Below are 72,089 nucleotides of genomic sequence, written 5' to 3'. Positions count from 1 at the left end.
CGCGCTCAACCGCTTCGCCGCCGTCGTGCCTTCGTAATGCTCGATCGCACACACACTCTCCCTCTCTCTCTCTCACACACACACACACACACAAGGAAGTGAAGAAGAAGAAGATGGAGATGGAGCAAGAGCACTCTTCTATTGCACAAATGAGAGAATGAGTAAATTTTAGGTTTAGTTGGCTTTTATATGAGCTCACCCCATTCACACTTGGGCGCCCATGCTTAGCCAACTAATCCCTTGAATGTCCTAGTTAGAGTGCACCTCTCATCGGCGATCACCCTTACCCTGTTCCTATTGGTCCGACAAGCCCGATACCTGACTCTAAATAATACAACGTTTATAGATCATAGGGTGTCCGTGTGCCGTGAGGGTTAACATCACCCTAGCAATTCTTTCCATTTGATGTTCAAAGGCTCTCTCTACCTGCTTCACTACCTCAATGGTTTCCACCTCTTCTTTATTTTCAATTTGTAGATTCTTCAACAGCTCATTACCCATCTTGTTAGTTGATAGCTTACTCTCCTGAGCAATCACTTGTTTTTGAGTTATTGATTGTATCCCATTATCTTCTGGTTGTAACACATACTTGGTTGCTATCCTTTGCACATCAAATTCAAAGATAGTTACAACTGATGAGCTAGTTCTAAGAAATCCTTCCTCTACATCCTCTCCGATTTCTTCTGATTTATTCAGTCCTTCTGCATGCAGTGCTCTGAAACCAGGTGGTATTACCTTTTTTTGCATCCATTTGCATTCTAACTTTCTTCTTTCCTCTTTTGATCACTATGGATTCTGATCCCCATAACTGCTTTACTCTTGTTTCTCTTAACCAGGGCCTTCCCAACATCATTGGATAAGGGCAAGTAGACTCTTTGAACCTGAGAACTACAAAGTTGGCTACAAACTATAATCCCCCAACTGAGATCTACAAATACCTCAAGATTCCCAAAGGTTGAACCCATCTTTGGTCTATCATCTTCACATGAAACCATCCAAGAATACTCCTGGAACAAACACCTTTCCAATAGATACCCCCACTACTGGTACCTTGTAATCAACATCCATTGGTATGACTTCACATGCTTCCCCACAAATAATTTCTTCAGATTCTCTGCCTTTTCCCTGATTTGTTCCTTCCACTTCATTTGTCAATCTTTTCAACAATTACAATAGTTGCTATTGGAGCTAACAACAAAGCTTCATAAAATTCATCACCATTATCCTCTGATCTTTCAATATAGTCTTGCTTTTCTCAAATTCTCTTTTCCCTTGGTTAGTCAAAGATCCTGTAACAAACTCCCATTCTTCAGGTGGTATATTCCATCCTTGGGACTCTCGCACTTCCTTGAGTGCTTTTGGTCTCACTGCTTTCTGCTCCTTCCAATTTAGAGTACCCTGATCTTTTTTTTCTTGCACAATTACCTTTTCTGGCTTTGATTTTGACCTTGTTACAACCATGACTTCAGTGCATCCACTGATCTTGAGAATATCCTCAATTTGGATACATGTTGCACAGTCACATTTGTAATGCTTACCCATTCCTTGAGTAGACCGACACTCCTGTACTTTTTGATCAGGTTTAGTTCCTCCTAATGAAACTTTACCCTCTCCTGAATCCATTCTTCTTCAATTCATTCCTCCAGCGTCACTAAATTAGCATGACCTGGAGGCCTTTGTTGTTGTTGGGGTGGACGTTGTTGATTATGTTCTTGAGGCCTATTATTATTGTTGTTATTGTTATTGTTGTACCCGATGATATGGATGCCTCTATAATTTTTGTGTCTACACCATAGTTTGCAATCAGGTCCTTGTATATGTCCCACTGCTCCACAGTAACTGCATTGCAACTGTTGCATATTATTCTTACCTCTATTTTGGTATTCCTAATTATTTGGGTTCTGGCACCTTGTTTGAGGTGCAAGTCCCTGATATCTCCTATAAACACCTTGAGGAGCTACCAAATTTGTAGTTGCCTCCCTCATGTTTTGAGTAATGGGCTCAAGTCTTCTTCCCCTGAAATCTGAGTTATAATAACAATTTTCATACACATGACCAAATCTTTGACAAACTTGACAATATGGTTTTCCTGACATTCCAAACTAGCTGATGCCAATTGTCTGTAGTTTATCTTGAATAATTTTGTTGACTGCATCTGCAGTTATTACTTCCTTAAAGGTAATTTCGGTGTCCCTGTTGGTACAAACTATAACTATATTCTTGCCCTTAAGACTGCCTGATCTAGCAGTATATTAACTAGTTGTCCCAAAAGTGGGTCAGCTATGGGAGGAGTTTTTTGTTGGCCTTGTTGGTTTGCAAATTGGGTCTCCTACAGCCTGTGTTCAGGTCCTTGCAGTTTAGTCCCCGCCCCGAACAATTTCTACTACTGCAGATGACCCCCTTATAGGTTCTTCTTGGTCATTACTGTCAGACTCTTCTTTCAGCCTTCCACTTGTAGAGAATTCTCTCCTTAATCTAAACCTTGTGCCATATGAGTGTTGTGGTACATTTAACCCTTCCCCTAACTCACTCATGCATTGCTTCTTCTCTACTCTCTTATGTATTGTACCAACACTTTCCTTTCATACACGCTATAACATGAAGGAAATTTGCAGGCACCAAAAGGTAAAAATGATGTAACTACCTTGTCAAAAATTGCAAGTTTGATTTCTCCTAGCAACTTTGGGAATAACTTGTAACATTTAATGGTCTAGTAACTTGTGTGTAGCGGAAAATAGCATAGACATAGTGAGCATTTCATCAGAATAGATTCCTAATTAGCATAGCAAGAGTGCTTGGATGGAGAGAGCAACAAAAAGCATAACACCTAGTTAGATAGGCATGAACAATACTTCAAAAAGAGAGAGAAATTAAGCTATTGACAATAGTTGAGGACTGGATTTACATGGAGCCGATCCCCCTCCAAAAGGCTTTGTATTATAGGTTTCTCCCATCAAGGGAGACATTTTACAATACAATACTTTGTGTTCCTTCAATAACTTGTTGGTGCAATGAATATGGAACTTCAAGCACCAAGCTCACACTTGTAAAACACAACATCAATTCCCTCACGGCCTCAGACCCAAGACCTCACACACCTTTGAAGATGGTGAGAGCTAGCGGGATATGAGAGTAGATCAATAGGAGAAGGAGTATTCTTATGAGAAAGAAGTATGTCTCCTCACATAATCACTCATAATAGCTTAGCACAGCTTAGTACTTAGCATGGTTAGAGGATATGAGCATGCATTGGAGCTTGGCTCTAGGTTCGATTTGCATCACAAAGCCAAGAGTTGCTGGTGTAGGCCTCCCTTCTCACAAGCTTGGAGTAGATGATGAGATTTCCATTAAAGCTTGAGAAGGAGATAGCCTTCTTTACTCCACACATGAGATTGTGTGAGTGTGTGATAATGCCTTGCCAAAATCATCCCCCTCTCTCTCTTGGTCGACCCCTCTTGCTTTTTACTCATGTTGGCATTCTATTGGACCCTTCAAAGCTTAGCCAATGATAATTAAGAATCATCAGTGATAGCCTTGTGACATGTGTCACCTTTTCCCCCTTTGTGAGAGCTTTAGGTATTTAATTAATGCAATAAACTCTCATTGGACCCCTTAGTCTTCTGGCCAATAGGAATCAGGCAAGCCATTGGGCTGTTGAATTCTCATTGGACCCCTTGGGAGACTATATAATAGTCTTCTAGAGATCTTAATTTCTATTGGTTCTTTTATCAAGTGTTTTTAAATGAATTAAACTAAATGTACCCTAGCCTAATTCTCATTGGTCCACCTATATGGCCATCCAATAGGATTTGAATGCACCTTGGGGGCAATTGGCCTAGGGAGTTGACATGTGTCTTCTATTCTCTTTGTGTAAAGGGAGCTTGCTAGAGAGAGAGAGAGAGAGATAGAGAGAGAGAGAGAGAGAGAGAGAGAGAGAGAGAGAGAGAGTGTTTCTCTCTCATCCCCTACTAAAAGGGCTCACCCCCTCCAAGATAGGGATGTGGGAAGACTTTTTGAGTCTTCCCACAAGCATCCAATTTACCTAGAGTTTGACCATTGAACTAACTTTTGAATTTGGAACCTTAGCATTTTGGAAGTCTTAATGGGCTGAACCTTAGGGTCTTTGAAGCCCATTGTTGCGCATTGCTCTTTTGCAGATGGCCCCCCCTTTGGATCCCTATTGTGACTGGTCTGCCAGCCTAACCAATATTCTAGCTTTTTTTCCTCTAGTACTTCCCCATATTAAATGATCGGTTTAACATGAGAAAATCATTTAGGAGGATTAGATATTAGTTATTATGATTTGTAAGTCTTTAGTAGGCTCAAATGAAAAGCATTGTGTATGAGCCAATGACTGGGCAACTTGAGTTGATAGGCCATCTCATTGATTGGTCTAAGAATCTAGAAGTGACCATAGTGCCTTTTTGCTAACTTAGCATAGTACTTTTGGTGTCCCGTAGGATTCTTTCCAGTTGTGTGCCTTAATCGAGCCTTGGAAAATTTTAGCAAGACCCAATCATTTTCTTTAAAGGCTTGAGCTCTTATGTGCTTATCAGCAACAGCCTTTTGCCTTTGCTGTGAGATAGAGATAGCATCCTTAATCTTTTGGAAAGATTCTTGTAGGTCTTGGCTATACTCATCTGCAGCAAAGATCTTCCCATGTACCTTAAGTAGCAGGGAACTTTTGGATCTTCCCTCAATTACCTCAAAAGGTTCTTTTCTCATGGAGGTATGTACAGTATTATTGTAGGCATACTCCACTAAGGGTAAGTACTTCTCCCATTGGGACCTTTGATCTACTTCCGCTACGTAGGCTTTTTGTAGATCAAGAATTGTTAGGTTAGCTATTTCACTTTGGCCATCCGTTTGTGGGTGATAGGTCGAAGAGAAGTTTAGCCTTGTCCCTATATTCTCAACGAGACCCTTCCAAAAATTACTCGTCATTCTAGGATCTCTATCTGACACTATGGATATTGGCAAGCCATGGTACTTGAAGATTTGTGATATGAAGAGGGTTGCCATTTGATGGGCTTTGATAGTCTTTTTGACAGGTATAAAATGAGCTTGTTTGCTAAACCTGTCTACTATCGTCCATATTCCCGTATTCCCATGGATAGACTTGGGCAATCCAAAGATAAAATCCATGGATATGCTCTCCCATGGCGAATTAGGGATTGGCAAAGGTTGAAGCAATCCAAGTTGCTTCCCTCTATCAAACTTTGTCTTTTGGTATACCACACATTTAGAAACATACTCTTGTATGTTTGCTTTCATGGTAGGCCAGTAGAAATATGTTTCTATCCCTTTTAGGGTAGATTGAATCCCTCTATGCCCCGCAAAACCAGGAGCATGAGATTCATACATTACTTTCTCATGTAGTGAGTTAGTAATGCATAGTCTATTTCCATAGAGAAGATAAACATCTTGTAAAGTAAATGGTTCCTCTTTCTTCCCTAATGCAACAACTAAAATCACATCTCTAAAATCGGGATCAATAGCATACTCATCTATTATAGAAGATAGATCATTGTGAGTGGCTATGGAAACCGCATTCACTCTCGGCCGTCTTGAGAGTGCATTGGCTACTTGATTATGCTTGCCAGCAATGTGAGCAATATGAAAATGAAATTGCAAAAGGAAATTTGCCCACCTCATTTGTTTGTCAAAGAGCTTGGTCTGCATCATGAAGTACTTAAGGCTTTGGTGATCCGTCCGTAGAATGAAAGGAGTCCCCAATATATAGTGCTTCCGTGAGTCTACGTCATGTAGAACTGCAAGGAGTTCCTTTTCATATATGCCTAGAGCTTGCTCAACAGGGTCGAGCCTTTGACTTTCATAGGCTATGGCGTGCCCTTCCTAGAGCAAAACAGCTCCAAGGCAATCACCACAAGCGTGACATTGGACCTCAAATGGCTTTGAGAGATCCTGCAGTCTAAGCACAAGTTGAGAGATAAGCTTTTCTTTAAGCTTTTTGAAAGCATTGTTCTCCTTGGCGCCAGACCATGTATACCTAACATTTTTCTTTGTTAGGTCATGTAATGGTCCCATGATTTGTGATAAATTTTCTATGAAGCGTCTATAGTATGAACACATACCTATAAAGAAAGCGGTAACAATGTCTGATTGATGTACATCCCAATTAAAATGAGTTGCCAATGCACATAGAAAACGCACAGTAGTCATACGACAAGTGGGAGCAAAGGTCTCTTCATAATCTATGCCTTTTTTCTGTGCATAACCCTTTGCAACAAGTCGAGCCTTATGGCGATCGATCTCACCATCCGGCTTGCGTTTCAACTTGTAAACCCACTTTGTACCAATGGCCTTTTTGCCAAGAGGCAAATCACATAAAGTCCATGTATCATTTTCTATAAGTGCATCGTATTCTGATTGCATCGTATTCTGATTGCATGTCAGCCATCCAATTTTTTGAATTCTGTGCTTCATCAAAAGATAGAGGCTCCTCAACATCATGTAAGCTAGACACAGCCAAAGCATAACAATCTGATGCATAAGATGCATGGCGAGAGCCTGAACGAGTACGACTAGAGAAAGGTGTATCCAATTTAATGTCACGCAAAGTGTGCACCAGCCATTTTGGCATATCTCTAGCCTGCTCATTTTCAGCCCTTTCCTCATCAAGTACATCATGTACATCTGTATCAGTAATAGGCTGATCTGTAACATTTTTAGAAACCCCCATAGGCTGTACATTTGCCTCATTGGAATTTACATTCGAACTTCCACCACTAAAAAGAGGCAACAAAGTGTCATAAATGACATTTGAGCTTACATTACTGTCTCTAGTACATGACAGCAAGGGCTGAACATAATATACACTTTGTTTGCGGATGATACAACCTGTAACCTTTGCTTTCAGCACTATAACCAACAAAAATACATTTGACAGCCTTATCATCCAATGTTGTGCGCTGTGTTTCTGGCACCAAAGCATATGCCAAACAGCCAAAAACACACATGTGCTCAATAGAAGGCTTTCTATCATGCCATGCTTCATATGGAGTAATAGACTGCAAAGCTTTCGTAGGACACCTGTTTAGTACATAAGTGGCACACATGATGGACTCAAGCCAAAAAGAATGCAACAATGCTTGACTTTTGACCATACATCGTTGCATTTCCGTAAGTGACCTGTTTTTCCTCTCAGCAACACCATTTTGCTGAGGTGTATAAGGCACTGTACATTGGTGTTTTATCCCACGACTAGCCAGAAATGCATTGAATTCATGAGACATATACTCCCCCCCTCGATCAGAACGGAGGGTGCCCATAGTACATTTCGAGACATTTTCAGCCATAGCCAGAAATTGTTTGAAGCACATAAAAACTTCGGACTTTGCTTTAAGCGGAAATACCCATGCATGCCTGGAGTAATCATCAATGAAAGTCACGAAATAAAGGTAATTGCCCAAGGACGGAGTTTGCATGGGTCCACAAACATCACTATGCACAAGCTGCAACTGCATGTGGTCCGAACTGAACCATCCTTTGGAAACTTAGAACGCTGCATCTTACCCAAAATACAGCCTTCACAAACATGTTTGAAATGTGCTTCAAGAGGCGGCAAAGAAGCAACCATATCTATTTCTGCAAATGCAGCAAACTCGCAAAATTCAGATGATCAAAACCTGCATGCCAAACTTTTGCATCTGAAATAGCCCTTGAATCAACAACTACATTTGCAAAATTTTGTCCACACTTGATATACAAAGTGAGCTTATACATCCCACGGCACAAAAGCCCATATGCAACAATTTCATCACCAAAACTGAGATCATAAACTGTACATTTGTCATCCACAAATTCGACTACAAGTCCAAGTCTAGCAAGTGCGGATACAGACAAGAGATTCTTCTTGATTCCAGGTACATAAAGTGCATCAACAAGTGTGAAGGAACTGCCATTTGCAGCAATAAGCACAATCTTTCCAACTCCCTAAACCGGATAAGAGGCAATGTTGGCACAAGTGATTGAATTCCCATGAGGGACACACTCGATAGAGGTGAACAATTCACGATGTGAGGTAATGTGCGTAGTAGCACCACTGTTGAAATACCACACATGTGAATCTGCAGCAACTCATATGCATGCATCATGGACAGCATGATTGTAAGTGCACTCTGCACTAAAAGCCCATTCTACATCAACATCAGCAACACAGTCTCCTTTCACAGAAGACTCAACAATGGCTGCATTTGTAGTGGAACCAACATTTGCATTGGAACCACCCTCTTTCTTCTTAGCCTCTTTGGCCTTCAACTTAGGACCCTGCTTGATCATGTGATCATTAGCTTTATAATAATGGCAATGTATCTTCTTTTTGCCCTTATCACCAGAATTCCCATACGAATTGCTGCCAGCAGAAGCATTAGAAATATAAGTTTTGCCACTCGCAGCAGAACCATAAGAAGTGGTTGCATTGTTGTTACCAACCTTTCTTTGAGAAGCAATAAAAGCATGTTCAAGTGCACGCTGCCTAGTCCTGTTTTTTCTGGAAAGTGACTCTTGCAACAGCAATGTGCATAATGCATCAAACTTGACAACTTCAGGATTTCCTTGGGTCATCAGTCTCCAAGTACTAGCAAAAGTCTGGTATCAATCTGGTAAGGCATCGAGAAGAGTCTGCACAAGGGAACTGTCTGAAATGACTTCACCTTCAGAAATAAGATGCTCATTGATATCCTTGACACCACCAAGGAAAGTATCCATATCATCTTCCTCATGCATAATCTTCGACTCCAACTCTTTATGCAGCAAAGCAATTTTAGCCTCATTGCGACTTGCATAAAGACCAGCCAACATATCCCAAGCCTGTTTTGCAAATTTTTCTGAACGAATATGAGGAACGATGGTGCGCTTCACAGATAATGCAATCAATGCATGAGCCTGTGCATCCTTTACATCCCAACGAGATTGTTCTACCGTAGGCAAAACAACTCTAATAGCAGCAAGACTTGCAACATCCTCAACATCGCTTGCATCCTCAGAACCAAGACGTACATCAATATCCTACACAATATTCTAGACGCCCTTTGACACAAGAACGTGTTGCATCATATAAGCCCACATAGGGTAATTGTCCCCATCCAACCTGTCCTCAGCAGCAAACATCTTGAAGACGTTTGTGTTGTTGTCAGCCATGGTAAATGATGCACCTGATGTGAAAACTACCCAAAAATAGGAGAAACGGAGCGGGAACAATACGTGCTATATAGCACAAACCGTAGAAGACTGTAAGGCACCTATTATGCAAAAATTGGCACTAACAGAAATTCTACACAAAATGATGAAATTGCCTTTGCAGACCTGCCTGTAGTGGAAACAGAGGTCGAAATGAGCCCAAATCAAAAATCTGAAATGAGCCTGAATCTTAAATGAGCCCAAATCAAAAATCTGAAATGAGCCTGCGAACACTCGCCAAACCTCACTGTAATAGGAGAAAGTGAGTAGGCGTGTGCTGGAGCAGCTGACGACTAAGCCCGGGAGGACGTAACCTGCTATGATACCAATTGTTGGAATTAGGGTTGCAGAGAAACGCACACAGCTTGGAGAAGACGAAGGAAACTCAAGGCACACAATGGAGAGTGTGTTTCTTAGTGTGCAATGGAAAGATAGATAGCCCTAGAGTGATGGGCGTATATACAATGCACCAGGGAAAAAACCTCTTAAAGAGAGAAAAAATACCCCGGCGGTCCTAGTGTGTTCACACACATCACTATCACATGTATATGGTAACATTTTTTTATTGCAAGAGTACAAGTTCTTTCGTGGCTTACTTGTAAGCTAAAATTTTAATATACAAAATGTTCAATGATTTATTGAAATTCTTACTTTCTTTCAATGTGCATTAAAATGTTCTTTGTGTACACTAATGTTTTCGACGAATAATTTTTATGATGACTACATCACCAAAACTCCTTTTAGACTTGTCATTTAACCTAAGGAAAGTATTCTCGCTTAAATGTTGATCCCATGAAAAAATGGGCTACCTTCCACTTGATTCATGTATACTCAAGGACAACTATGATTTCAAGGGAAGGGCATGGCATTAGAATTTAATTTGATGTATTTAAGGCTTTATCATGGCCTTTCTCTCTCTAAAAATGTCAATACTAGCTAGAGAAAGCACAAGGAAGCATATGTCGAAGGACAATGAGGCATGCAAGGAAGTGCATTCATGGCTAAGAAAGATGAATGCCACTTTATAAGTGCATGATGAATTAATTTAAGATCTCACAAGAATTTATGAGATTCAAAACGGCAAACTATCGCTTACTGAGGGTGGGAACGGGAAGCAAAGTGGGTGGAAGAGCATGTGGATGGGCATGAGGGCCTAAAACATCCATCTACCTCTTCATTAGTCTCAAAAGAGTTTAAATTCCAATGTTCATACTCCCATACTTTGCATCTTCCACCTCCTCCTAGAAATTCAAAGTTAATCTTTTTGAAAAGGAGAGTTGGGGGGGGGGGGGGGGGGGGGGGGGGGGGGGGAGTAGTCCTCACGAAATATTGCATAACTTGTTCATGTAAGGTCAAGTTACAAAACATCTTTTGTCAAAATTCAGCTTGTTTCAAGCTCTACAACTTTGTAGAAAAAGTCAAAAGCTAATTTTGAGATTCATAGGTCATTTGAGAGGATTATCAAAGATTGTGTGAAAGTTTCAAGAGCCTCTACTAGTATTCCATATACTACTATACTATGGAGCTTCTTCTTGTCAATCTCATCACCAAAACTCTGATTTTCTCTACTATGTACTTGTATTGATTATTCATTGATGTTGTGAAGAAGAGGAGAACGACATATGATGATCAAGGAAGTCGCTAAGTTTCTTGAGTCATGGAGATCTTAGTCTCCATGGTCCTATGTATATTCTAGCTTCTCTTTATTGTAAAGAGCTCTAAAAGAATGAGTAATGAAAATCCTTCTGAAAGGAGGTCAGCTTTTGTAAATTCAACCCTTAATCTTGTGTCTTTTGATGTGAATAATCTTCTCCTTAATTTTGGCTATAAGCATGCTACTTTGAATATGTATGTGGTAGTGATGCTTGGATGTAACCTATGCTAAGGTGATTCCATGCCTAAAGCAAGCAATATCTAGTTGAAGTTTCAAGAATCACTCATACTCATGGGTGCTTAATAGGCCATAATCATAGGCCACCATAATGACTCATATACATGGGGCATCCCCTCAAATTAGTGGCATTAAACAAGATCAAGCACTCAGAGCGTATTTGTATGTGCTCTTCTACAAAATAACTAAATTGGCACCATGTGAAGCAAATTGAGTCTTTCCTTGTTCTTCAATTTCTTTCGCCTTTATAATATTTCTCGAGGATTTTTTTGCTTCATCTTATTGTTTATGGCACTGCCGCTTGAAATAGCATTTGACATGCAGTTTCCTTTTTTTCCATAATGAGTGTATTTGTCGTTTTGATACTATTCTTTGGCTTGATGTCCTGGTTTCCAAAATTGAAACATTAGGTTTTTGATGATGAAGCTCCACTTGAAAAGAATTGTTTTTCCTTTTGGAACATTCGTTCCTCATTTTGAAGTCAGCTTGCTATCCTTTGTGTCAAGCACTATGACAAGATTAGCATATTGTTTTGAAAGAGCTCTTAAGAGTATTATAGGTTTATCACCTTCAGATACTCCACAATTAATGTTTGTAAGCTATGTGACAATGCTTTTAAGCCTATTGGCAAAACTCGCAATGTCTTCTCCTTCCTCCATTATTAAATATGTACAATTGATTTTTCAATCTTTACTTTACTCTTCTTTGCTCTAGCAACAATGTTCGTTTCAAGAACTTCCCAGATGTCATAACCACTAGTGCATTAATCTATGAAGGGCACATACCTACTACCAATTGTTGTGATGAGGATGCTGAGAGAGAGAGAGAGAGAGAGAGAGAGAGAGAGAGAGAGAGGTTTTCCCTTTGTACATGGAAGTGTCTTAAAATTTTGTTTTCCTATTGGTGACGTAAATACGCTCTCCAAATTGACCACATTAAACCTTCTATGTGATTGCACCCCTTTATACATCTAGCACCGGCTCCACTTGTGGAAACGAATCCACGATGGAAACAGCTCCTTGAATTGGGCGGCACTACACCATAGGTGGGAGCAGTCTCGTGCAAAGAATTGCTTCTTCAAGTGCCTTGTGGCCTAGAGAAGAAGGCACTTAGAGCGAGCTTGGAAAGAGAGTCCTCAGCATAGAAATTATTTCCCACTGATCGGACTAGCATAATACATCTCATTCGATTTGAGAATATTATCGTGTTCCGGTATCCACCAAGAAAAAAACCCACTCATTTGCACTAGAGCTTGCAGACCTGATTCCACCCGTGAAGCCCATTGAGTAGTCTTTGGAGTCCATCCAAGTCCCCAAAAAGCTCAAGGGGCCTTGAACCCATGATCTACACACACACACACCCCAAAGATAGTATTGGGGCACTATCCAAGGGACCTCATGGCCTTGTGACCAAAAAAGGAACTTTTATGTTTGTATTAGCCACGGTCTCACCACACACCCCCTAATGTTAGCAAGCTAATTAGGAGGTTCTCATGGGATCCAAAAGCTATACTTAGGGACTCAAACAACGGGGCTATCAAATGCAAGCGAATTTGCAAGCAAAAGAAACATTCATAATGTGCTTTATTAAGGAATAGAAACTAATTGAAGGAGAGAGAGAAAAGACTCAATCAAAGATGCAATTTTTTGGATTAACTTACACCACATAATGCTACTACCCAATCAATTACACATGGTCGGGTGTGGAGAATCAAAGAATCAACCTTCCAAACTTCTAATATAGTGTATAGATTCGGGAATTCGCAAATGCTTATTGAGAATGCAAATGATGGATGAAGAAATCGAACTAGGGAGACCTAATTAGATAAAGAAAAAACACACCAATGAGTAGACTAGCTCTCTACTATTCAATGCCCAATTAGCTAAAATGCTCATACTTAGCTAATCCTCTAATGATTAGTGAGAGAATTATTGTACTAGTGCTAATTACACTTAATGGATTAGGAAATACTAATCCCAATGTGCCTCTAATACCACTTGATATATTAGGGTGGATAGAGCAAAGAGGAATTCATGATTAAGAGTGCACCATTACACATGAGAGAGATTCAAACACAAACTAGAAATCCATTATTCATTTGAGCCTACAAAGGGGCCCTCTTTATAGCCTTGAGCTAAGCATTTCAAGGCTAGTACAATATGTGAGTGCATGTGCCTCCACCAAGCTCTTCTAGGAAGAGGGGTCGACCATGAAAGAAGGGGCTGATTTGGACTCATGTCGGAAGTCATGAAACTCATCATATCATCTCATTACCAAGAGGGGCATACGCTAAAGACCATTCTCAAAAATTGTCCATTTAAGATTCACAATGCTTATGGCACTTTCTCGCCCATGCCATCTCATTACAAGAGTGTGTCGATCAAATGAAGTATGACTACAAGGTCATTTTTAAGACGTACTCTCAAAAAAATCCTCTCAAGCCACAAAAGCAAATCCTAGCACCTTGTGAATGTCTTCAGCTCATTATGCTCACCTTTCATTTTTTCATTGCCATACAAACTTTTTCATGTTCTAGCCTAGAGAGAGAATTGCTCGTCAAGCTTCAAACTTGCATTTTTAATACACAATACATATTTGGATGATCACAATAATATTCTACGGTAAGTCTAAATGATTACAATGGTGGATCCACCAGTAAGGTACTTTGCCAAACAATTGAGTTTCTAAGAGACTCGTGTGGAGTTAGTACACAATGAGAAGCTCACTCAAAGAGGGTTATTATCTATCATCTAGTCCAGCTAGTCTTTCCTTGATGATTCTGTGGCCATCATTCTTTCTCCACATTAGCCTCAGCATGGTATATTTGTCCACGATTGGTACTACCTTGCCTTACTTCATCTTTGCACTCACAAAGGTAGAGACAACAAAGGGTCATCTTGCATTCAAAAAGTTCAGAACACCTTGTTAGAACTATGCTCATTCAAGAAGGGCAAAAACAAGCACAATTGAGATATAATTACAGATACACAAGGACCAAAACATCATTCAAATAAGGAACTCAAAACCACAAAAGTCCATGGGGGTCATGATCATTAAGAGCTGCTGGTGGGCTTTTGACCTGCGAATGATGGGATTCTACTCTCTTTAGCACCATTCGTTTTCATAGATAGTACTTGACTGTGTTCCCTTGATCTCAGGTCAATGATGTTTCCTTGTTTGATCCTCATGGTAAAAATATAAGCACCTACCTGTTATTGATGCACCTTCATGAAATGTCGTTGGGAGGTACTAGCCCAACACAACTTTGCGGAAAACAGATTTTCCTACACGCATAATGCAAAAGGGCTAGTTTAATATGATGAGTTTATAATGCTGTTGTGCTCGATTTCCTTTCTTTTGTATAAAAACTGCTCCTAGTTTTTCTTCCAAATGAGTAGGTCTGTAAGGTTTTGAAGAAATAAATCTTTCAGCAAAACAGAGGCAGGTAAAGGATAAACCAAGTTGAAGACTAGAATGATGTGAACAGTGAAAAGGCTAAAAGTGATCGAAGGCCAAAACTTGGGCAACAAAAGGTTCGCTGTCCAATGGTTTTAATAAATTGAAAGTGATAGCACTTAAGATATAAAGTAGGACTGTACCACTAACACAAAAACATCTGTTTATCCATAAGATTAGGTATCCTTTGGTTATTCGACCTTTGCTTGGTAATTTCTTTCCGCCCTCAAAGAGCCGCACATACAAATCTCCTCACATAAAGCTCAAATGACGGATGGGAAGTCTGGGGCCCAGTAGCTTTCGCTTACTATGTCTGAGGAACCGCTCGGGGCTAACGAGGGGAGCTGGGTGCAAAATGCATTTCAGTTTCTTTGGTTTCCGGTATGCATGAAACCCGGAGTAGTTGGTTTGACTTGCCCTTACAATGGGACCAAAAAATAACTTCACATATCACCATGTCTGGGTCAGGAACTAGTTCCTGCTTTGTGTGTTGTAATAGCATTCTTCATTGTAAAGCCACGAAGAGCCATTAGAATTTAATCCAAATAAGTGGAACAAAGAGAGAGAGAGAGAGAGAGAGAGAGAGAGAGAGAGAGAGAGGCCATTATAACACTGCAAGGTGACAAGAACTTTCTTCATGTTTGTATTCTCACGCTCATCCATATACAAAGATCGAGCTCTACTCTCATGACTAATAACTGAGAGATCTCTACTATTTACAATTACATAGGTGCATCATTCCATTGTCTTTAAAAGCCTGAATAAGCTGGCTGCTTCTCTTATTCGTGAAAACTCGATGCAAAAGGCCTGTACTTCAATAAACAGGTCTTGAACTGCCCAGATAACAAAACTTGGTTGTTAAAAAACATGAAGCAACTCTCTGAACAAGCAAATGGGCTTAGAGCTGAACATCACCATTAATAATTTTGTTGCGGATAAGACTCTGCAAGAACACGCAAACCAAACGGACTAGCCGATTTTGCATGTACTTGTCCTGCAGATAAACAGAGTTAAGAGGTGAGACATCATGCTAATGACAGAGTGTCGAGAAAAACAACTCAATTTACTTGCATGTGATTCAACTTCTAGAACCTTAAGATGGTTTAAATTATCAGCTCCATGCATGGTACCACTTGATACTATATTCCAACCCATAGCATAATAAGTACCCATTATTGCATAAAATTTGAGGAAAAGATTAACGCAGGAAAACAGCAAGCAAATTGCCCCCGATAACATATATAGTATCGGTCAAGTCAATGGACGGGTAGCCTTCTAAGAGAATATTGTATGTTGCTGGAGGGAATGCAGAGGAAAGCTTGAAAGCTGGAGAAATGGAATAGAAAAGTTGAGGTGACATCTGCCAAAGGCCATGTCGGCCTATGAGACTAACAGTAAACAATGATGTCCATGTCCATGTAGTATCGCGCATGAACTAAATAGAGTAAACGGCAGCACTAACCAAACTAGACAATGGGCATATACAACTCTGGTATCCTCAGCTGAAACTGTGGTTCACACTTGTATACCTCTAGGCCTAATCTATTGCCAATACCTATGATTAGGCAAGAAAAACTCGCTCTTCTTCCCACCAACTGATGTTGCCGTAGCGGTAGTGTCTGAAAAACCTGAAACACATGGTGTCGATGCTCTGCCTCATTCTTGAAAAATACAATGATATCATCGAAAAAGGTGCCCACAAATGACCTATGCTCTCGAAAAATCATGTCCATTATCCTGTTGAACGTTGCAGGAGCATTTGTGAGACCAAAAGGCATCGCCAAATACTCATTCAATCCAAAGGACGTCCTGAACGCGGCCTTGTATCATCAGTCCTGGGTATTGGAAACATATTCTTGATGGTGATTTTATTGAGAGCCGTGCAGTCAATGCACATTCTCCAAGATCCATCTTTCTTTAAGACCAACACCACTGGCGAACAGTAAGGTGATGTACTGGATTAAATGAGACCCTTCTTTGAGAGTTCTTTCACTCAGTTCATGATTTCTTCCTTTTAGGCTCTTCTTACTCTGTAAGGTGGCCAGTTCGGTGACGTGCTGCCCGGACAGATTGGATTTCATTAATTTGGAAGTGGCCGAAGCCGATACAAGTGGGACGGACTCGCCCTTCAATTTCACATCAAGAACTATATCTCTACCCTTTCCATTCTTCAATGTTGTTTTTCACACCCTGTCGTCAACCACCACATTGTTCTTATGCATCCAAGGGATTCCCAAAAGGACGTCACACCCCTCCAAGGGACTTGTCATAGTCAAACTGCGGTTGCATTGTCAGGGATATCTAGGGCACGAGGACTATGGCAACATCCCGTCCTAGTGCCGCTATAACTACTTCAGCCGGTGGTCCCATTTTATTTGGCGTAATTCCGAGTCAAGCCGCCAATTCAGTCGAAATGAAGTTGGCCTTGGCTCCTCCGTCAAAGAAGATAAGGGCTTCTTGATCACGTACTTTGCCGCACGCTCTATAGAGCTCCGTACTTTCATCCATTTGTTTAGGGTCGGTCCTCTTCTACTTTAGAACTCTCTGGTTTGTCCTCTGACTGTTCTTTTGGTGCTTTGTAGGGCACCTAGCAAACACATGCTCATGTTCCCCACAACCGTAACATTTACCCTCTTTGAAGTATTCGGCGCGTTCCTCCACTAACAATCAAGGGCCTAAAGGTTTCTTTTTCTGTTGCTTTCCCGTACTTTTGTTATTGTTGATTGTATCTTCTCCAGTCCGAATTGTGACCAATCTATCTTTAGGGTACGTAAATGTCACAAACTGATTACGTGGCATGACCCTACCTAATAAAGTTGACCCAACTTATGGCCAAGGGACGAAGGGCCCAAGGGACACAAAGACCATCAAACAATGCGTAGAAGTCTGCTGACGTGGAAGCTATATTGACGCCACGATTTGCGCTGCTAACATGGCCGTACCGAATTTCAGCAATTTACGGTGCAAAAAGCACTGACACGGTTGTACGGATTTCCGCCAAAAGCGTTGGCTGCTTTTTGGGCCGTTTGCTTTTGATTTTACATGCTTTTGGGGCTCTACTTTTAGCATCCCTTGTAATGTTCATAAGTGACACAAGGGGTTCACTTCTCAGAGCATCTAGAGCCGCGAGAGTTGTACTTTGCTCACAAATTAATACAAAAGAAATACCGAAAGGGGCACCAGTCTTTGGGGCGAATCTCTCTTGACATGGAACTACGCCGGGTCGTGTCGACTCTTGAATTGTGAAGTGTTTTTGAAGTGAATTCCTTTCGTGTCGCGAAAGAATCTAGACATGGGGTGTCCAAGTTCTATTACAGAGGTATTGTCACGTGACACATCCAACCCTATGTGTCCGTGGACAAGCTACAGCATGACAAGGGTTCAGTCAGTCCAGTCAGTCTAGATTTAGAAGTGTTCTGGCACTTTTGTGAGTCTATTCGCAGACCGTGCATGCCCAGGCACTTAGTGTAGATGCATATCCTCTGGTTGCACACAGCATGATCATAAGCATTCCGAAAAGAATCCATTAGAATCCTTCAGGGGAATTTTGCAATGCATTTAGCCTATTTTACCTATTTTTGACATTTTTCACTTATTATTTTTAAGTGACTTTTGTTGGAAAGTAGGTAGGGCAAATTGAGTAAGTTTGTATATATATAGGCAAACCTAGACTAGCACTAATTGGCAGAAGAGCAGCAGGAGCACCTTGCTCAACATGCAACTTCTCAGCGACATCGACATAGAGTCAGAATTCAGCGGATAAAGATTTGCAGATTTCAGCCCTTAGCATTCTCAGATTTCAGCCCGTCTCGTCGTTGTCCTCATCGTCGTCGACATCGTCAACGAGTCCAAGCATTGTAGAGATTTGTGCAATCATGAGTAGACCGCTCTCGCCATAGAGAGTGGGGCCTTCGGAGGAGGGTTTTACAACGTCTCTGGTGTCGTATTCTCTTCTCTATCTCTCAGTCCCATGCACTTCCATTCACAGTGTCCATTCACTTTGTTTGTGTCCATTGCACTCTCTCACTAAAGGAACGGAAGGCTCTCCCTTCCGTAAGTAAAAGGAACCCTTGAGCACAGTTCAGAGCACTCATCTTGAGCAAAGTTCAACATTCATTCCGCTGCACCTTACATTGGTATCAGAGCTTTGGCAGTGTTCTGTATAACTCAAGGAAAGAACCACAAGAACCATAGAATTTTTTTTGCTTGTTGCGGTCGCACGTAACCCAAGTCCACTTGGGCGTGTCGATTCCTAATCGTGTTTTTAAAGAGTGATAGGAAACCCAAGAAAGAAGGGCTTGTCCAGCCTCCCGTTGTGCCTCTTTTCACTCATTGAGAGCGGACCGTGCACTTAGCGGCCGTCCAATCGACGTGAGGTGGGAAAAAGCAACAGCAACATTCGTGTGAGCGCAAGGCCGCCAAGGGGTGCGCCCGGGGAAAAGAGCAGAACTCGGGTGAAGAGAAGATCCTTCTGTAACACAGATTGCAAGCGAAAGAAGAAACTCAAGAACTCAAGAACCTCAAGAACCCCAAGAACCCAAGTTCCTCGTGAACTTAAGAACCCAAGACCACAAGAACCCACAAGAACCCAAGACTTCAATGGATGGTCATCACTCGAAGCGGAATGGATACTTCACTTGGAGGTGATGAGCATGAGAGAGGCGAAGAAGAATTTCCCCCACCAAGAGGTTTTTCCGACCCTCCCCCTTCCCCATCTACGTCAAGGATTGCACTAACTCCTATGGAGGCTTTTGACAAGATGGTGATGGACATGAAGTTAGAACGCGAAGAAAGACACGCAGAAAGAAAAGCAGGCAAAGAAGATCAGATTCCGACCACTTTCTAATAGTCCTCCAGAGGAGTCATCCTCTTACAGTTCGGACTCTGACGATCACATGTTTTATGCGAAGAAGAAGCACTTTTACAGAGCCAACCAGTACAATTTCCTCGAAGATAAGAGCAAGAAGACAAAGGAATTTTATTGACTCAGAAAGGAATCCCTTTCTCGTGGGAACCGACGGCAGTGACTGCCTTTCAGACACTCAAGGAAAAATTGACTACTAGACCATTATTGGCTTTGCCAGACTTGCAAAAGCCATTCGAAGTTTATTGTGATGCTTGTGGTCATAGTTTGGGAGCGGTCTTGATGCAAGAATGCCATGTGATTGCTTATGAAAGCAGAATGTTTTCAAGGCCAGAATTGGTAGCACAGATTTATGAGAGAGCTATTGGCAATGATCCATGCTCTTACTCAGTGGCAACATTATCTACTCGGAACCGATTTCACTTCCAAATTTGTACATGTCCAGGGACAAAAAAACTTAGTGGCAGATGCATTGTCTCGGAAGCCCCTCGTCTTGGCTACTTCCACGATCCATCATAGAAGCTTCGAGGATATAGTTGACCAGTACGCCACCCATATGGATTTTTCCGATGTTTTTACTCGGATACAATGGGGAGACAGTGCCAAGGTATTCCATACGGGATGGCTACTTGATGAAGAAAACAATGTTGTGTGTTTCACAGCCGTTGAGGAAAAAGATTTTGATTGAGTGCCATTGTCCACCTTTTACGGGTCACCGCGGCATTGATACCACCTTGAAAGGTGTGGAGCGTTATTTCTTTTGGCAGACGATGTGGACGATGTCACAAACTGGTGACGTGGCATGGCCCTGGACATGGGGCAGCAGAGCACACACACACACACCGATTGGCAGTCCCGAAACATCCGTGGACAGTGACATGTGGCATGCTGTACAAAACCCCCGCCAAATGCGCCGATAGGCTGGTACAGATTCCCGAAAATTGCGGCGCAAATTCCGATGACTTGCTGACGTGGCAGAGAGTACAGATTTTCGCTTTTTGTGTTGCTGCTGTATGGAAATTTGCTTTTAGCGTTGAGAGCTGAAATTGGCAGCTTTTGGAACTTGATGCTTTATTTTGAAAGAGCTTTTAAGCTTATTGCTTTTGGGGCTATGCTTTTGGGCATCCCTTGTAACCTTTAAATACGTAGGCAGGGCCCTCACAACTCAGAGCATCTAGACGCAGAATCTTGAGAGTGAGACCCCTCCCACTCTCGTACTTTGAACCAAGGTAGGATCAAAACACACGTACGGATCCGATTTGTACCGTATGGACGTATTGTATGATCCGTACGGTACGGATCGATCTGTACAAGGCACTTTTTTTATTTTAAAAATTGGAAGATAAGCGTGGCTGAGGGTTTTTGAAGCATTTTTGCTGACTTATGGGCGACCAAACCAGTTCTCTTTTGAGCTTTAATATGCCTATTCAATCATCAACGTCGTCTAAACTTTGAAGTCTCTTGCAGTAGTTACACAGTATGTGGTTGTCTTGTAAAACATGCCTTTAAATGTCTCTAAAAGTTGTTGCCCTCTCTTGTTTTTTATCAAAAATGTCCTAGAAAGTTTGATAAATTGAGTTACGTATTTTTACGTACCAGATATTTTCTTGTTCGTACGTACATATACGCCACATACAGTACGTTTGGTACCACCTTGCTTTGAACACAGATTAATACAAAGAGAATACTGAAAGGGGCGCCAGTCTTTGGGGCAATTATCTCTAGGCACGGAACTCCGTCGGGCAGTGTCGAATCAATTGTGAATTGTGAACTATTTGAAGTGAATCTCTGCTGTGTCGCAGTAGAATCTTGACTGGAGTGCAAGTTTGTTACAATGGTATCAGAGCGCGGTCGATTTCTCTTCTACCCGAAAATCATATCCTTTTCACGCAGCACTTTTGGATTCCAACAACGAACAATCGACTTCCTCTGCATATGGGGCTGTGGGAAGAGATCACGAAGAAGATTCTCACGAAGAGTACGGCCCGCCTCGACCTACTCAAGCGGAGATTAAAGAGATGGAACGTCGACAATTGGTTGATGATGCGACAAAGATGATGATCAAGCTTGCAAAGAATCCGAAATTTGCTAAATTTTTGACTCATACATCCTTCGATGAAGTGCACTCTCAGTGGCTGAAGGCCACAGAACCACCCCTAAAACCGGCACTCAAGAAACCTCCTACTCCGAGGATGTTTATAGAGCAAGACCTCGAAGAGGTGGTTGATACACGAATTACCCAGCTTTTTAACACGACCAACAAAGCCAAAAAGCACAACAAAAAAGAAAGGAACTGACTTCCCGAGTTATTTGGGTCGTCAATCTACTTTTGCCTCGGCAAGAAAGCATAAGAAGCGTGTGCGATTTGAAGGAGTATCCAGTTCTTCTTCTTCTTCTTCTTCTTCTAATAGTTCCCCTAGCTCTCCTGACTCGAGAGGAGTATCCAGTTCTTCTTCTTCTTCTTCTTCTTCTAACAATTCTTCTAGCTCTTCTGACTCGAGCGAAGAAGACAGGAAAGGGAAAAAGAGAAGCAAAAAGCAAAGCTTCGGAAAGGGCAAGAAAAAGGCAAAGAAGCCTAAGTTTCACCTAGTTTCTGACAGTTCTACAGAGGACTCGTCTTCAGATAGTCCGGACTCCGAGGATAACAGATTTTACGCAAAGAAGAAGCATTTTTATAAAGCTGACCAGTATGACTTTCTCGAGATTAAAAGCAAGAAAGTTCGAGAATTTAAAGAAGGTGGACAATCAATTAAATTTGACACTTTTTCTGGATTCTGAGATGCTTCGAGGGCTTTGGCCTTCATACAGCAATTTGATATAGCTTTCTCTGGAGGGCATTACTCAGAGCACTCCAAGATTCGGAGGGCTACCTCTTACTTCAAGGGAAATGCTCGAACATGGTGGTCCACCCTTCTATTGAACAAGAAAGCGCCAGTTAAATGGCTAAAATTTAAAAGGCTTTTTATTTCTTCTTGGTTGACTCGGGAGTACGAAGGAGACATACGAACTGCTTGGAATCATCTCCGGATGACCAAGAAAGATACTTTGGACGCATATTGCGAGAGATTTTGGAGCTCTTTTCTACCCGCTTCTTCTTTTGGAGGCGTAATCGAGGCGATTACAACGCTTTCAAGAGGGGGGTATGTCACAGACTGGTGACGTGGCATGGCCTGGACATGGGGCAACACAGCACACGCACACCCCGGCTGGCAGTCCCAAAAATCCGCGGACAGTGACACGTTGCATGCTGTACGGAACCCCCGCCAAATGCGCCGACAAGCTGGTACGGATTCCCGGAAATTGTGGCGCAAATTCTGTTGACTTCCTGACGTGGCAGAGCGTACGGATCTCTGCTTTTTACGCTACTGCTATACGGAAATTTTGCTTTTAGCGCTGAGAGATGAAATTGGCAACTTTTGAAGCTTTTGGAACTTGATGCTTTATTTTAAAAGAGCTTTTAAGCTTATTGCTTTTGGGGCTCTGCTTTTGGGCATCCCTTGTAACCTTTAAATACGTGGGCACGGCCCTCACAACTCAGAGCATCTGGATGCAGAGTCTGAGAGTGAGACCCCTCCCACTCTCTTGTACTTTGAACACAGATTAATACAAAAAAAATACCAAAAGGGGCGTCAGTCTTTGGGGCCAATATCTCTAGGCACGGAACTCCACTGGGCCGTGTCGAATCAATTGTGAATTGTGAACTGTTTTAAAGTGAATCTCTGCTGTGTCGCGGTAGAATCTTGACTTGGAGTGACCAAGTTTGTTACAAACGACTTTGTTCGCAGTTGTTTAGTATGCCAGAAGGTCAAGTTTGACAACCATAAGGCACAAGGATTACTACAAACCTTACCCATTCCCAGCCGCCCCTAGGAAAGTATTTCAATGGATTTCATCTTTGATCTCCCGAAGACACACAGTGGGCACAATGGCATTTGGATTGTCATTGACAAATTTAGCGAGCAAGCTTACTTCATTCTAGTGAAGAGAACAGTCAAGCCGGACCATTTAGCAGGATTGTTCATTGCACAGATATTTTGATTACATGGCATCCTGAGACAATAGTATCCGACAGAGATCGAGTTTGTTTTGGAGGGCTATTTGGGAGAACAATGGCACGCGGTTGTAGTTCTCGTCATCATTCCACCCACAGACAGATGGGAAATCTGAGATCGAAAATTGAGTTGTTCTAGATTTATTAAAGTCTTAATCTCTGATCAAAAGGCTCAATGGGAATTTTTTTTACCTTTGGTGGAATTTGCCTGCAATAAACGGTTCACTCTTCGACGGAAAAGGCGCCATTTGAGATAATTGAAGGTGCTCCGAAGGTTCCACGCTTTCTCAGCACTAAAGACAAGATATTTGAAGCTGATCGGTACACAAGGGACTTGGACACTGCTTTTGCCAAGGTCCGTGAGGCTTTAGAGAAGTCTCAAGAACGACATACGAAGGCAACAGATCGACATCGACGAGATTTAAAACTAAAGGAAGACGATCGGGTGCTCTTACATTTTGAAAAGGCACACCTCGGGAAACGAAAAGGAAAGGAGCAGCTTTTTCCAAAGCTTAGCATGAGGTATTATGGCCCTTTATAGATTAAAGAAAAGAGGAATGATGTCTCCTTTTCACTCAAGCTGCCCAATACTTGGAAGATTCACAATGCATTCCATGTGAGTCTCTTGAAACCTTTTAAAGGTGAGGTGCCAGTTGATGGTGAGCCTGATGAGCAACCAGAAGTGGAAGAGAGCGAGGAGATACTCGTTCCTAAATAGATTTTGGCACACAAGGAAAGAAAGATGAAAGGTAAAGTGATTCGGCGGTTCTTGGTTAAATTAAGGAACTATCCCGTATTAGATGCGAAGTGGATGGAGAAGGAGGACCTAGCAGATACTCCTCAAATTTTGGAACTTTACCTTGAAGAATTCGGTTTAGCATCGTCTACCTCAATAGATCCCGCAGATCAGCAAGGTTGAATCTAGTGCAAAGGGATTGCACAAGAGGGGAGTCACTCCGCTCCTTTGTCACAAATTACCTCGATTGAATAGAGTCACTGATGTCCCCTTTGGGTTTCAGGGATACTGCTGGGCTGACAATATTCTGATGTATGACTTTATGAAACGGAATTCCCGAAATTGAATATGATTGATGTGTACTCTCTCATTTGACTTGTTTGAGTGCAGGAACTGAAAGACGAAATGACTGCAGCATTTCGGTCTCATAAATTTCTATAGACATGATCGCAATAAGGATTAGTTAATCCGACATCAATGAGGTCCGGGATGGATCGAGATGTGGTTACTAAATACGTTGCTGGCAATCATGGTCTGAGACTGAATTTTAGAGTCACTGATGTCCCCTTTGGGTTTCAGGGATACTGCTGGGCTGACAATATTCTGATGTATGACTTTATGAAACGGAATTCCCGAAATTGAATATGATTGATGTGTACTCTCTCATTTGACTTGTTTGAGTGCAGGAACTGAAAGACAAAATGACTGCAGCATTTCGGTCTCATAAATCTCTATAGACATGATCGCAATAAGGATTAGTTAATCCGACATCAGTGAGGTACGGGATGGATCGAGATGTGGTTACTAAATACGTTGCTGGCAATCATGGTCTGAGACTGAATTTTTCTGTGATTGATTTGTCATGTGATGTCATGTGCAGTGATGTGACTCGTCTTTGTACAAGTGCTCGATTTGTAGTGTCTAGTGCATCGGTACTTAGAGTCAGTGTCTACTGAAATGGTTTATGGCCTCTGTCTGTTTTGCAGGTATAACCGAGGGCGATAACAATTCTTTCAAGAGGGGGGTATGTCACAAACTGCTTACGTGGCATGACCCTACCCAATAAAGTTGTCCCAACTTATGGCCAGGGGACGAGGGGCCCAAAGGACACAAAGAGCATTAAACAATGTGTACAAGCCTATTGGCATGGCACTTGTACGTACGTCAAAATTTGCGCTGCTGACATGGCCATACGGCATTTCCGCAATTTATGGCACAAAAAGTACTAGCAAGGTTGTACGGTTTCTCGCCAAAAGCACTGGCTGCTTTTTGGGCCTTTTGCTTTTGATTTTACATGCTTTTGGGGATCTGCTTTTAGCATCCCTTGTAATGTTTATAAGTGACCAAAGGGGCTCACTTCTCAGAGCATCTGGACGCAGAGTCTGAGAGCAAGCACTCGTGGGAGTTGTACTTTGCTCAAAGATTAATATAAAAGAAATACTAAAAGGGGCGCCAGTCTTTGGGGCCAATCTCCCTTGGCACGGAACCACACCGGACCGTGTCGACTCTTGAATTGTGAAGTGTTTTTGAAGTGAATCCCTTTTGTGTCGTGACAGAATCTAGACTTGGGGTGTCCAAGTTTTGTTACAGTAAGAGTGTCCCCATGCATTGCAAACCCTTGCTTTGCATGTCCCATCAGTTGTTGCATGGACTCGAACTTCTGCAGCAATCTCTTTAGGTAGACCATAGCAAAATCGCTCTTTTTGCTGCTTGAACGTGATTTTTTTGAAAGAAGAGGCCAGTAAGAAAGTGTCCCAAAATCTCTGACAGTAAGTATCTAGTGTGTCTTCCTTGGTCATCCTCAGATAATTCCAAGTTGTGATCACATCGCGTTCGTATTCTTGAGTGAGCCATAAGGAAGTAAAAATTCGCTTGAAGCCACTTCGTTAGTGCCTCCCTCCGTAGAAGCAGGGTAGATCACCATGTTTGTGTGTTCCCCTTGAGGTAAGACGCGGCCCTCCGGACCTTGGAATGCTTTGAGTAGCGTCCTCGGCAGTATGCAACGTCAATTGTTGGATAAAAGCGAGGGCCTTGTGGGTATCCTTAAAACCAAGAAAGTATCGAACTTTGTTGTTTGACCACCCTCCTTGAAATCCTTGGGCTTTTTGCTCTTATCCTCGAGAAAATCATATTGATTGGCTCTATAAAAGTGCTTCCTCTTAGTTGAAAACACCGGCTCATCAAAATCCGAATTGTCTGAGGAGGAAGAATCCACATCCGAACCATCCAAATACTTTTGACATCTTATGTGGGATCGGCTCTTCTTTGCCTTCTTCGTGCCTCTATTGTGTCTCTGAGTATTTCTCCTCTTGCTGCTCTTTCTTCTCTCGTCATTGGACTCGGAAGTAGAAGAATTATTCGAGCTATTAGCAGAGGATGAGGATAACCGGAGACATCCTCGAGCCTTCCTAGTCTTCTTGGCATTCTCAAAAGTAGATCTCAGACCCAAGTAGCTTGGATAGTCTAGTACTTGCCTCTGTTTCCGTGGCTACTTCTTGGTCTTCATGAGCCTATTGACTCGCCGCTCTACTACTTCAAATTCATCCTCCGAGTACACCTTCAAAGCAAAACTGAACAAAATTGAGAGAGACAACGGGGCATGGTGTAGTTTCGCGCCCAAAGAGACTAGCCCCAAAGGTTGGCGCCCCTTTTGGTATTTATTAATTATTAATGCTTCACAAAGTACAATGTTCGAGGATCCTCTTCTTGGTAGTGCTCCCAAGCTCATCTCCCTGAGACTGAGGCCCTGGCACTCAATTTATAGGCCCTAGGCCTTCCAAAAGCGGTACACATGAAATGTTGACTTACACCACTCTGTTGCTTCACAGGTCTAGGGCATACATGTATGGCTAGTGTGCCTCTGGGCTGGTCACCCTTTGCATATGCATTTTCTCTGCACTATCTGACCGCCACTGCAGGCCGGCCGCCCATCATTGTCTAGGCGCCCTCATATATATTTCTTTTCTTGTTGGGTCATGGGGGATTTTATCTGGCATTGCTCTACCTCGGACCTCCCCTTGGGCACCTATCTATGGGGCCAAGGGGGTACCCACTTCCATCATCTGGTTATTGTGTATTGGGTCTTCTGCTCATGGTAGTCATGGGGGGATGATCGCCCCCTCTTCACCATACCTAGCGTTCTCTCTCTCTCTCTCTCTCTCTCTCTCTCTCTCTCTCTCTCTCTCTCTCTCTCTCTCTCTCTCTCTCTCTCTCTCTCTCTCTCTCTCTCTCTCTCTTCTGCAAACGCGCACTCGCACATGGTATCAGAGCATCAAGCTCTCTATGGTCCTAGCGCATCACGCACATAAGGTACTCCTCCCAAGGGCTAGATCAGCCAGCGTTTTTGCAATAGCCAGCATTGGGGAGCACATTCTACAGCGATCAGCCTTTAGAGCATTTCCATCGCTGAAAACTCTTCAGAAGGCAAGCGATCATCAGCACCCCATCGCGTTTTCACCTCAGCCCTAGCATTTGGAGGTTCAGCAGCGTTTTCGGGGCAACTGGCTGCGTTTTTCAGGAAGGACATCAGTGTTTTTTCCTCACGGGCCTCTACGTTCCTATTGTGCTTGCGTTTTCAGCAGAGGGGAGACCCATCGTCTGCATTTGGCAGAGTTACCTCTCCATCCCCTATCCCCTCAATGCCTTGACATCGCCTAGGCATTTACCTCTTCTAGAGCAGAAGTTCTCCTTGCTGCGTTTTCCAGATTTGTTGCGTTTTCCTCAGCCCACGAGGTGAGGATCCCAGATCTTGCCTACCCTACCTGGCTTGGCATCTGGTGCCTTGCCGGCCCATATCCTCTCCATTTCCATCGGATTTCAGCCATCAACATCTGCTGTTTTCTCTGTTTCAGGACACCATCCGATGGTGGCCTGTGCGGTCTCTTAGTGACTGATGCAGTACACGATATCTTCGACATCGCCCTGATCATCTACGGGCGTATGATCCTTGGGAGATCCATTCATTCCAGCCATCATTCGGTGGTTGCACACTCCAGAGGGGGTGGTGAACTGTGGTTTGCTTTGGACAAACCTATGCACTCATCAGAGGAGTTCACACGAGATATGGCCATGCTCATGGCAGATGGGATTCCGACATTCCCAGAGAGGACACCACCATCTTGGGTGTATAAACACTTACCACATGACCTCGACATGTCAGATCACTTGCTTACACAAGAGCATCTACATGGACACGTTCATTGCTTGGATCTACAGACTGGAGTGGGACTTCAATGCTTTGGACTCTCTTGGAGAGTTTACCCGCAAGATGCGGGAGATCAGGCATCCCGCGACTACATCCAGAGTCCCCCAAAGCTTGGCTTGGATGATAGTGCAGTTGCTCCTCTACACTCCTGATCATTTGGATTGCTACCTTCAGAGCTGCTTACACTCACCCTCGGTACCTTACAGCAGACTTATCCCCCGACCTAGGCAGTAGGCCACTCCCACCTCTCTTACATTGAGAGAGACACACCGAGTTGCGGTTCGGTACATAGCTTAGCCACTTGGCTACCTTGGGTTGTAGGTTCACCTCTTCGGCTTCATGCGGTTTGTTTAGCATCCGATGCTGAAAGGGGGTGTTAGACTTACACCACTCTCTTGCATCACGGGTCTAGGGCATACATGTACGGCTAGTGGGCCTCCGCGTTGGCCACCCTTTGCATATGCATTTTCTCTGCACTGTCCACTCTCTCTCTCTCTCTCTCTCTCTCTCTCTCTCTCTCTCTCTCTCTCTCTCTCTGAAAAATCAGGGCTGTATATTACTGAGTACAATATAATCCCCAACGGATGCCAAAAAAGCCTATCACGTGGGGTGTACAAGCTGAATGTAAGGGTGATAGCCACTATAGTGACAACTCTACTAGTACAATCTCATGGTGGTCTATATGATGAGTGGAGTAGAAACCACTGAGGAGGTGCATAATGCCATGTAATCTGTCCACCTGTAAGTGTGAAGAAGAGTGGAGTTCAAGCCCAACGCCGAAGGAAGTCAAATCGACGAGCCTCGGCTGCTCTAGATGTACCTGAGGAAGAACACCACTGCCAAAGGAGGGTGTGAATGATGTCCAGCCAAATGGCAGTGAGGGTATCCGGAAGGAGCTGTGGAGCCGCACTGAGAATGTGAAGACAACGAGCTCTCCAAACATTCCATAGTGCAATGCTAGTGATAACTGAGAAGATTTCATCACGCGTCAGAGGATCCCCCTGCCAAGCAATCTGTGGTAACATAGCCAAAGTCCCTCGCCGATAACCAGTCGGGGTAAGCATAAGAGTTGGATCTGTGTCTGAGCCCTCGTAGAAAAGATGCGGTCGGGGCATCGGCATCAACCAGGAGACAGATCCCCAAGTGAGAAATCCATGTTGAACACCAGCTCTGCTAAGTAAAGAGCAAACTGCTAGCCACACTACATGAGAAGACGAGCAGGACCAAAGACAGTGTGCAGGTGACTCAGGGAGGCGCAAAGGACAACGAGTACATAACGGATCATGACCCATAGAAGCTAGCCAAGTCCCAACTGGAAGTCGTGCAATCATCCACATGAAAAAAGAAATACGACGAGCCACATGTAAATCCCAGATGGCTGACCAAAACTGCTGTAGATAGGCATAGGAGAGACCTGAATGTAACCAGAAACGCATACGAGTGGGCTGCTCTGTGTGCTGTCTCATCAATGCGAATCTTCCAATTCTGACAATGTACTCAAAGAATGATACATGTGCACCGGTGGGGTTAGGGTCAAGCCAATGCCACTCTCTTGGGTCCCAATAAAGCTGAGATAGGGCACGACCCTCCCAAACCCAAAGCCTCCAAAGTGTAGCATCAGCGGAAGCGAAACGGGGGTCAACACAACGACGCTTCCCGCGAGAGCCAACTACTCGTATGGCCTCCCATCGAGCGCCGCTGTAGAGAAGGTGCGGAGAGGTGGTAGCATATGTCAATCTAGCATGCATCCCCGGAGAGTAGTCTTACTGCTTCGGGCTCCGTTTCGCGTGCCGGTCGCATCCGTAGCAAGTCCTCGAGCTCCCGCACCTGTAGGGCTACTTGCCCTTTGAATCGGACAAGATTTCTGGCGTGAAACCTCTCCGAATTCACCTGTACCTGCGGGGGGATTAGCCGCTAGCTAATCCAGTACCTGTAAAAGAGGCTCTTGCCTCGGCAATCGCGCATGAACCCACACAACTGTACATTGGTCAAATGAAGAGCCCACTAGTGGGGCATAACATACTGCCAAAGGGGAGAGAGAGGGCAGTGCGTAGCGTGCAGGGCATCACTCCTCGCACCGCACTGTGCATAAGAGGGAAAGCAAGCACTCCATAGCTCTTAACCTGTGACAATTTCTGCAAAACAGCCCCTCCTCTCTTCAAATTCAGCGCCAACTCTCTCTTGCATTAGAAACTGCACCAGAATGTGCCACTTGGCACATTTACAAGCATTTTCCCGTTTCGGGGTTGCCGCCTAAAAATCTCCCAACCGGTTGCCCAGTTGACTTCACGGCAGAGTAAGAAAATGTTCCCCTTGTCATTCCGGAGGTAATGACGCCAACACATTTTCAGGTCCCAAAATAGCAGTTCCCTAAATTTTAGGAGATGCTGCCATTGTATCTTTCTAGGTCATCCGACCCTCTTTGTACACTGCGGCCACATCCAGAACTGAAATGTAGCCTCTGTAGCAAAGGATTCCACTTTGGCTAGTCAATGACCCCACTTGGCTAACCATAGTCCTTGTCCAACCTTAGTGCTCTCTTGCCCTCAGGCCTGGACTCCCTCTGGACAGTTCCACACTAGCTATGCAATGCAGGGCAGTTAGATTTCCCGAGGGTTGTTTCCAAAAAGTGAAAGTAAATAGATAATACCTAGAGACAGATATGATCGCATAGCACTTGAATCCTCTCGACAGTTAGCCATATAAGGAGATACAACATGCTGGTATGGGAAGATGACATCATGGTTTCAAGCACATGGGTTCAGCATAGACCGGCTGCCACCATTCCATTACTCATTGGATGCACCATCTCTCACCCTTACACAGTCAGAGATCACCAAGCTCATACGCCAAGACCTGACCAAGCTAGACACCAGAAGGACATGGATACAACCAGCACAGGAATTGGGCACAAAGATGGCTTTTTACAAAGACCACCTTCTCCAACTTACGGAAGATGGTTTTGTGGCGAGACCCAGATACATGGATACCCACTTGTCTCATGGGATACGATGTGCTATTGGCCAGTTACGCACATCTTCTCACCAGTTGCGGATTGAGACTAGGAGATACAGCGAAGTACCAGCACAGGACAGGACATGCCCCTTGTGTAACATGGAACCTGAGACAGAGCTACACTATACATGTCGCTGCCCCGTCTACGAGGCCGTTTCCATTGCTTGTTCAGAGAAGGTTTTGGACCACTCTCAAGAGTCATGGGATACGAAGATCAGAGATGTTTGGGTTTGTTCTTGCTCGAGCTGCGCAGACACAGAGATAGCCTGATGAATGGCGAGGCTAGCCAGTCTCAAAGACGGATCACAGACTTCTTCAGAGCAGACACAGGACAGCCGCAAGAGCCACTCCCACAGCAGAGCTCCCCCTCGTCTCACACCAGAGGCACGCTGATTGACCGAGCGATTGAACTGGGGAAATCCAGGCGCCCATGACTGCGAAGAACTACACAGCATTGACGGAGGCTACGACAGAAAATTCGGAGCACGCTGGCCAGGCATGCACGACGCCCGGTCAGACTACTAACCATGGAGGAAATTGATGAGATTCGCCAACAACCGATGCTAGATCTCTTGTGATTCAGCTATCCCAACAAGCCGCCCATTTTTTGCTTCGTCTTTTACTTGGTTCACATCGATCAACTTAGGACCCCATAGTATATATCTTTGTTTTGTACTGTTGTTAGGTTATTTTGTTACTCTGACTTTGTATCATATCCACCACTTTGTAACTTTCGGGTCTCATAGGTCATTATGGCCTTTTGAAGACGTTAATATAACATTTCATTTCATTTCTCTCTCTCTCTCTCTCTCTCTCTCTCTCTCTCTCTCTCTCTCTCTCTCTCTCTCTCTCTCTCTCTCTCTCTCTCTCTCTCTCTCTCTCTCTCTCTCTCTCTCTCTCTCTCTCTCTCGCTCGCATCTTGGCCCAAAAGCTAGCGCTCGGGGGCAGGAAGGAAGGGCCAATTTTCTTTATGATCAAGAATGAACCACAAAATCTAGTTGAAACCTTATAATGCTTTCCAATTCACATAGTCTTGGAATCTTTGAGTATCTTCAAATAGACCCATTGTCCCACATCGAGAGTCCTTGGAGATCTCCTTTGATTAGCATAAATAGTAACTCAATCACGAGCTGTCCTTACACTATCCTTGACCAATTCGAGCATTTCTTGCATATCATACAAGAAATCATGAGCTTGGCGATCTTTGACTTTCTCTTAAGTCAATACCAATAGGGGATTTACTCTCAAATCCATACATTAGCAACAATGGGCTAAATCCAGTAGCAGAATGCTTGCTACTATTATAGGCAAACTCTAATTGCGAAAGATATCTTTCCCAATCAGACTACCTATGAGAGTGCACTTGTGCAGAAGCGCAAGATCACAAGAAGATTTAGAAATTTTCTCATGTAGGAAAATGGAGTCTTTTTCAATGTTTTTCATACAATGCATAACATCATGAGCTTCTGCTCGAGAGGCACCACATACCTAGCTAGGTATGCAATGCCTCCCTCACAGAAGCTCGTGATGTTGAGGTAAGTCACAATGTGAAAATTATTGTGAGAATCTGTCAAAAACTTTTTCTGAGAGAGAGGGGGGGGGGGGGGGGAGAGAGAGAGAGAGAGAGAGAGAGAGAGAGAGAGAGAGAGAGAATAGACACAAAACGCTAGAGTGGGAAAGAGGGGGCGATCAATCCCCCAATGACTCTCTATATCACATGTAGCCAATGTACATGATAGACTCACCCCAAGCAGCCTATATATAGTGTTCTTGAGTGAGGTCGGGCAAAAAACCCACGACCAGCCACAATAAAAACCCACGACCATAAATATGGGTTTGTACCTATGTAGGGCGCATGGACAAAAGAGAAGGCGGCCAGCCCAGAAGCGAGCGGCCGGACAATGCTGCCTACATGCATATGCTATGGGTGGCTAGCCCGGAGGCACACTAGCCATACATGCATGCCCTAGACCTGTGAAGCAACAGAGTGATGTATGAAATCTAACACCCCCTCTCAGCACCTGATGCTGAACAAACCGCATGAAGCCGAAGACGTGAGACAAATGATGAAGGTGTCTGCTGTGATGTCCACTGAAAGATACTTCATGAGTGTAGCAGCAGTCTGGGGATTCCCAACCTCCGAGAGATCTCCATGGTAGAGTGCCGTCACATGCAGTGTAGCAAATTGTTGTACTCCGCTAATGCAATGTGAAGGTACTGTGTGAAGGTCCCGAAATGAGTGTAAAAACAACTCCTGCTTGCAGACCTTCATGAAGTTCAAGTATCGCACGACCCAGACATCAGATTGGGCCGGCAAACAGTCCTTCCCAAAATTCCAGACGTTCTTGCAGCTATCCCTCGACGCCATACAGTTCGGTACCAGTACCTCACTTTGAAAAGGAGGGGATGTCACGTGCACATCTAACCCTATGTGCATGTGGACAAGCTACTTCATGTCTAGGGTTCATGTCAACTTAGGAAGCATGATCATCAGCATGACGGTCAGTAGCCATCATGAGCATTTTACAGCGCACAGAACCCATTTTCCCTTAATAAGTGACTTTGTTGGGAAACTAGGTAGGGCAAATTGGCTAAGTTAATATATAAAGAAACTAGCGCTAGCACTTTCTGGCAGAAGAGGTAGCAGAGTTCCAGCAACAACTGGCAGTGCACCTTCTCAACAAGACCCGGCAAGACAACCTAGCATTTTCCAGCCAACAAGACAAACTAGCCTTTTTCACCAGCAGATCAGCCCTGGCGTTTTGCAGATTGCAGATCAGCCCTCGCGTTAGGAGATCAGAGAACCAGCCCAACGTTTCTGCAACAGATCAGAGCTAACGTTTTTGCATCTTCCAGACACCTAGCGTTTTTGCAGATTCCGGGCGACAGATCAGCCCCTTGCATCAGCGTTTCCGTTTTTCAGCAATTAGACTCCGCAAGTACAGCCCCAAACCTCACATATCTCATCTTCCCACAACAGATCCTCGTCGTGCGATCAGATCAGCCAACGTTTTCAGTTTCAGCCCGCTGTTCGCAGATTTCAGCATCTGCGTTTTCAGCGCATCGTCGTCGCGTCGTCACCACCGCCGTCCTCGTGGACACAGTGTCAAAATTCAGCAGAGATAAGATTTGCAAATTTCAGCCCCTAGCGTTTTCAGATTTCAGCCCGTCTCGTCGCCATCATCATTGTTGTCGACATCGTCGGCAAGTCCATTACATCTAGACCATTGTACCAGATTTGTGCAATCAATAGCATAGACCTCTCTCGCCATAGAGAGTGGGGCCCTTGGAAGAGGGTTTGACAACATTCTCGTGTCGTATTCTTCTCTCTCTCTCAGTCTCAGCACCTTCATTCACAATGTAATTCACTTTGTTCGTGATCATTTGCACTCTCTCACTAGAGGAACGGAAGGCTCTCCCTTCCGTAAGTAAAAGGAACCCTTGAGCACAGTTCGGAGCACTCATCTTGAGCAAAGTTCAACATTCATTTCCGTTGCACCTTACATAGAGAGGACCCCCAAGGCTCATATATAAAGGCCCAAGGCCAGAAAGCATCAAATGTGAAAGCTTGTGTCGACAGGATTGTTGTATTGTCCATACGAGTCCACCATGAATTCCCGAATGTCCTTACATGTGCCACGTCATGATATTGTGAGGTATCAAACAAGTTCACCTTATTTCGACCACTTTCGAGGGCTTAAACAAGTCCTTCTAAGTTACTATACCACATCATCACATTTGTGATAGCTTCCTCATCAGACTCCATTTGAGGTGTACTTTGCTAGAAAGCCTGATGTCTCCCACTTTCAAATTTTTTAATTCCTACCTATGTCCATGTCTTGAAGAAGCAACAAGGGGAAGGTTGACTCCAAGTTCAGCCGAATATTTTTTGTTAGCTACAACTCTCTAGCTAGTGCTATAGTTGTCCATATCCTCAAGAGATCTCCTAGTACTTTGCTTCCTCGTTAGACTCCATTTGAGGTGTACTTTGGTAGAAAGCCCGATGTCTCCCACTTTCCAATTTTTAGGAGTAATGCCTATGTCCATGTTCCAAAGAAGTAACAAGGGACGGTTGACTGTCAAGTCTGACCGGACTACAACTCTCTTTCCAAGGGCTATCGACTTTATGATCGAGAGCAAAGGGAGATCATGGCTAGCCATGATGCAGTCTTTGATGAACATGTCCCTTCAAAGGGGGCTATCCCCAAATTCCTCTCTTCCAGATGATGAACCCTTTTCTCCAGTTCCTATTCCTTAGGCTCTGGCGGTTGATGTGCGGTCTCCCAATGGTGATGTAGTGGATGATAGTTATTATCGTAGTGCTAATGATGAGGAGGAGATATTGCAGCTCCCGATGGTGGGGACAAACCAATCAAGTTACCGCAGTGGTTGTTTGCGAGATACTACCATTTCTCATTTTCCACCACACAGGCATATTCCATGTACTATGAGGCGATCTCAGCATGGGAGTTTGTCCAAGGGCCACAAAAGCCAAAGGTCATCCGTGTCAACTCGGTCTACAAGCCCAAGTACAAATCAGATTGTTCGTTGGATAAGCACAAGGCTTGTTTGGTAGCCAGAGGCTTTGATACATAGATACAAGGAAACTCGGTTTCGAGTCTGTCTGATCGGAAACTCCGTTTCAAACATCCCCCGTTTCTCATTTCCTTCATCACGTTTCTCTAGGAAGTTCCGAAGATTGCATACAGATTCTAACTATAAAAAGCCGTTTCTAATCTGTCCAATTGCAGAAAGCAAGCCATTTCCAACTTAGATGGCCTTGCCAGTCTTGTTCAGTTCCCTGTTCCATGTGTCTATGCTTTGACATTAGACTCATATGTATATCTTGGGATTACTTTCACAGGCCGTTTCTCCATGTTGGAAATTCTGGTGACACAAAGGCATATGCTTTTTTGATTGGTTACAATCAGTTTATCCTGCAAAGAGTAAGACCACCAAAAACTGGATAGAGCCTCTAAATGGAGCAGATTCTAAAATCAAAATACACAAGAAAATGCATTTCAGGGACAAGCCGATAGCAAATATTTTTGGAGGAAAACGAGAGAAGCTGGTCCTTTTCAAGACCTACCAAGTGCTTTTCACAATAAATAAGGTGATTCTTGTGTTCAAGAGAGCACAAAAACAATATCTGAAAGAGGTTATCCAGATTGATTACCTTGATATTTTCGCAAGAAGATATACAGTTGGAAATATACATGTGTACAAACTCTGTAGGTAAGTCTACATGCGTTGTGAGTCTATTGACAACCTCCATTGAATGTAAGCTCATGTCCATGTTGACAAGGACTTTGAAATAGCTGCACATAACCACCAAAAACGATCAAACAATAGAGATACAAAAGCAATGCAATGGGAACCCTGAGCTTCTCAATAAGAACAGGTAAGGATCTCTATACAAATTTATTTTTGATAAAATGCATGCACAGACAACTCTTCAGGTACAGCAAACATAGAAATGCATTGCCAAACTTGAATTTCATTTACCTTCAATCACACCTACTTTTAGTTATGCATGGATTGTCCATTTACTACATTGTCCATCTTACTCCATCTACTTGAATTCACTTCCCAAAAACTTCTACTCTTACATGGATTGTCCACACCCCGCAATTCCGCAATTTATTGCCTGCCTTAAAGCAATCACTGCCGCCACCAAGAGTGAATATTGATGGCCTCACTAATCAATTATTCATAGGCAACAATTTAATGCCGTCACACACTGACAGGTCCACGATGCAAAAGAGAATAAAATATAAAAAAGGCCATTTGCCCATCATGCAAACCAAAAACATGCAAAATCCAGGTAAACCAAAAATTACCAAACAATGAATGTGTAAACTGTAAGACAGTGACCTCACGACTGTGCCTATTAGTCTGCTGGCAAGGCCCCACAGGTCTGTCATTTTCTATGCTGTCATGCACCCATGCCTACAATTCCTGATGATCATCAAAAGTATAAAGGCAAAGTTAATTCTCCATGCTCAAAACATGTATATGCACCAGGCAAGTATTACGGGCACCACTTTTTTTAGTTTCTTAACTGAAGAGATACACCACCTGAAATGCCCAGAAAAGTAGGGTAGAACATACTCTGATATCTGCACCGAGTTCATAAGCTTCAACAGAATTTCAATAGCCACCACCGGATTATTTTCTACTAGCTCCTAAGAACACATAAAAATAGAAGGGTAATTCAACCTTTCCATGTGGTAAAAAAGCATATTTCACATGAACAGGCACAGACTTACTACAGATAGTGTCTACAACAAAGGCCAAGGCTGACACTTACAGGTAATCTTCGAGGAGTCAAGCCACAATGATAGACTAGCTTTGGGTCAGCTTCCAGCTCCGTCAAGACTTGCTATGCATCCATACAACCTGTTCTCGCTTAGAAACCATAATACTGAACTGGCAATCACAGCCATATTTAGCAACAGTTATGCACCTGTTGTTGTGCTGGTGCCAGTGGCCCCTTCAATGCTTTTGCAATTAGCTCCCGGACAGCTGCACCCTTACTGATGTCTGCACACATCCCATGATCCCATAGGAGTTCATGGTTATTATCTGGCATTAACCATATGACCTGAAACACCACCATGGTAACCATCAAGATGCAAGAAAAATTAAACAGGGTTATATTCAATGGGACTAAACATCAAAAGATTAGGGAAGAACAATTCAATGCCCATGTCTCTGAGGAAGATATAGCAGTAATCAACATACCTACAAAGATTGAAATTACTAAACGTTTGCAGATTATGCAACACTTATAATTTATACTAATGACTTTGGACAATGGTCTTATGAAGACTTACTTCTCCTTCTTGTGTAGGAAGTCGTGGAGGAAATGGCCGAACCCAAGGAGGTTCAAAGCCCTTCATAGAAGAATTCTGGATCAGGCCAGCGGCAGTTGCTTCCTGATCTCTCAGTTGCCCAAGTCCCCTAAAACAGCCGGCATGGTCAGCTGCATCTGCCATCAGATTGTAAACACTACATATTTTAAACCAAACATATAAAAACTAATGTTGCCTCACTCTAGGTCTGCAGGTTCATAGCCCGCTGGAATATCTGGATCACGTACAGCAGCACTTATTTCCGACTTCTTGAAGGAACTTACACTTGGATCCACTGGTAGATTGTCTGCAAATTGTCTAAGCAAAACCTCTCGGCTCAGTAGTGTCTGCACAGCAAGCTTAAAACAATGAGAGCGCACATTAACAGGATATATTTCAGCCTTTTTAATGTCTCGCAGTAAACACATTTACATACATGAGCAGACGAGTCATAGCTCGTGATGAACTCATTGGCTGTTCGCTTCTGTACCTGGCAACACAAAACCTTGTAAGAAATAAGTACCATCAACCAGCCTTATGAAACCTTAACCCAGGGGCTTAAGGGGGCCTTGTCTGATACCGGAGTGCTATTTGCTTCCTTAGTGCACAAACTGATCGTACACAAGATCATACCAAAATAATCTTGCAATGAGAGTAGCTCTGACACAATCTTCGTGTCTAAACCTGTCGACTCCACGACTAACCACAGATATGCACTCAGAATCCAGAAATACTGTGCGCACAATGAAATGATGCTAGTAGGTGAGCACAATCCCACCGAGACTAAAACACAGATTAAGCACTCAAATCACAATCAAAGACTTGCCGATTGCAACACATGGGGAGAGGAAACCCTGGTGAAGCTCTCATTCGCTCAGAAAGGCTACAAAGAAAGCTCTGCAGCTCACCAGGCTCCAGCTCTATTCTCTATTTAACCCCTGATAAGGTTTTTTATCTTTGTCTTTTATACTTGGCCAAAGAAACCAAAATATCCAGCCAGAGTAAGAGCTGTTTGCTAAACCTAGATTCTCGGATCAACCTCCTAGGCCGCTCTTACATCTGGCATCGGCAATTACAAGCATGTGTGGCAAAATGCACTAACCATCTTAAAATTACAGTCCTCGCTGATTTCACAAAGGTTTGTGCGTAGCCTCTGCACGGCCTTCCAGAGAGCAGGAGCATGAAATCGTGGGATTGGAAGGGGGGGGGGGGGGTTTGTCGACAACGAGAGCAAGACGAGGACTCAGGGGCCAGGGAAGGGTTGCATAGACACTTTTTTTTGTATCTAAGGGGAGAACTAGCAGCAAGATAGCCCCTCAGATGAGGTGGTTATCGCAGAGGATTTCCTGCTTGTGCATCTGAGATCGAACCCGGTTCGTGGCCGACGGTTTTTGCTGCTTGGTGCGTTTCTGACAGTAGATGCAGGATAGAATCTCGGAAGATTCTATCCAGTAAAGTATGCAAGCTCCCAGTAAGGTGCAGAGGGTCCAAGAAGGCTAATGCTATGTGTGCACAGCCATCACATGGCTGAAAACAGACACAATGGTGCCTGCAGTATAGTACCAATAAGTAAGATCTCGGCAATTCAAGGCACCGGATGCCTTACCGGGAAAGGAGGAGGGTAGATGTCGCAAGTTCGGGAAGGAATCGACATAGCGCTGCCCCCCTTTCTGCTAGCTCTAGAACAGTAGCTCACTAAGGTTATCTGCGAAAATGCAACAGGGAAGAAGTTCCTTCGCAACAAAACGTAGCTATGGGTAGGTGCCCCGCTTTTGATGCAACAATGCTAGCAAAATTCAAATCTGCAACTTGGGAAAATAACTAAAGAAGTGGAAGAGCTCTCAGCTCGGTCAAAGATCAAAAGATCCTTTGCTCTGATACCATGTGAGAGTGGACAATTGCGGGGGGGAGAGAGAGAGAGAGAAATGAAATGAAATGATATATTAACGTCTACAAAAGAGAGAGAGAGAGAGAGAGAGAGAGAGAGAGAGAGAGAGAGAGAAATGAAATGAAATGATATATTAACGTCTACAAAAGGCCAAAATGACCTATGAGACCAACTGATTACAATGATGAGTCTAGTACCAAGTCTGGGTACAAAACAAAGAAAACTACAAACAAAAAACTGATAGGAGTGCTACCGACTCCTATGGGTGGCTGGTAGGCTGAGCAATGGTATCATGCCATAAAGGTACAAAGTGGGGATAAGTGTCACCATGATACAATATAGCAGTAGCATGAAGCCTATCCTGATCGACACTCTGGGTGTCGTGCTAGAATCCTGTGGATCCTCTGCCGCAATCTCCGCCAGTGTTGCGTGGCTCCCCTCCTCAGTCGCGGTCCTCTCGATCTCCCTAACTCTATAGCTCGATCAATGAGAGTACCGCTGGTGCGTGTATGGGTGGGAACCGAGCTCTGTGGTAGTGGTGTCCCCTCTGCCTCTGTGGTACTCAGACTGAAGAAATCTGAGATGCGTCTCTGGGACTGTCTCTGTCTTTGCCCATTCAATAGAGCGTCTCTATGTCTCTGAATCTCAAGTAGGAATAATCCGAGACATCTTTGATCTTGATATCTCATGACTCTATCTAATGAGTCAAAACCATCTCTGAATAGACAATGAAAGCGTCCCCGTATCTCATAGTAGACTGTGCAGCGACATATGTAGTGAAACTCTGTCTCTGGCTCTGCATGGCATAACTGACATATCCTACTGTCTGCTGGTATGCCTTTGAATCTACCTCTCTCAATCCCAAGCTGGTGTGAAGATGTGCGAATCTGGCCTATAGCACATCGTAACCCATGAGATAGATGTGTGTCCATGTAACTGGGCCGTGTGACAAATCCGTCTGTCGTGAGTTGAAGAAGATGCTCTCTATAGAAAATCCTCTTCGTACCCAACTCCCGTGATGGCTCTATCCATGTCCTCTTGCTATCAAGCTGGATAAGATCCTGCCAAATGAGTCTAGTAGTCTCCATCCGTGTAAGAGCCAAGGATGGTGCATCAAGAGAATACTGGAAAGGGGGCAGCCTGTCCATGCTGAAACCATGCCTCTGAAACCATGAGCTCATCTGTGCATACCAACATGATGTATCTCCCTGTAATGCCAGTTGTATGGATGACTCAAGAGCAAGCCTGGCATACCTGTCCCTGGTGGTGTCCCATAAGCTGTGTACAAATGATACTGATCTGGTGAGTGCCTCAACCTCCATAGGTGGGGCAGCCAGCTCCGCTCGTATGATGTCATGTGGGACTGAGGCCTTGGCTCTAATCAGCCTAGAAATCATAGTTATCAGGGGTCTCTCCATATTACTCCATCCAGCAGTGTCAATCGACGATCCCCAAACGTGAACCCCGTAGTGCATAACTGAAGCGACCAAAGTATCGAAAAGCCAGAGCTTTGTTCGAGGTTCCTGGAACTGAACCTGCGAACAAATCCTCTCTAAACCACCTAGGGCTGCATAGGCACGAGTCAATCTAGTGTCTGCTGCCACTTTCAGTGTGAACCTCGGTCCATTAAAGACCACCCCAAGATATGTGTATGCATCAGTGTACTCCATATTGTCCTGCCCATATGTGAAAGTAGGTGCTGATCTCCTAACCCACTGTGGCGTGGTATTAAATACCATGACCTTGGTTTTACCAAGGTTGACAGACAATCCACTATCCTCTACAAAACTATGCAATGCGTCCAAATGTCTCTGCATACCCTCTGGCGATTCTGATATCAACACGATATCGTCAGCATACAATAAAAGAGGGATCCATGTCCCTGCAAGCTGAGCACCTCTATCTCCTCCTCTGTCAATATAATCAGAGACCCCATCAACATACATGCCAAATAAAGTAGAGGACAGTGGGCATCCCTGTTTCACTCCGATAGTGGAGTGAACTATGTCAGATATCCCCTCTGATGTGCGTACATGACCCATCATTGAACTGTACAATGCCATAATCCCCCACATCAGCTCTGTGGGTACCCCCAATTCCATAAGTCGGTGCATCAATCTGGCCCTCGGTACTGTGTCAAAAGCTTTGCGGAAATCCACAAAGCTGCAGTATATCCGTCTACCATGTGCTCGACCCTCCTCAATGATAGCTCTGAGTGTAAAGACATGATCTAATGTGGAGAAACCCCTTCTGAAACCAACCTGCCCAGGTGCCCATATGGCCATAATCTCTGCCCAACTGCTCAGCCTATGCTCGAGGATGGATGCATATAACCGTGCCAATGTGTGTCCTACCATGATAGTACGGTAATTCCCCGGCATTGTGGGGTCTCCTGTCTTAAAGATAGGTACAAGAGTAGATAATCTCCAAGACTCAGGGAAGCCCTCACACATGACACGGTTGAAAAGCCGTGCAAGCATCTCTGCCAACAAATCCCCAGCATGTATAATGTGCTCTGCTACCAAACCCTCATGATCCTGTGCCCGTCTGGTCTTCATCCTGTCAATGGCCTCCTTTACCATCTCAGTGGTAAAGAAGGTGCTCGTAGCCGGACATGGCTGTGGTGGGTCTGGTAGTGGTGGTTGTCCAGGTACAGTGTATAAAGATGCTGCATACTGCCCCCATATCTCTGTAGAAGCAATCACTGGTGGGGGAGACTTCTCATGGAATAGACGCCAAGCCTCTCCTAAATCTCTACTAAGGAAGAGCTGATATAAATCTTGCTCCCGCTTCTTCCGTCACACTAGTCGTCGTGTAGCAATGCGAGACTGTCTATAGGTGATCACTCCCAATGTAAGCTCCCGCTATATCTGAGCTCTCCTCTGTCGACACTCCTCATCATACCAGCTGTTCTGAGGCATGTGCCCAAAACGACGTCTCTACCCAGGCTGAGTGTGTGGGTATGCCTCTGTCGCTGCCCCATGTAATGTCACTGTCAGCATAGATGTGATCTCCTCCACTGTGTATACTGGCTCTGATGTGCATAAAAGCCTACGTATCTCCTCAACATAGACTGAGTCAGTCTCTGGTGTAAAAGTATAGCGTGGATGTCTATCACCCCGTGAGGCCTGAGATGTATTGTACTCAAAGGAGACTGATAATGTTAAAAGTGCATGATCTACTGCTATCCCGACAGGCCTGGGCCCCACTGTGAAATCCTGAATGTGAGAGATAAAGCTCGGATGTGTTAAAACATAGTCTACAGTGTTGGACCCATGTCTGTGTGGAAAACAAGTAAAACCTGTAGACAATGGGAAAGTCGTTAAGCCATTCAATATGGCTAAACTGTGAGTAGTCGTCATCTCTCTCAGGTATCTCCCATACTCTGTATGCTCTCTGTCGTGTGAGCATCTCTCAAGTCCCATCTCCTCTCGCTCTAGCTCTCTAAGCATCTCCTCCGATGTGTCATAAAAGACTGTCTGTGAGCTGCCTGTATGGGCATTGAAATCCCCCAGGAGTATGATGTCTCCATCTCTGGAGAACTCCCAGATATCATCATCAAGTACAGAGAAGGAGACTGTCCTCTAGGTGAAGCATATACTGAAGTGCTGGGAGGAAAATAGCGTATGGCGATGTACAAGAAACGTCCAGTCTCTGCCCTCAGCCTCACCCACAAGTATCTGGCCTGATCATCTCTCCGAACTATGTGCAGTAGTGGTTGGAGCTCCTCTCTACAAAGAACTGCTACACCTCCTGATCCTCTAGTCCCATGCGCAGTTCTGGTGCATGTCCTGCAAGCTGTCTCCCATCTGTATCCTGATATATGCGGCATCAACTGTCCTAGAGCCTGATGAGTCTCTGAGTAGAAAACAATGTCTCTGTCTCTGAGGCTGTCCTCAAAGGCCCCCACATCAAGTCTATACGAACCATTACAGTTCCAAACCGCCATCCTGAGAGTGGTCCCATAGGTCTCGCACCGTCATGTAGAGCGATGCTCTGTAATCACTACTCGTCCATTTCTGTAGAAAGCTAACTTTCCCTTCTCCCTTGCTGCTATAATCTCTGGCATGACCTCTCTCATATGTGCAAGCTGTGAGAGCGTAAGATCATCTCCTAAAAAGATACCTGTTTTCTTGAGGGTTGGCCTCTTCTTTAAAAAGTCTTTCTTTTCTTCCATGGAGGGAAAGCGCAAAATGAGAGCCCGTTCTTTTGAACTCTCCCCATTACCTTCACTCTTCTTGCCCACTCTCCAAGCTTGTGTGTGCGAGGGCTTCTCCACCCCCATCATGGGCATGAGGCTCTTCACCTCTTGGTCCACCTTATCTGAATCTTTTAGGCCGGTCACTCTCACGTGTAGAGCACGTACCCTTCTTCGTTGTTCCTCTTCTAGTGTTTTGTTGATGATGTCGGGTGTAGTTGGAATTTCCTTGCCTTTTCCCTTCTTGACAACTTCAATCCATTTTTCAGCCTCATCCATTTTCTTTTGCGTTTTGGAGAGAACCTCCACCCACGAGGTCTTCATTTCTCCTTCCTCCTTTATTTCTTTGACTTGTGCTCATCTACTATTCAGCTCGTCAATCATTGATGGCTGAATTTCTCCATCTTCAAGGCATCTTCCCTCTTTGGTTTCGTCGAGTTCCTTCCGAAGGGCTGAGATGCTACTTTTTAAAGCTTGAATTTCATCCCGGAACTCCTTGCGTTCTAGTTCCCTCGCCTGTTCGTCCCTCTTTTTCCATTCAAGAATTAAATTCTTCTCTTTCTTCCACTCATCCATGTGGGCTTTGCATTCTTTCAACTCCTTTTCAATGGTTGTCATCCTCTTGCTTGTGACCATGTAGTGCGCCGCCATCTGTCTTGCCTTATTTGTTTCACTTTCTAAAAGAGAGGAGAAAGCAACCTATACGCACCGCATTATGCATACATGTGTTTCCACATTCAGCCTACATGGCATATATTTGCTTTCTGTACGTGTCAATTTGCAATATTTGTGAGTTCTGCAATTTCCAAATTCCTTGCAAATAAATCCCTGCAGGACTGAAATTACAAGATTTTGAGAATGTGAAAATTCGGAAAATCCGGAAAAGCCAAGACTGAAAATTCCTGTGGGAATTCCTCCTGGATTTTGAAATTTGCCGTGTGTATGTACCTGCGGGCTGAATAGAAAAGGGGGGGGGGGGGGGGGGGGGGGGGGGGAAATGTATGTATCTGCGAGCACGCTGTCACAGCAACAGGTAGGCGAGGTTTGGGGGAATTTGTGTGCGCTGTCACAACAGCATGTGGGCGGGGGGTGGGGGAAAAAGGAAATTTGTGCGCACTGTCACAGCAGCAGGTGGAGGGGGAGGATGCGTAGCGTGAGGGGATTGTGTGCATGAATCACAACAGTAGGCGGGGGGGAGTGTATGCGCAGCATGAGGGGGGGTGCAGGCTACATGAGGGGGGTGCAGCAGGCTGCGCGAGGGGTGTGTAGCAGGCTACGTGAGGGTGGTGCAGCAAGCTACGTGAGGCAGAGAGAGAGAGAGAGAGAGAGAGAGAGAGAGAGAGAGAGAGAGAGAGAGAAAAACGTGACATGTGAGAGAGGGCTGTTCAACCCTCCATACACACCATGAACTACCATCCTGCAATAGGAAATACACAGATCACAAACACATAACCCACGTGCCATGCATATATAAGGTAAGAAGGGAAATACAACCCAACACCCTACAAAAATAAATAGGGGCGTCCTGTAAATAAAAGGGCCAAGTTAGGCACCTGACATAAGACAAGCGGCCGGCCCAAAACCTGATGATCACAGAAAGATGCAACCTAAATGCTATGTAGTGGGTGGCAAGCCCAAGAGACACACTAGCCACAAAAGTATGTCATAGACGAACGTAAAGTAGCAAGAATGTTGAATAACAGATTTAACGACGTGATCGAGCATGGTTGTGCACGGTACACTTCGTTGGGCATACTAACATTGTCAAAAAACCAACACCGGATTAATCTTTCGTTAAGTGTCAATGTAGTATGCTTGGACGCTTTAGGCACAAACCAACATTGGATTAAAGTGTCAATACACCACCTCACCTGGCACTACCATCACTATATTGATGCGCCAAACCCATGTTCTATGTTTGGAGGTGTAACTTTTCTGTGTGAGACTATAGTGGGAGACTATTGTCACCTCTCTCTCTCTCTCTCTCTCTCTCTCTCTCTCTCTCTCTCTCCCCACTTTTCCATTGCTCCCTTCCCCTGTTTGCAGGTTGCATAGCTATTAGCACATCAACTATCCGTGCCCATTCAGGGGATGGTACGAACCAAGAGGACGATTGCATAGAGATCTGTCGTGATCAATCTGAGATACATTGGCTCCCCAAACCTTAGAGGAGGTTTGCTCGAGGTTGCAGACAAGATCATCACCAGATTCACCCTTTTCCGCTACACCTTTGACATGGTATCAGAGCCACGGCGTGCTCTCGAGTTGGATCGGTAATCTGTGCGAGTATTTGGTGTTGAGATTTCGCGAGAAAAGATACGGTTTGCTATTTTCCACCCTTTTGGGAATGATTTTGGTTGTGCTGGACTGATTTTAAGGTTTCCCTTCATCCATCATGTTCTAGCCTTGTCACATGCTCACGTCTCTCATTCAATGTCGAGGGGTGATGATTCTGATTTGAACTCGGTCGATGATGAAGAAGTACAACGAGAGGAAGTTCATGATGAAGCACATGTCCACGAGGAGTGGGGAGATAAGTCCCATTTCTACTCAAACGTAGGTAATCAACCAATCAAGATACCTACCCTTCCTATTGTCACCAGGAGGTGTATTTTTCTTGTTGCCTTCTTTAATTATGTACTAAATATTTTTATTTTTACTTAAAAACCCTTGAAAAGGTGCAAGTGGACATTGTTAAAAGGTGGCAGTAGAAGATGCAATGAAGACAGGAACTGGCTCGTGATCCAATGGACACCTCAACTCCAATCTTTAACACCTACAATGCTTAACACATGAACAAGGCACATGTGGAGAAGAGAGATCATTGAGGTAGAAAGAGACAGGACATCTGAGAATGAGAGAGAGAGAGAGAGAGAGAGAGAGATCTGGGAAAGGCTCTCCATGCTAATAACAAGCTGCTCATACAAGTGAACAAGGGTGGTCTTGGCATATAACTGACATGCCTCTTGGCTAGACCCGAGGTACACACAACAACGACTACTACTTACACTACCAACTGCTCTTGCCGCCCCCTTTGGGGAACCCTAGGAGGTGTATGGAGAGCAAGGGAGGCAACATGGGCTAGCGTTTTGCTGGCTGCTCTCCCTAGCGATTTTCCCCATCATGAGCAGGGCATCACATCGGTAGTTAGTGGGCAGCAGGGGATCAACCTTGCGTTTTTCCTTCTTAGTGCAGATGCATGGAGGCGCTATGATCAGGCAGATGCAAAGCACCTCCATCATGGTGCAGTCATAAGGGAGGAGCAAATATGTGTTCGTCAGGGGGCAGCCACACCATAGGGCAGCTCTGATCCGGTTTCTTCTTCCTTCAGATCAGCCTCTTGCCAGGAATGATCCCCACCGGAGTCTCGCTTTCTCAGGAAGCTTAGGTAACCCATGTTGAGGCCGTGTTAGTGGTCTCCCAACACCATAAGGCCTGTGCACAACACACTCTTCATGTGCCCCTCCTCACATCTATATACTCCCAGTTGTCAAGGTCGTCCAGATGTCCACCAACCCCCACGACCTGGTAAATACTGACAAGGTTGGGAAAAATACGCAAAGGCCTCGTTTGACGCCTCAACAACGAGACACCTTATTACAAGAAGGCTGATGCTTTGAATGCTTTCAAACAGGTAACTATTTTGGTTGTTCCCAATGCACTGACAGACCAGCGAAGCCGATACCCGCGCCAACAATCGACAAAACACCATGACCATCTCTAACCAAACGAGCTAAAGCGGCCAATGGACTTGTACCTGATATCTATCGCATACACTTGAGAGCACAAATGAATTGTGTCGAGCATATGGCAAAGTCAACGGCTTGAAAGCCCTAATTTTCTTTGACCCAGGAGTTGTCGAAAACTTCATCCATCCAAAAATTCCTGAAGCAGATTGTCAGGTGCAGCAGAAATGAAATGGTGAAGATCTAGATTTACACTTCCACAATCCTTTACTTCTTTCCTTGCGTTAGTGATTTCTTTTTGCTTGAATGAATGTTCCTTTCACTTTCCCCTGAAAAGAGAGGCTGAGAGAATGCATCAGAGATGTGTAGAGGGGGAGAGAAAGAGAGAGAAGTGAAGAGTGACACCCGTTGGAGTCCCAACCAACCCTCTCAAGGGCCCCCCACACCGTTACCAATGTCGTATTCGCTTTAGATTGCGTAAATGGAATGTATACACAATGCAATACCTCAATGCACACTCTATTGACTCGATGACAATAAATCACCGCGGTAACTCCTCAGGAAGAGGCGCCTCTCGGGCGGATTGGATCCACCTTGGATCCTTCTCAATGTGAGATTGCCGATGGCCGCCAAGGGGCTGATTTGCACTCCCGATGTGAGAGGAATGAAGGGCTGAAATCTGGCTGCAAAAACGCAGATCTGTGACGAAAAACACAACAGATCTCTTGCATAAAACAGGGCTGAAAACGCAGATCTCGATGACTACGATGATGGGTAGTAATGTGAGCACTTGATGCCAACGAGAGAATGGCCGAGGTGAGGCTCGATGGGCTGCCGAAGTACCGGACCGCAATGGGAAACACGTGGGCAGTTTTCCGAGAAATTCCGTCGCAAAGGATGGACTGAAAACTGAAAACGCTGGCCTAATTTGTTGGGTTTTCCTAGCACAAGGGCTGAAAGCAGAAAACGCTGGCTGATCTGCTGCTTTCAAAAAAAGCCAAGGGCTGAGAACTTAAAACGCTAGGGCTGAGGGTTGATGGCAGAAAACGCTGGCTGTCTTTAAGTAAAAACGCTGGCTGATCCTGCTCCTTGATGCTAGCCCTAGGGCATCTGCCTCCTTCTGCAACTTGTCTCAATCAAGAGCTCACTTGCCCCCTTTATAAGTGAGGGATGGGCCTTAAGTAATTATTAAGGCCTAGGTAGGGAAGCTGTCCAACCAGCTTTTCCAACAAATAAATCATAAAATGATTTATTTGAAAATTCGTCCAGGGTCCATATTTGGGTGAAACTCTCACACATTTGCCCACCCGGGAATCCGATTGACGCAAGGAATGGCTCGTTGGATTCCTCTAACCTAAAACTACATGCTCGTAATGCCAGATGCCCCCACCGTAGAGTAATAACATCTGTCAAGACGCATATACAAACCATTTGTGTAAGAGGGTTCCAAAACTGGAAAACCTTATCTAATGGGCTTGTCCGGACATGCAGGTCATGCGAACACGCTCACAAAATTGCCAGTACTAATCCTCCTAAGATTCTAGACATCCCTAACTAGGAAGAGGGGGAAAACTGGCTCTCAAAGTCGATGAAGCATGTCCATGTGGCACACCGAGCCATGTGCACGTGACCTCCCCTCCTGCTTAAGGTGAGGTACGTGTACCGATCTGCATGGCCTCCTTGTATGAGGCTAGCAAATCTGGGTAATCGGTGAAGAACTCCTCGTCCACCAAAGGCTCAAGCATCTGCATGTGTCCCTTGATCCTTGAATTTGAGGAAATGATGTGTAAGGTGCAGCGGAAGTAAATGTTGAACTTTGCTCAAGATGAGTGCTCCGAACTGTGCTCAAGGGTTCCTTTTACTTGCCGAAGGGAGAGCCTTCCGTTCTTTTAGTGAGAGAGTGCAATGATCGCAAACAAAGTGGATGACACTTTAAATGAAGGTGCTGAGACTGAGAGAGAGAGGGAGAGAGAGAAGAATACGACACCAGACGGTTCTCAAACCCTCCTCCAAGGGCTCCCCTCTCTATGGCGAGAGAGGTCTGTCGAAGGTGAGGCTGAGGTGGAGGGTGGAGCTAGCATGGGACCTCGTCCTGCTGGAAAGGGTCGAAACGGTTCCCTGTGGAAACCAACTGTTGTTGGACTCAAGCCTGGGAACCACTATGAGTGCCAGGCTGACGTGGTGGCCCCTGTCGACGCTGACCACGCACCTGCTACTACTACTCCGCCTGAGCCCCAGGCTCGGAGGATGGCTCTGCCTGAGTACCCTGTGACTCTGTCTGCTGCTACTGGCCAGCCCTTGGATGCTGGGGCTAAGCCTGAGGTGAAGGTCGAGGCCTCCTCCGTGGACAGGCCTTCGCAAGATGACCTATCTGATGACAAATGAAACACTGATTCGGGAGGCCCGAATACTCCACGTTCTGACAGAACCAACCACCACTCACCCGAGGTAGTAGAATGGCCTTCCAGAGGGTGTGCGTGTCTCGAACCAGAACACGTACTGTGGGAATGCCAGCCGCCTTGGCAGCTACAGAGGCTCCCGTACGAGGGGTCTCCAAGACAGTCCCAATCTCTCAACCTATCCTAGAAAGGAGCGGAAGGTACTCCCTCCTTAGGCCGGGGAAGCAGACTGAGATGGACAGGTCTACCTCCTCGACAAGAACGTCCATGGCGCCACTGTCGAAAGTGTGCCCCACTTGCTCGGATGGCCAAGGGACTCAGCGCAATGACCTTGGACGCCATCTCGAGAGTCTCAAACTCTATCTGGTAGTAACCACGCCCGAGAAGCTGAACATCGAGGATCTTGCCCACCTCTACTAAAAGGCGGGCCTGGAGGAGATCACGCACCTCTCCTCTACTAGGTCGGGTGCCGATGATCTTGCAGATGACGGAAGTTGCTTGGAGGCGCTCCACCTCTGCAGCTAGGCTCGCTTGCTCTGTCGAGGAGAGAGCAAGTCAGATGGTGGGCTCTGCAAGGTCGAGCGAGGGGGCTTCTGGAGAGTCCCTTTGGGGCGGAGCATGAGCCTCCATCTGTGTCTACTGCTATGAGTGCCGCGGATAACATGAACCAAACGACTTCCGAGGAACTCCGATGGAAGGAGGGGGTTGCACGAGGGAGAAGCGGGAGGGGGGAGCTGAAGCGAGTGGGGGGCGGGGGGGCTAACGCGTGGGAGCAAAGGAGCGAGCTGGGGAGGCAGGCATAGGCGGGCTGCGTGTAAGGGCGAGCAGCACGAGCGCGCAGGGAAGAGAGCAACGCTAGGGCGAAAAGGGGGTGTTCAGCGATGGTGGGGAGCAGCGAAAAGCATCAGCGAGCCTTTCCTCAAAGATAAGATGTTCTGTAGTTTTACACTTCCACAATCCTTTACTTCTTTCCTTGCGTTAGTGATTGTTTTTTTCTTGAATCAATGTTCCTTTTACTTTTCCCTGAAGAGAGGGGCTGAGAGAATGCAATAGAGATGTGGAGAGAGAGAGAGAGAGAGAGAGAGAGAGAGAGAGAGAGAGAGAGAGACTCATTGGGCCAACCAACCCTCTCAAGGGACCCCCACACAGTTACCGATGTGGTATTTGCTTTAGATTGCGTAAATGGAATGTATACACAATGCAATACCTCAATGCAGACTCTACTGACTCGATGACGTCAAATCATTGCGGTAACTCCTCAAGAAGAGGCACCTCCCGGGCTGATTTGATGTACTTTGAATCCTTCTCGATGTGGGAGTGCCGATGTGAGAGGAATGAAGGGCTGAAAGCTGGCTGCAAAAACACAGATATGTGACGCAAAACACAGCAGATCTCTCATGTAAAACAAGGCTGAAAAAGCAAATCTCGATGACGGCGATCATGGGCAGCAATGTGAGCACTCGATGCCAGCGAGGGAATGGCCGAGGTGAGGCTCGATGGGTTGCCGAGATACCAGACGCAACGGGAATAGGCGTGGGCAGCTTTCCGAGAAATTCCATCGCAAAGGACGGGCTGAAAACTGAAAACGCTGGCCTGATTTGCTGGGTCTCCTAGCGCAAGGGCTGAAAGCAGAAAATGCTGGCTGATCTGCTGCTTTCCAAAACGCCAAGGGCTGAGGGCTGGTGGCAGAAAACACTGGCTGTCCTTGAGCAAAAACGCTGGCTGATCCTGCTCCTTGATGCTAGCGCTAGGGCATCTGCCTCCTTCTGCAACTTGTCTCAACTAAGAGCTCACTTGCCCCCTTTATAGGTGAGGGATGGGCCTTAAGTAATTAGTAAGGCCTAGGTAGGGCAACTGTCCACCAGCTTTTCCAACAAATAAATCATAAAATGATTTAGTTAAAAATTGGACGAGGCGTCCAGATTTGGGTGAAATTGTCGCACATTTGCCCACCCGGGAATCCGATTGACGAAGGGAATGGCTCGTTGGATTCCTCTAACCTAAAACTACATGCTCGTCATGCCAGATGCCCAACGTAGTGCAATAACATCGGTCAAGACACGTATACAAACCATTTATGCAAGAGGGTTCCAAAATTGGAAAACTTAATCTAATGGACTTGTCCAGACATGCATGTCCTACGAACAAGCTCACAAAATTGCCGACACTGATCCTCCTAGGATTCTAAACATCCCTATCTAGGAAGGGGAAAACTAGCTCTGAAAGTCGATGAAGCACGTCCATGTGGCACACCGAGCCATGTGCATGTGACACAGCTGGACTTTGACTATGATCCACAAGGTGGCAAAATTGAAACCGAGTTAGCCACCGGTCAGACCCGGAAGGTGGCATCTCTCATTCGTGCTCTTCCAATGACCCTCCAAGGATATCATGGAAAAGCTGATTTTCACATTATGAAGTTGGGCAACTGTGACATTCTCTTGGGCATGCCTTGGCATGACAAGAATGACACTAGTGACATCCTGCATCAATGTTGCTCACATATTGCTACCACATGCATCGCAATGCACCTCAAGTGACTTCTAAAGATCTCGAAGACTCAAAAGAGGGTCCTATGTTTAGCTTCTCCTTTAGCCGCTTAAAAGTTGTAGTTTGAGGAGGCCAAGTGACTAGAATTCCATTCTTCATAAGGGCATGCATCAGTGAAGTAATCTTTGCAAACATTTGAATAAACTTCCTCTAGTGGGAACATATATATACCTAGATGAATCCACGCTATACCCAGATTCATCCTTGAAGGAAAGTGCAAGGTATAGACTCATGGTAGTCACCCACGAGAACATATCTCCAAAAAGCACCTCACTTCATGCACGTTCTCAAGTGTAGCCAATTGCGAACAACCTTAACCTCGGTAGGATCCATACAAACATCCTCAAGATATGATGTGTCTCAAAAAGTGTATCTTCAGCACACAAAAAATCGCTAGTCTTCCTATTGATGACAAGTATCTACTCTTGCAATGCTCAAAATACATGTGCTAGATGTTCCCAATGCTTGACCTCAAACTTGGAGAGCACAATGATGTTATCAAAGAATGTGCCCACATACTGCCTATCCTCTCTAAAAAATCAATCCATCATCCTGTTGAATATTGCAAGATATCAGTAAGCCCAAACGACACCACCAAAAAGTTATACAAAGCCAAAGGATGTCTTGAATGCAGTCTTGTATATGGTTCTAGGAGCGATCATGATATGGTGGTATCCACTGTCACAAACCAGCGACGTGGCATAACCCTAGATACCCAAATGGGTTGCAGACCGGAGACACACACACTCTCTCTGGCAGGCAACAGTCCCGGATTTTACGATGTTGTGCTGACATGGGCACTACCGTACGGACCAGGAATTTGCCGCTCGTTCTACGGAGGCTGTACGGACTGGTTGACATGGCAAAAAGCGCTCGGACAGCAGCTTTTGGCTACGCAAAAATCCTACGCGAGAGAGAGAGAGAGAGAGAGCTTTATTTTATCAAGCAAGGCTTGTGAGAGGAATTGCTTTTAATTGGCAGCTTTTGGGGCTCTGCTTTTAGCATCCCTTGTAAACCTTTATAAGTGTGGCAGAGTTGCCACTCTACAGAGCATCTGGACGCAGAGTCTGAGAGTGAGAACCTCCCACTCTCTTGTACTTTGAACACAGATTAATACAAAAAGAAATACCAAAAGGGGCGCCAATCTTTGGGGCCAATATCTCTAGGCACGGAACTCCACCGGGCCGTGTCGAATCAAGTGTGAATTGTGAACTGTTTTGAAGTGAATCTCTGTTGTGTCGCGGTAGAATCTTGACTTGGAGTGTCCAAGTTTGTTACAGTGGTATCAGAGCGCAATCAATTTCTCTTCTACCGGGAAATCTGATCCTTTTCTCGCGACACTAATGGATTCAAACAAAGATCAGTCGACTTCCTCTGCATCTGGGGATGCGGGAAGAGATCACGAAGAAGATTCTCACGAGGAGTATGGCCCGCCTCGGCCTACTCAGGCGGAGGTTGAAGAGATGAAGCGTCAACAATTGGTTGATCAACATTGCGAAGGATCCCAAAATTGCAAAATTTTTGACGCAGACATCCTTCGACGAAGTGCACTCTCAGTGGTGGAAGGCCACAAAACCACCCCTCAAACCGGCACTCAAGAAACCTCCTACTCTGAGGATGTTTACAGAGCAAGAATTAGAAGAGGTGGTTGATACACGGATTATCCAGCTTTTTGACGCAACCAACAAAGCCAAAAAGCAGAAGAAAGGAACTGACTTCCCGGGTTATTTGGGTCGTCAATCTGCTTTTGCCTCGGCAAGAAAACAAAAGAAGCGTGTCAAATTTGAAGGAGTATCTAGTTCTTCTTCTTCTTCTTCTAACAGTTCTTCTAGCTCTTCTGACTCGAGCGAAGAAGACATGAAAGGGAAAAAGCAAAGCTTCGGAAAGGGCAAGAAAAAGGCAAAGAAGCCTAAGTTTCGCCCAGTTTTTGACAGTTCTACAGAGGACTCGTCTTCAGATAGTTCGGACTCCGATGATCACAGATTTTATGCAAAGAAGAAGAATGTTTATAAAGCTAACCAATATGACTTTCTGGAGGATAAAAGCAAGAAAGTTCGAGAATTTAAAGAAGGTGGACAGTCAATTAAACTTGACACTTTTTCTGGATTCTGAGACGCTTCGAGGGCTTTGGCCTTCATACAGCAGTTTGACATAGCTTTCTTTGGAGGACATTACTCAAAGCACTCCAAGATTCGGAGGGCTACCTCATACTTCAAGGGAAATGCTCAAAAGTGGTCCACTCTTCTATTGAACAAGAAAGCGCGAGTTATATGGCTGAAATTTAAAAGGCTTTTTATTTCTTCTTGGTTGACTCAGGAGTACGAACGCGACATACGAACTGCTTGGAACCATCTTCGGATGACCAAGAAAGATCCCTTGGACGCATATTGCGAGGGATTTTGAAGCTCTTTTCTACCCGCTTCTTCATTTAAGAAGATCTCGTTTAAAGGACAGATTGAGCGGTTTACCTTGGGACTTCCTACGAAGATCCGAGATCACTGCTTAGAGCAAAAGTCAAATTCTATCCGAGAACTAATGAGTCATGCAAAACGGAGCTTTGCCATTCACTCGGGCAGTTTGACTTACCCCACGAATGAGATCATGACACAGAAAACAAAACAGACTTCTAAAAATGAAAGTTGAAAGAAGAAGAGCCCCCTAGATCAGAAAGATAAGGATGCACGACCCCGGCTCACTTCGCGAGAGAGAGCCAACTACATTAAAGAGGGGAAGTGTTTTGGATGCAGGGAACAAGGACATATCTCTGCGAAGTGCCCTAAAAAGGCACAGAAAGAACAAGAGGAAGAAAGGCCAGAGAGTTCAAAAGCAGCTGAGGAACGTGGACGAAAAGGCAAGATGAAAGCAGGAGTAGTTCCAAATTGCATGGGTACTGAACCAAGCATGATTAATGAGAGTACAGAACTTTGCCGAGCTTTGAGCAAAGTGAAGATCAAGAAGCCCTGATTTTCTTTGATGGAGGAGCCAAGGCCAACTTCATTTCACCTGAATTGGCGGTGCGGCTCGAGATTCCACCCGATCGGATGGGACCACTAGCAGAGGCAATTCTAGCGGCACCCGATAGGGACATAGCCATTACACCTATCATTGGGAAACTTCGGTTGCATTGTCAAGGGTATTTGGGACAAGAGGACTTCTACATAATGCCCTTGGAAGGTCGTGATGTCCTCCTGGGAATTCCCTGGTACCATAAGAACAACGCCGTGGTGATTTCAGCCCATAGCGTTTTTGGACAGCAGTAGAAAGATTGCAGCTTTCAGCCCTAGTGTTGGCCTCCTCATTCCCGTCGTCATCGTCCACATAGCCTAGACTTGCATCAGACTCATGCATTCCATTTGTACCAGATTGTGCAATCATAAGTAGACCACTCTCGCCGACGAGTGGGGCCTTTGGAGGAGGGTTTTACAACGTCTCTGGTGTTGTATCTCTCTTCTCTCTCTATCTCTCGGTCTCATACACTTGCACGCATAGTGTCCATTCACTTTATTTGTGATCATAGCATTTCTCTCATTAAGGACGGAAGGCTCTACCTTCCATAAGAACAAAAGGAACCTTGAGCACAGTTTGGAGCACTCATCTTGAGCAAAGCGCAAACATTCATTCCGCTGCCCATAACATTGGTATCAGAGCTTTGGCAGTGTTCTGTATCACTCAAAGAAAGAACCACAATAATCACAAGAAACTTTTTTGCTTGTTGAGGTCGCACGAACCCAAGTTCGCTTGGGCGTGTCGATTCCTAATAGTGTTTTTGAAGAGTGACAAGAATCCCAGGAAAGAAGGGCTTGTCCAGCCTCCCCTTGTGTCTCTTTTCACTCATTGAGAGCGGACCGTGCACTTAGCGGCCGGCCAATCGACGTGGGGTGGGAAAAAGCAACCTTGGTGTGAGCGTAAGGCCGCCAAGGGGTGCGCCCGCAGAAAGGAGTAGAACTCGGGTGAAGAGAAGATCCTTCTCAAACACAGATTGCAAGCGAAAGAAAACCTCAAGAACCAAGACCCCCAAGAACCCAAGTTCCTCGTGAACTTAAGAACCCAAGACCACAAGACACCCACAAGAACCCACGACTTCAGTGGATGGTCATCACTCGAAGCGGAATGGATACTTCGCTTGGAGGTGATGAGCATGAGAGAGGCGAAGAAGAATTTTTCCCACCAGGAGGCTTTTCCGACCCTCCCCCTTCCCCATCTACGTCAAGGATTGCGCTAACTCCGATGAAGGAGTTGGACCAAGAAAGAGAAGCAGAAAGAAAGACCTACGAAGAAGAAATGGCAGCCATAGAGCGTCAGTACGACTTGGAAGGAAAAGAAAGTCAAGCAAGATTTGATCGCGAGAACAATGCAAGAATGAAAGACATGTTGCGACTCTTTTCTCTAGTTCAGGCACAGATGCAAGAGATTCGGGAAAAGGAGACTCTCTCAATCTCTTCTTCTCCAAAGCATGGTACACAAGATTTACATGATGATTTGAATGACAATGATTTGCATGATGATTTGAATGATAATGATGAGCATGATGTTTTGAATGATGATGATAAGTATGATGATTTGAATGACAATGATTTGCATGATCAAGATGTGTTTTCTCACAAGCATGATGATTTGCATGATCAAGATGTGATTTCTCACAAGTATGATGAGTTGCATGAAGATGATGTGATTGTTCACAAGGATGATGAGTTAGTGGATACTTTTGCTAGCGAAGCTAACCTCGTTGCAGATTCAATCAATCACGAAGGATCGATCTTGGCTCTCGAGCCTAGGTCCAAAGAACCCTCACAGGAAGTATTATGTGTTTGCATGATTGATACGCACGCATTGTGCGAGTGTTTCATTCGTGATCGTTTCTTGTATTTTAGTCAACGTCTTTATGTGATCCCTTTTCCTAGGCATGACATCTTGTACGTTGAACACGTTTCTCTCACAAATGAGCACGGATGTATGCGGATTTTTCATGAAAAGCTGAAAAGTATGCATTCAAGGAAGTCACATTTCATGTCTCTTCCTTGGCATGACACATTTGTAGAGAGAGCACATGAAAGTATGAGCACCAAGCATGGGCATTTCCGTTGTGAATTGCCACAGTTGATCGCTTTAAATCAGCAAGACAAGATTCGATCTCATTATTTGCATGTGTGTGGTGAACGGTTCGGCACTCCGTCTCTTTGTTCATCTACATTGCATGCACAGTCTCTTAGGACGACAAGGTTTTTTCCTCTCACTTTACATGGAATCGGATTTGTTCATGGTTTTGTGTTGGAAGTTGTTTCAGGAATTTTCAGCCATGGAGATTCTTGAAGAAGAAAGAAGCATGACACTCGACGAAGTTGAAGAATTGAAGGAGCCACAAAAGACTTTGTCGCTTTCGGCGCGGCCCAAAGAAGCAAGCGTTGCAAACCTTTATGAAGTTCAAGTACCGCACGACCCACACATCAGAGTGGGGCGGCGAAGAGTCCCTTCCAGGATTCCGGATGCTATTGGCGATCTCCCTCGACGCCATACAGTTCAGTACCAGTACCTCACTTTGAAAAGGAGGGGATGTCACGTGACACATCCAACCCTATGTGTCTGCGGACAAGCTACAGCATGATCAGGGTTCAGTCAGTCCAGTCAGTCTAGATTAGAAGTGATCTGGCACTATTGTGAGTCTATTCGTAGACCGTGCATGCCCAGACACTTTAGTGTAGATGCATATCCTCTGGTTGCACACAACATGATCATAAGCATTCCCATCAGAATCCATCAGGAGAATTTTCCAATGATTTTAGCCTATTTTACCTATTTTTGACATTTTTCACTTATTATTTTTAATTGACTTTTGTTGGAAAGTAGGTAGGGCAAGTTGAGTAAGTTTGTATATAAGCAAACTAGAGCTAGCACTATTTGGCACAAGAGACAACAGGAGCCAAGCTCAACAGACAACTTCTCAGCAAGACCACTTGGTGGACCTTCCCTCCAAGCAGAAGATTCCCCCCATGCTAACGTTTTCTTCATCAACCATTGCCTAGCGTTTTCAGCAGCTGCACCATCGCCAGCAAGCCTCAGCCCTAGCGTTTTGCATCAGATCTTCCCGCAGCATCCCACAGCACCTAGCGTTTTTTGAAGAAGCTCAGCTTGACCTATCGTTTTTGACAGAGCTACACCCTAGCGTTTTCAGCAGTAACAAACCTCAGCCTGCAGCGTTTTTCAGCAATGAATTACTTGCAGATTCAGCCCTAAGAAGGTAGCAGATTCAGCCCGGTAAGAACCTCAGTTTTTAGCCTTAAAGAGACCTCAGTTTTCAACCCTAAACCTGCAGATTTTCAGCGTCAAAGAACCACAGAAAACAGCCCCCAAATCAGCGTTTTTGGACTAGTCGCAGATTTCAGCCCATAGCGTTTTTGGATAGCAGTAGAAAGATTGCAGATTTCAGTCCTAGTGTCGGCCTCGTCATTCCCGTCATCATCGTCCACATAGCCTAGACTTGCATCAGTCTCATGCATTCCATTTGTACCAGATTGTGCAATCATAAGTAGACCACTCTCGCCGACGAGAGTGGGGCCTTCAGAGGAGGGTTTTACAACGTCTCTGGTGTCATATCTCTCTTCTCTCTCTATCTCTCAGTCTCATACACTTGCACGCACAGTGTCCATTCACTTTATTTGTGATCATAGCATTTCTCTCATTAAGAACAGAAGGCTCTACCTTCCATAAGAACAAAAGGAACCTTAAGCACAATTTGGAGCACTCATCTTGAGCAAAGCGCAAACATTCATTCCGTTGAACATAACATTATCATTCAAATCATCATCATCATGCAAATCATGTGTGTCATGCTTGGGAGAAGAAGAGAATGAGAGTCTCTGTCTCCTGAACCTCTTGCATCTGTGCCTGCACTTGAGAAAAGAGTCGCAACAACTCTTGCATGTGTCGCGCTTGCTCATGCTCACGTTCTATGGCTGCCTTTCTTTCTGCTTCTCTTTTTGCTTTTCTTTCTGCGTGTCTGCGATCCATTTCTGTCATTCTTTCAGCATTTCTTGCTTCGCGTTCTAACTTCCTTTCCATAAACAACTACTTCAACTCCTCCATAGGAGTTAGTGCAATCCTTGGCGTAGATGGGGAAGGGGGAGGGTCGGAAAAACCTCCTGATGGGGAAAATTCTTATTCGCCTCTCTCATGCTCATCACCTCCAAGCGAAGTATCCATTCCGCTTCGAGTGATGACCATCCACTGAAGTCGTGGGTTCTTGTGGGTTCTTGCGGTCTTGGGTTCTTAAGTTCACAAGGAACTTGGGTTCTTTGGGGTTCTTGAGGTTCTTGGGGGTCTTGAGGTTCTTGGGTTCTTGAGGTTCTTCTTTCGCTTGCAATCTGTGTTTGAGAAGGATCTTCTCTTCACCCAAGTTCTACTCTTTTCTGCGGGCGCACCCCTTGGCGGCCTTGTGCTCACACCAAGGGTGCTTTTTCCCACCTCACGTCGATTGGCCGGCCGCTAAGTGCACGGTCCGCTCTCAATGAGTGAAAAGAGGCACAAGGGGAGGCTGGACAAGCCCTTCTTTCCTGGGATTCCCGTCACTCTTCAAAAACACGATTAGGAATCGACACGCCCAAGCGAACTTAGGTTCGTGCGACCGCAACAAGCAAAAAATTCCTTGTGATTCTTGTGGTTCTTTCCTTTAGTGATACAGAACACTGCCAAAGCTCTGATACCAATGTTAGGTGCAACTGAATGTTTGAACTTTGCTCAAGATGAGTGCTCCAAATTGTGCTCAAGGTTCCTTTTTGTTCTTATGGAAGGGAGAGCCTTCCGTTCTTAATGAGAGAGTGCAATGATCTCAAACAAAGTGAATGGACACTGTGCGTGCAAGTGTATGAGACTGAGAGATAGAGAGAGAAGAGAATATGACACCAGAGACGTTGTAAAACCCTCCTCCGAAGGCCCCACTCTCGTCGGCGAGAGTGGTCTACTATTGATTGCACAAACTGAATGCATGTGACTGATGCAAGTCTAGGCTAGGTCAATGTCGACGACGAGGATGACGAGACCGACGTTGTGGCTGAAATCTGATGCTTTCTATCTGCTGTCCAAAAACGCAAATGGCTGAAATCTGCTGCAGCTGAAAACGCAAGAGAAAACGCTGATTTTGCTGGTCCTTAGGGCTGAAAATCTGCGGTTCCCTGGGGCTGGAAACTGATGATCTTTATGGCTGAAAACTAATGGTCTTCATCTACTGAAAAGCCATGCACATAGAGGGCGATGGAGGTTCAGAAACGCTAGCGCTGCATGGAGGAAAAACGCTAGCATGGGGAATCTGTGGCGATCTTTGCTTGAAGGAAAAACGCTAGGGATGCTTGCTTAGAGGAAAATCGCCAAGGCTTGGTCTTGCTGAGAAGTTGCCTATTGAGCAAGGTGCTCCTACTGCCTCTTCTGCCAATTAGTGCTAGCCTAGGTTTGCTTATATACAAACTTACTCAATTTGCCCTACCTACTTTCCAACAAAAGTCACTTAAAAATAATAAGTGAAAAATATCAAAAATAGGGAAAATAGGCTAAATGCACTAGAAAATTCCCCTGAAGGATTTTGATGGATTTTGATGGGAATGCTTATGATCATGTTGTGTGCAACCAGAGCATATGCATCTACACTAAGTGTCTGGACATGCACGGTCTGCGAACAGACTCACAAAAGTACCAGATCACTTCTAAATCTAGACTGACTGGATTGACTGAACCCTTGTCATGCTATAGCTTGTCCACGCACACACAGGGTTGGATGTGTCACGTTCCACAAATGGTCGGACATTGTATGGCCAATGTGAACGGTAGTTTCACCCGCAGATGGGAAGTTGGTGGACATTGGAATTCGTATAGTAAGAGGATGTCTACGCCCAGTCCCAAGTCATGTAGATCCCCCCGTCGCACTTAGTAAGTTGGTGGATACTAGGAAGTGAACTCAATAAAGGCATAAAGTCAAGGTGGGATCACCAACAGAAAGTATCCGACAGTTGGGCCACATTGCACTTTTGGATGCGGTCCCAATGAGGATAGATGGTCAGATGACCAGTGGGAGCCCAACGGAAGCATCTCCTAAAAAACAGGGAACTGCTATTTTGGGCCGTGAAACGTGTTCGCGTCATTACCTTCGTAAGGACAAGGAGAACACTTAACAACTCTGCTGCGAAGTCAACTGGGCAACCGGTTGGGAGATTTTTAGGCGACAACCCCAAAACGGAAAAATGCGTGTAATTGTGCCAAGTGGCACATTTTAGTGTACTTTCCTTATGCAATGAAGAGGTAGCGCTAAATATTAAGCTGGGAGGCCTCATTTTCATACTGTCACAGGTTAAGAGCTATGGAGTGCTTTCTTTTCACTCTATGTACAGTGTGGTGCTTGGAGTGATGCCTTGCACACTACACACTGCTCTCTCTCCCCTACGTGCAGTTATGTGATGCCCCACAAGAGAGCACTTCATTTGACTAATGTACAGTTGTCTGGGTTCATGGCGATTGCCGAGGCAAGAGCCTCTTGCACAGGTACTGGATTAGCTAGTGGCTAATCCGCCGCAAGTACAGGTGAATTCGGAGAGGTTTCACGTAAGAAATCTGGTCCGATTCAAAGGGCAAGTAGCCCTACAGGTGCGGGAGCTCGAGGACGTGCTATGGATGCGACCGGCTCGCGAAATGGAGCCCAAAACAGGAAATTACAGCCTTCTGTGTATTTTTGCATGTTTAGGGTTTTGGCCCTAAACGGTCCCTGATACCCCAAGGAGGTCCGAGGACAAGGGGACCGCTGTAGAGGTGATTTGGCACATTTTCAGGGCAGAAAACAGAGAATTCAGTGTGCTGCAGATTCTCGCCAAGTTTTGCAAAGTGTCCGTATGCATCGGGAAGTCATCTATTGCGTGGGGATACTGTCTGTGAAGCGTCCTAGTATAATTATGCTACCGAAATCGGGCCAAAACATGGGGTTTTCAACACGGATTATGGGGGACAGATCGAAGGAAATCACAGGTTTTATTCCCTCTGTTAAAGTATAAGGAAATACCAAAAGGGGTGCCAATTTTGGGGCCTACAGGTTGTCGGCGTCTACTCGGAGCATTCTAGCTTCCGAGCTGTGTGTGTACTTAAGTGTTAATTCCCGTCGCAAGTTCCCTTTGCAAAGTACTCTTTCTCTGTGTGTCTAAAGTAAAGTAAAGAATTTCGGGTGAAAACCAAAGCCTACCGCCCCACGGGCCGGTTTCACTCAGCCGGGACTTTTGGAGCCTTTTGTGTGTAAGTCGCTCGAGGATAATGGCTGAAAACAAATTCTTATATGCGAGCAGCCTAGGCACTTTGCTACCAATTGTCCACGAAGGAGAAGACCAGCTGACTCAGATGATAAAGAGAACCAGAAAGGCAAGAAGCCTAAACCCACTGCAGGTTTGGTACCAGATATGGTGGGTGACAGGCCCAGTACATATGCCAACGAGTTATGCAGAGCATGGGGTAAAGTTAGAAATCAGACGGCACTCATCTTCTTTGATCCAGGTGCCAAAGCAAACTTTATCTCACCAGAGTTAACTATGAAGCTGGGCATCAGAGCTGAAGAGATGGGGTACACGGCAGAGGCAAGGTTGGCATGTCCTGGCCACACAAAGTGTGTTACTCCCATTATTGGAAAGCTAATGTCCGCATATTCAATCATATGTAGACACAGAAGAATTTTATATCATGCAATTGAAAGGGTGCGATGCGCTACTTGGAATTCCGAGGATGTTCAGAGTACATGGCGTGCTAGATGCCTTCGGCAAGACGATCACCCTTCAGCATAGGGACAACTCTCATGTTTTGGATGTAAAGCTCAAAGGGGAGTCTGTCCCTATTGTATCTGCTTCGGCTATCACTTCTGTAATAAAGAATCATCTTACTGTGTACTTGATTTTTGCACATGATGTCTCAAATAATTGTCAGTCAAATTTATGTGTTAGATAAAGAAAAGTCAACATTTTTGCGAGAGTTTAGTGACTGTTTTTCTGATTCATTACCGCCGCAATTGCCGCCAGAGAGACCTAAGGACCATCGGATACAATTGGTGCCAGGGTGTAGCCCACCAAATAGACCTCCCTACAAGGTTAGCGCGGCGCAACAGAAAGAGATTATGGGCCAAGTTGAGGAGTTATTAGAGAAGGGGCTGATCCAACCCAATTCTTCACCCTTTTGCTCCCCAATGCTCCTAGTACAGAAAAAGGATGGCTCATGATGCATGTGTATTGATTACTGTGCGTTGAATAAGAATACCACCAAGAATAGGTTTCCTATTCCAAGGATTGATGATATTCTCAATCGTTTAGAGGGTACTGCAATTTTCAACAGGATAGACCTTAAAGAGTGGGTACCATCAGATTCATATAAGGCCAGAGGATGTGCACAAACAAGACTGCGTTTAGAGTGACATTTGGTCTCTATGAGTTTTTGGTGATGCCGTTTGGTCTAACAAATGCTCTGCCACGCTCAACAGAATGATGGACCGGATTTTCCGCTCGCATCAACAGTTTGTTGGGACATTCTTCGATGACATGATAGTCTATTCGAAGAATGAAGAGGAGCATAGGCATCACTTAGACCATTGTGTTCGAAGAGCTGCGCAGTCACAGGTTACTTGTCAATCCTGGAAGAGATCCACTTTCTTGGCCACATAGTCTCAAAGGATTGAGTCAGAATGAATACCGCGAAAATTGAAGCTATTAAGACATGGCCAGACTTGAAGACTGTGCATGATGTCAGAAGCTTCTTGGGAGTGCGTTCTTACTATAGAAGGTTTATCATGAATTTTGCAGAGATAGCATCACCTCTTCACGCTTTGCAAAAGAAAGAGGTCACTTTCAGATGGACCTAAGAAGAGATTTCAGCTTTTTGTCTCTTAAAGGAAAAGTTGACTTCAGAAACAGTAATTGTTTTGTCAGATCTCAGGAAGTCATTTGTGGTCCAATGTGACGCGTGTGGCAGTAGCATTGGAGCAATGCTAATGCAAGATGGACGGGTAGTAGCTTATGAAAGCCGAGTTTTGCAAGGGCCAGACAAGACTATGCAAGTCTATGAGAAAGAGCTCTTGGCCGTGATTCATGCGCTTTCTAGTTGGAAGCACTACCTCTTAGGTGCTAATTTTGTTGTCCAAACAGACCATCAGACCTTGCGATACTTCCTGACACAGTCATAGTTACCCGAAAAGCATATACGATGGGCAAACATTCTTTCTATGTTCCACTTCCACATTATGCATGTGGAAGGCAAGAAGAATGTTGTGGCTGATGCGTTATCAAGGAAGCCACAAATTTCAGCTGTGTCAATTCCTTATCATCATGAACTGGATGACATGAAGGTACAGTATGCTACTGATGAAGATTTTGCAAGGATCTTTAAACAGTTACAAGAGAGGCAACATCATGAGTACTACCTCCTCAAAGACAATTTTATGATGATGCATGGCAGACTTTGTGTCGCTAGGCCATTGCGACATAAGGTCATGGTAGAAAGTCATGTCCCATCGTATGCAGGGCATCGTGGTATTGATGTGACAGTTAAAGCAATATAGAAATTCTTCTATTGGCCTACCTTGAGGAGAGATGTGGATGCCTTTGTGCGAGCATGCATGATTTGCCAAAAGGTCAAGTTTGACAAACAAAAGGCACCAGGGTTGTTACAACCACTGCCGATTCCGGATAAGCCATGGGAAAGCGATTGCTATGGACTTTTATCTTTGATCTTCCAAGAACGTCGACAGGGAATGATGGTATATGGACCATTATTTGTAGGTTCAGCAAGCAGACCCATTTTATCCCTGTTAGGAAGAAGATAAAATCTAATCAGATGGCACGCTTGTTCATATACAATGTGTTCAAGCACCATGGTATGCCACGATCGATTGTCAATGATCGTGATCCTCGCATGACAAGTTTGTTTTGCAGAGAATTATTTGAGAACATGGGCACTACGCTCAAGTTCTCGTCTTCGTTTCATCCACAAACTGATGGGCAGTCAAAAGAGGCTAATTCTACTTTCTTGGATCTGTTGAAATGCTATGTGCTAGATAATAAGGACAAGTGGGAACAATATTTGCCTATGCTTGAGTATGTGTAAAACAATATGGTGCATTCGTCGATTGGCAAGGCACCTTTTGAGATTGTTGAAGGCGGCAAGAAAGTTCCTCCCATTTTGCATACTAAGGACAAGATCTTTGAGGCAAATCGATATGTTGAGAACATGGATTAAATGTACAAGAAAATTAAAGTTGCCTTGGAGAAGACTTAGGCAAAGCAGAAAAAGGTTGTTGATCGTCACCGTCGTGAATTGCTGTTATCACCAGGTGATCGAGTTCTGTTAAGGTTTAAAAAGGCCAGATTAAAGAAGATGAAGGGCAAGGAACGGCTCTTTCCTAAGCTCAGCATGCGTTACTATGGGCCTTTTCAAGTGCTCGATAAGATCACTGATGTGGCGTACAGGCTAAAATTGCCTGATGCGTGGAAGATTCATAATGCATTTCACGCGAGTCTTCTAAGACCCCTCGTGGGTGATGTGCCAGAAGACATGCAAGATGAGGATCAGCCAAAAGTTGAGGAACTTGATGAGATACTGATACCTGAGCAAGTTTTGGCACATAAGGACAGAAAAGTTAAAGGACAAGTTGCAAGACGCTACTTGGTGAAGTTCAAGAACTATCCATCTATGGATGCAAAGTGGATGGAAGAGCATGAACTATCAGAGTCACCAAATGTATTGCAGCTTTACCTTGAAGCCTTTGGGTTACAACCTACTTATGCCCCAACCCAACGTGTGCAAAGGAGAGGTAATGATAGAGCTAGCACATCAAATGTATATATGAATTCAGTGTAATAGATGGAAATGACAAAAGTATGAAGGTCTCATTAAGCCATTTATATCTATGTATTACGACCTTTCTTGCGGATGCATGCGATGATAAAAGAATGCTAACAACACAAGATCATCAGTGGCATGTATTTATGGTATGCAATTGAGGCCATTTGCGATTTCAAGAGGGGGGTATGTCACGAGGACGTGGCAACTATTAACTATGTCACAAGGACGTGGCGACTGCTAACTTTAGTTGTTGGTTTCTTTCCAATGATCTTTGTTTTATTTTTGAGACCCTCTTTTTGAAGTTGCAAATGGTCGAACATTGTATGGCCAATGTGAACGGTAGTTTCACCCGCAAACTCTCGGGAAGTTGGTCGGCACTGGAACTCGTATAGTAAAAGGATGTCTAGGCTCAGTTCAAGATCATGTAGATCCTCCCGTCGCACTTAGCAAGTTGGTGGATACTAGGAAGTGAACTCAATAAAGGCACAATGCTAGGGTGGGGTCACCAAAGGAAAGTACCTGACAGCTTGGCCACATTGCATTTTTGGATGCGGTCCCAATGGGGATAGATGGTCAGATGACCAGTGGGAGTCCAACGGAAGCATCCCCTAAAATTTAGGGAACTACTACTTTGGACCATAAAATTTGTTCGCGTCATTACCTCCAGAATGACAAGGGGAACATTTTAGAACTCTACTGCAAAGTCAACTGGGCCATCAATGTTGAGATTTTTAAGCGGGAAGCTCAAAGCGAGAAATTGCTTATAAATGTGTCAAGTGGCACACTGTGGTGCACTTTCCTTTGTCAGCAAGAAGGGGCGCTCGATTTCTAGCTGAGAGAGCTTCATTTCCAAACTTGTCACAGGTTAAGAGCTACAGGGCTCTTCATTTGACTCATGTACAGTTGTGAGGTCTTATGCGTTTTTGCTGAGGCAAGAGCCTCTCTGAGCAGGAATAGTAGTGGCTAACTGCTGCTCCAATAGCAAGCACCGGTCACGGTGATAACCTCACCGTACAGGTGCGTTTTCAGTGCTGGCTATGCACTGAAATTGGACTATTTTTCAGCCTTACGATGCCAAAACCATTGGGAACAATGCCCCACTGCTAGAGGACAGTTCAGAGACTATTTAGGGCTGAAAACAGGGCAAAAACCAGTAAATACAGCCTGCTGAATTTACTGTTTTTGGGCAAAAATTGGAGGGTTTATGTCAGTGGAAGTGAGTTCCAGCAGGGGAATTGGTTTCGGGCAAGTTTTGGGGCTGTTATGCTGCGGAAATTTTGCCAAAACATGTGGTATTTAGCTGGATACAGGTAAGGAAATCCTAAAACTCTTCTTGTAATTTACCCTGTTAAAGTATAAAGAAGTACCGAAAGGGGCGCCAATTTTGGGGAGTTGTCGACGTCTTCGGAGCATTCTAGCTTCCAAGCCGTGTGTGTGCTTTAAGTGTTAATTCCTGTCGCAAGTTACCTTTGCAAAGTTCTCTCTGTGTGTGAAAGTCTAAAGTAAAATAAAGAATTCGGGTGAAAGCCAAAGTCCACCGCCTTACGGGCCGGTTTCATCTTCTAATTGTTCGGCAACATCAGGAGGGGGCTCGCGACTCTGAAAAAAAGACTTGAAAAGACCTGAGAAAATTCAACACTCAAAATCTTTTACATCAATGACTAGATCCTTGCCCCAATTCTTCAATTAAGAGTTTCTAGCCCAAGGATCCACTATGACAATGTTCTTGTGATGCAAGGGCAATCCATGAGATGTGGCACCAAATTAGGTAGCCCATATCATCTGAAACAAACAGTGGAAGAGGATCTCCCGGCTACACGGACCTCCTACAGACATGCGTCAGACGAACCACCCGACCATAGTAACCATTCGACAGCTCCCCCGTGCTGGGGCAACACCGAGGACGTAGGCGTGCACCTGTAAGACCGAGCGTCCCATACCACCTGGCCTCACCTCCTCGAGGTGACCTCGTGCACTCCTAGCCTCGCGGGCTAACCACTAGCACTCTGCCAGTGGGAATCGATAACTGCAAATGAGGCCTTGGTCTCCCTTTTATAATAATGGCCGGCCACACTGGCCATGTTCACACTACATCCGCCCGGACACTGGACGCCCATCCCGACAGCGTCTAGGCTAGATCCCCTCTCCCAAGAGCGGGACATAACATCATCTCACTACCGCCTTAAAAAAAAGGGAAGGTGAAGGGAAATCCTCCTCAAATTAAGGAGGGTGCTCACCTACAAATGGCCAACCCTTGCCCTAGTCTCACATGCACAACCCATCTAAAAATCCATTCGAGGGATGCACTACTAGGCTCCAACACTTCCAACAAATGCACCCTCCACTAACATCCACTTCCTTACTGAGCACAAAGCCTCAACCATTGATTGCAAAATCGTCCCCGTCACTTCCATTAGACAACACCGATACTTGATGGTAGGATACAACAACTCCCTCAGTTCAATAACGATCCAAGAAAACAGATAAATTATCTTGATTTCTTTTGAACAACTAAATAACATGTCAGTGCCTTCTCGTCATTCACAACGCTGTGTCAAAAAGGAGGTGGCAGTTCAATAACGAGAAAAGGAAACAGATATATTCTCTTGATCTCTTTTGAACAACTAAATAACCCATCGGTACCTTCTCTTCATTCACAACACTATGTCAAAAAGGAGGTAGCAGTTCAATAACGAGCCAACGAAACAGATATATTCTCTTGATCTCTTTTGAACAACTAAATAACCCGTCGGTACCTTCTCTTCATTCACAACACTATGTCAAAAAGGAGGTAGTGGCTCAAAGTCTTTACCACAAGTTCGTCCCATGATACAGCACTTCGATTTGTGTCAATCAAATGTTTTGGCAAAGCTCAATATATGCCCAAGGCAACAAGTGGCATACCAATACACATGCAACGTGAAACAAATCCTGTCCACATTTAGGTTCAGAAAGTAATGAAGAAGAGCTGATAGAACATGATAACCTCTTTATTGGTGCTGGCAGAGACGAGAATCTGAAGAACAAAAGCCCTCTCTGCTTTATCTGCACTCTCATCTGAAGCTGCCTGTAACAGAAGGTTCTTGGTCAAATCCAAACTAGACAATGCTGTCAAGGAGCAAGGCACTTCTGGGTTCAATGCTGTCAAAGAAAAAGGGTATGCTTGAGGATATACCTCGAGCAGTATGGACATGAAGGGATTTGGGCTAGGATGATCTACCCGGTAGACCTCGTTGAGAATGTAGAAGGCTACCAGGCGTTGTGTTGCCTTCAGAGTTTGCTTATCCTGAACATAAAAAAAGCCAGTTACTATTCTGTTCAAATCACGTTAGCAAGAATAGAATAAGGATTAGACATTACAAAGTAAACGCAGTTGTATTTAGGATGTAAAACTCTGTGTGTGTGTGTGTGTGTGTGTGTGTGTGTGTGTGTGTGTGTGTGTGTGTGTGTGTGAGACACAACCAAGTACATGGACGATTGACCACCAACTTTTCAAGCAGCCAGACAACTTCAAAACATGGGTGACTGACCAAGCATATATTTTGACGTGTGGGTATGCATTCATAGAGTTAAGCATACAGAAGATCAGCTCTGTTGCACAATAACAACTAAAGGAGCGTCAAATCTGAGACCTCTATAAGCAGGACGATGGCGCAGCAAGCTTTGAAGAGGAAGGGGCGTTTGAAGTGGGAAAGAAAGCTGGAGAAGGCGGCCTCCAAGCTGCGATCCTCGCTCAAAATGGCCAGCAACGCCGCGGTGTCGCTGGGGCTCAGCATCTTCGTCCCCGTCCTCCAGTCACTCCCTCGGTGAAACTCTTTTATTTTAACACTTCTCCAAAGTCTTAATCTTGAATAAAGGGATCGCAGGTATTGCTTAAAAGTAAGGACCCTGGGCCATCTACAAACAAATCTATGATCTATGAAGAAGGCCCTCTAAAAGTTGAGAGCATCTTCATACAAGAGGTCCACCGGCAAGAGGAAGCCTCCAGGTCCGGTTTTTGTTGCTCTACTTTGGTCACCACGCACTCCAAGTGCTTACTTATGGCCTACAATCAGTTTTGTTGTTTATGCATCTTGAGGGTGGTTCAACACCCCCCCCCCCCCCCCCCAAAACTCAACAGTGTGTCTATGGCAGGCAATTTTATAGAGGTGATATCTTTTGCCTATGATCTCGGGGTGAATTTGGGTTCATAAGGTTTGTCCCAAAGTGCTATAAACAAATCTCCACTATAGGAGATGAAGAGGGAAACCAATTTTTCTGCAAGGAGTGTCTATTAGTGTATCCAACAATACCTTGTAGTTATAATTGCACTCCATGGCATGAAGGTTAGGTTGCACCAAACTTCGTAACATGCAAACCCCACGGGATGCCATATATACAATTCCTTGTCAATGAATAGACATATGTTTTATTGTCCATGCAACACCTCGTCTTTGCAAAAGGGTGACGCCCTTGAATAACAAGCAAATAATAAATGCATGGGGGCAAAACCTCCTAGTGAGAGGAAAAATGTCTTTGCGGTCCTAAGTGTGTTCATAGACAGCACCACCTAAATATGGAAATGAAGCCCCTTATATAGCAAACAAGAGCTCGCACATGAAGTACATGGAAAGTTCCACAACCTATTCATCATAATCATTCCACAAAGGGGCGTAAGCCTAAAGCTTTTTAGAAAGATTTGAACTTCTCTCCAAGCAAAGCATGTGTGAATAGATCAATAATGTCATCACGTGTTGGCACATATGCCAAGTTGATCACTATTGCAATTGATACCATATTATGGTACCAATCTGTGTGGACACACTTAGCACCACCAAGACACTTCTTTCCTTGCCTAGGAGGTTTTTTTCCCTCGGCTTGTGTATATGCCCATCATTCTACGACAAGACTTATCTTTCTATTAGCACACTCAGTACTGCTACTTCTTGTGTGTTGTGTGCTCTTGAGTTCTCTGTGCATTCATTCAACCATACTTCCAACAATTAGTATCAAGGGGGGCTTTGCTATCCTAGGCAACCTTTCCAACACCCTTTCGGCTCACTCTAATTGAGGTGTTTTTTGGTGAGTGTTTGGAGGGATACATAACCTTTGGGAATGATCTTTGATCTTTGGGCTATCAACATTTTGATTCGGGCTCATTTTTACCTTCATTTACACTACTTGCAATATTGCACAAGTAATTTCGTCCTTTTGTGTAGGTTTTTTGGCATTGCTAATTTTTGCAAAACATGCGGGGTTTTGATATATAGCACAC

General features: G+C 44.6%; 1 protein-coding gene across 5 annotated transcripts; it reads right to left on the bottom strand.

Moving 5' to 3' along the window:
- Positions 1 to 15,167: 15,167 nt before the first annotated feature.
- On the bottom strand, positions 15,168 to 70,670 carry LOC147457226 (CCR4-NOT transcription complex subunit). Of its 5 annotated transcripts, none has more exons than XM_086512181.1 (12): positions 70,468 to 70,669; positions 70,011 to 70,121; positions 69,822 to 69,902; positions 38,709 to 38,762; positions 38,474 to 38,631; positions 38,255 to 38,381; positions 37,885 to 38,022; positions 37,729 to 37,800; positions 37,497 to 37,603; positions 36,595 to 36,736; positions 15,464 to 15,542; positions 15,168 to 15,381 (listed from the first exon to the last, which is right to left on the bottom strand). In XM_086512181.1, the coding sequence occupies exons 1-12, from the start codon at positions 70,609 to 70,611 to the stop codon at positions 15,284 to 15,286; spliced, it is 1,311 nt and encodes a 436-aa protein (XP_086368307.1). In that variant the 5' UTR covers positions 70,612 to 70,669; the 3' UTR covers positions 15,168 to 15,283. The 5 variants fall into 5 exon arrangements, 4 of the variants coding, with proteins under 4 accessions (XP_086368307.1, XP_086368309.1, XP_086368308.1 ...); XM_086512183.1 differs by having other exon boundaries at positions 37,530 to 37,603; positions 70,468 to 70,667; XM_086512182.1 differs by having other exon boundaries at positions 38,474 to 38,619; positions 70,468 to 70,667.
- Between the last annotated feature and the right edge of the window lie 1,419 nt (positions 70,671 to 72,089).

Source organism: Adiantum capillus-veneris, chromosome 5 (genome assembly GCF_014529385.1).
Source record: "Adiantum capillus-veneris isolate H3 chromosome 5, ASM1452938v2, whole genome shotgun sequence".
NCBI lineage: Eukaryota > Viridiplantae > Streptophyta > Polypodiopsida > Polypodiales > Pteridaceae > Adiantum > Adiantum capillus-veneris.
Note: the sequence above shows the minus strand (reverse complement) of the source record. Positions and strands in the feature narration are given on the sequence as shown.

Bases quoted from the DNA above. Each gene is read 5' to 3' on its own strand.
- LOC147457226 (XM_086512181.1), bottom strand. From the start codon at position 70,611: ATGCTGAGCCCCAGCGACACCGCGGCGTTGCTGGCCATTTTGAGCGAG. The intron at 38,632-38,708 runs GTATGTAAATGT...CATTGTTTTAAG, and splicing joins GCTATGACTCGTCTGCTCAT to CTTGCTGTGCAGACACTACT. The intron at 38,382-38,473 runs GTGAGGCAACAT...CGGCTGTTTTAG, and splicing joins TATGAACCTGCAGACCTAGA to GGGACTTGGGCAACTGAGAG.